General features: G+C 42.3%; 2 protein-coding genes across 3 annotated transcripts; one reads left to right on the top strand and one right to left on the bottom strand.

Moving 5' to 3' along the window:
- Positions 1-28,563: 28,563 nt before the first annotated feature.
- Positions 28,564-39,921, top strand: LOC147896169 (Ribosome recycling factor). 2 transcript variants are annotated; one of them, XM_087383205.1, is made up of 8 exons: positions 28,564-28,850; positions 38,103-38,231; positions 38,331-38,449; positions 38,542-38,633; positions 38,796-38,817; positions 38,932-39,000; positions 39,254-39,322; positions 39,446-39,921. In XM_087383205.1, exons 1-8 carry the CDS (start codon positions 28,604-28,606, stop codon positions 39,524-39,526), a joined length of 828 nt encoding a protein of 275 aa, XP_087239331.1. In that variant the 5' UTR covers positions 28,564-28,603; the 3' UTR covers positions 39,527-39,921. The 2 variants fall into 2 exon arrangements, with proteins under 2 accessions (XP_087239331.1, XP_087239332.1); XM_087383206.1 differs by lacking the exon at positions 28,564-28,850 and adding an exon at positions 28,881-29,225.
- A 17,864-nt stretch (positions 39,922-57,785) lies between these two features.
- LOC147896168 (uncharacterized) lies at positions 57,786-65,419 on the bottom strand. The gene is made up of 2 exons (XM_087383059.1): positions 65,172-65,419; positions 57,786-58,369 (listed from the first exon to the last, which is right to left on the bottom strand). The coding sequence occupies exons 1-2, from the start codon at positions 65,257-65,259 to the stop codon at positions 57,933-57,935; spliced, it is 525 nt and encodes a 174-aa protein (XP_087239185.1). The 5' UTR covers positions 65,260-65,419; the 3' UTR covers positions 57,786-57,932.
- Between the last annotated feature and the right edge of the window lie 6,670 nt (positions 65,420-72,089).

The raw sequence follows: 72,089 nt of genomic DNA, 5'->3' as shown, positions 1-72,089 counted from the left end.
CCAAGACTGTGGTGGGTCTTGGCGGTGACTCACGTGTTGTGGGGATGTTGAAGAGATGCCGATGGAGCCTTCACTCCAAGCTACTCCTTGTGAGAGCAATGCAAGGAACGAGTCATCCGCAAGTGTCACTCACACAGCCTCCGGATTATTGCAATGTGCCTCTATGCGAGAAAGGGAAAAGAGGAAGAGGGGAGAGGAGAGGGAAGAAGGGAAGGAGAGGGAGAACGGATGAGGAAGAAGAAGAGAAGAGGAGCATGAAGGGGGATGGAGTGGCATACACAAGGGCACTATAATGGAAACAAAAGAACACCCAAAACACTCTTGGAAGAGAAGAGGGAGCTTGTATTCAAACTTGTGCAAACAACAATGAAGACCAAAGTCAACCATTTGGCCTTTTATACAAGTCACCTTTTGAAGGGAGGGCCAACCCTAATCTCTTTATACCACTCTCCCTTCTCATTCTTTTACCATCCTCTTGGGCCCATCTAGCTCCAAGACACATTCCTGGCTCTATGGACTCGCCATTATCCATCAAATCACATCACTTAACTAGCGGTGGCATATTGTTTACCAATCTGTTAACATGCCCCCCTTCTTGATCTTGATCCAGTCCTCTGGATCATGCAACGTTCATGGTTGTTGGAGGGTTGTCAATGAAGATCATGCCAAGTAGTCGTTCATGTTCATTGGGCTGAATCATCTTTTTTGGTCCATTGGAGCAGAGGGATGTAGTGGCTCCTTATTATGGAATGCTTGCTGGAAGTATGGATGAGTGATCTTTCTGGAACTAGCACCTTAGGGTTTGAGTGATCTGAGTTGAGTACTTATGACCATTTAAAGAAGGAATAAGAAAAAGATAAAGATAAATCTAAGGGGTAAGTTAGTAGGAAGAAGGTGTTAGTAGGGATTGATGTAAGATCCTAGTGGTGTTAGTGTTAGCAGAGTAAGTAAAGTGCATTCTCATGCTCCTCTTAAGTCCCATATTTGATTTCAGTGGGACTTCTAATGGATTCTCATCAAACTAAGTCTTTGATATGCCATGTTTGATCGTCCAGAGTTGTGCATGACATTTTGTCTTGCTTCTCTACATTGAAGGTCCTTTAAAATCCATTTTATGGATTACATTTCCTTGAGGGCTTTGTTTGGAAGTATTTGAGCCCAATAAGGTTGTGGCACCATCTGGAGATTTATTTGTTTGAGTCATCAAATCAAGAGGAGTCTGATAATACACCATACAAACCCCTAAAATGAGGACTATGGCTAAAGAGGTTGATAGAAGGGGAATTCTAGGAAAGGCTTCTAAGATACAACTGAAAGAAATGAAAAATAAAGAAAAGAGGATGAGAAGAAGTTAGATGGTTAATGGTGATGTTAGTAAAGAAATGTGAAAAAAGCTTTGGGGGTCACAAGAAACTCATCCAAACCCATATTGGTTTTATTAGGGAAAAAAAAGAAGAGAGATGTAGGAAGCAACCAGGAGGGAGCAACAGTCTCCTCCACTATCAGCTTATATTCACCCCACACAATACAATTGAACACTACTAAGGTCACACCCATACATAGTAGATAAGAACTAACTATGGTTGAGTCAGTGTGACTCACCATATTCACCTACTCACACAATAGGAACAATAACTGAGAACTTGATTCCCAACACTCCCCCTCAAGCTCAATTAGGGAGCATAACACCAAGTAGCTCTCTAAAGTATATAAACTTATCTCTACCCAATGAGTTGGTAAAGATATCTGCAACCTGACCTTCAGTCTTCACATGTATGAGATCACAATCTTCTTTGATAACACCGGCTCTCTGATGAAATAGTAGTGTACCTCAATATGCTTAGTTCTAGCATGATAAACCGAATTACTTGCCAATTGCACACTACTCATGTTATCACAATAAAGTCTGACTGGTTTTTCCACATGCAGTCCCAAATCCTGCAAAAGCTTCTAAAGCCAAGCAATCTCACATTAAGCTAATGCTGCACCTCTATACTCTGCTTCTATATACTAGACAATGCCACTGTGGGTTGCTTTTTACTACTCCAACTCACCAGTGCACTACCAAGGCTGAATGTATAACCACTGGTGGATCTCCTGTCATAGGCACATCCAATCTGCATCTGTGTATCCAACCACTTCTATATCCTTTCCATACTCATAAAAGAGTCCATACTGATATGTTGCCTTGACATAGCACATAATCCTCCTCATTGCATCCAAGGGAGGCTTTCGTGGCTTCTGCATAAATTGACTAATGAGTCCCATAGCATATATTAAATCAGGCCTAGTAATAGTCAGATAAATCAAGCTTCCAACCATCAGCCTATACATGGTAATGTCATTAATCTCAGCTCCAGAATCAGCCATCATCTTCAAGTTTTGATCCAAGGGGATATCCATTTGTTTGCAATCCTTCATGCCAAACCTCTCCAACATATTCAAGGAATACTGCCTCTGCATAAGCCAAATGCCATCAGGTGTTCTCAACACCTCTATGCCAAGAAAGGACTTCAAGTCCCCTAGATCCTTCATATCAAACTCCATTTTCAACTTGCTCTTAATTTCAGAAATGCCATCATCATCACTACCAATCAGAATCAGATCATGAACATAAATCACAATCACAACATATCCAGCAATTCTCTTCTTTGTGAATAGTGAATGATTAGCCTTCCCAACTGCAAAACCAAGCTCCTGCAGGCATCTACTATTCCTTTTATTCCATGCTCTAGGTGCTTGCTTCAGCCCATAGAGAGCTTTCTTCAACCTGCAAACATAGTTGGGATAGTCAGGGTGCACATAACCCTCAGGCTGAACCATATAGAATTCCTCCAACAAGTCACCATTTAGGAAAGCATTCTTGACATCCATTTGCTGCAATTTCTAGCCATTTGCAGCAGCCAATGCTATGACAGTTCTCACAGTTGCCATCTTGGCAACAGGGCTAAAAGTTTCTGTAAGAAAATAATACAACATCTGTGCTCAACATATAACAGGATCTCGTATGCAAGAGAGAAAACAAGATAGTATGGAGAATCAAAAAATTTGATTACTGTAGAACTGATACAATATATGGCGCTGCCTCCCAACCGTGCACTCCTGTGAAAGAAGCTTCGATGGCGTGCTGGAAACAGTAGAAGACGGAGGCTAGATGCTAAGGAATCAGGGTTGCTGTAGCAAGTGATGAAATGGGCTTCACGCGCTTGCTCTTATATAGCCACCAGGCATAGTCAGTTAGGCACAATTGAGTGACCGACCCAGTCTGCCCAAAACGGTCGATTGGGGGTCGGTCCTAAAATAGGCCACCGACCATACGATAGAACCGGTGCGCAAAACAGAGCAACTAACCTACGGGCTTCGTTCGGCCCAGAGCCATCCGAGATCATCTGAGGCTCCAAATGGGCCCCGCAACTCGAGAGTGGGCTACCTCGGGAAATGCTCCATCTACCCTCAGTGCGGTCAGTCAAGGGATGCCTTCCCACACTTGCATGTAGCCTAGTTGGCAGTGTACCAACTCTATCTGAAGCCGTCCAGCCATCAGGCCACACATGGCCCCCATCTGGTGTCCAAACCAAGACCTACCGGATAACCGAGCTACTCAAATGCCTTCTCCTCATATGGGGGGCTTACAAGTAGAGTTAGCTGGTTCTCGCATAGTTACATGAGAGTGGAGCATTGATATCTAACACCCCCCCTCAATGTCCACCCGCAAGTGAACTTACTTTTTTGTCCCAATGCCAAGTCGATGAAGATGCCTCTCCAGCAAGTCTCTTCTAAGAGCCTTCGTGAAGATGTCCGCAGCATTCTCTGTAGTCGGACAGTACACCAAGTCGACCTCTCCATCCATGATGAGCTCATGTACAAAGTGATATTGAATCTCAATGTGTTTTGTGTGAGCATGGAACACCGGGTTCTTTGCAATCACCATGCAACTCTTATTGTCACATGATAACTGCGTAGGCTTGTTCTACAAGGCTTGTTCTACACTGCACCCATGTCCCCAAAATCCTCCTCAACCACACTACCTTGCAAGAAGCAAAGCATGCAGATTTATACTCGGCCTCGGTAGAAGAAAGAGCAACTGTGGGTTGCTTCTTGTTGACCCATGACACAACTCCAGATCCAAGTGAGAAACAGTACCCTGTCACTGATCTCCTGCTATCCACGTCTCCTGCCCAATCCAAGTCACAAAATCCGGTCAAGATGTTGCCCTTGGTATAGGTGATGCCATAGTCAAGTGTGCCTTTGATGTATTTTAGCACCCGCATCCCTGCCCTCCAATGGTTCTCCCGGGGCTTATTGGAAAACCTGCTTAGTACACCAATCACAAAACTGATGTCCGGCCGTGTGTTGCACATAGGTAAATCAAGCTCTCCACAAGCCTTCTATACTTTGCTTCGTCCACCAGTGGTGATGAATCCTTGTTTGAGAGCTTCGCATCAACCTCCATAGGGGTACCAACTGTCTTGCACTCAGCCATGCCAAATGCCTCCAGTATCTCTCCAACATACTTCAGCTATGAAATGAAGATCTGTTTTGGCTCTTGCCAAACTTCAATCCCCAAACAGAAATGCATCCATCTGAGGTCTGTCATTTCAAACTCTCTTCCTAGCAAATGCTTCATCTGCGAGATCTTCTCTTCATGGTTCCCTGTTATGACAAGGTCATCCACATAAAGGACCACAATCATACACCTGCCTCCTTCTCTGAAGAAATACAAATTTGCATCAGATGGGCTCCTCCTAAACCCATTTTGCATAAAGTAGGCATCAATTCGCTGGTACCACGCTCATGGGGCCTGTTTCAGCCTGTAAAGTGCCTTCTTCAGTTTGCAAACTTTACCTTCTGAACCGGGGATCTCAAAACTTGGTGGTTGTTCCACGTATACCTCCTCCTTGAGATCTCCATTCAGAAAAGCAGATTTCACATCCATCTGAAACATGGGCCAACTTCCCTGGGCAGCTAAAGCCAAAACACTGTGAATTGTGGTTAGTCGAGCTGTGGGAGCAAAAGTATCTTGATAATCAAAACCATGTACCTGTACAAATCCTTTTGCCATGAGCCGAGCCTTGTACTTATTCAATGTGCCATCGAAATACTTGGTCTTGTACACCCACTTGGTTCCGATTACCTTGCATTTTGGTGGTCGATCCACAAGGTCCCAAGTGTTGTTCTTCATTATGGAGCCATACTCCGACGGCATAGCCTCCATCCACCTATCATTGCCCTATGCCTCTTCAAGACACTTGGGTTCATCAGCACGGATCACTCCTGTCATCAAAGCATAGTTGACCAAGTGTTTCTGTGCCCTTCTTTGCTCCTCTAATCTCTTGGACCGACGGTGTTCGGATGGTTCCTCCTCAATGGCTGGAGGTTCTCTACTGTCCAAAAGCTGCTTTACCCACTTTGGGAATGGCCATTGCCCTTGTGGTTCTGCAGGCTCTTCTTCATCTTCTTTGTCTTGAATCCTCCCAAGCACCGTTGGGGGAGTTTGGTCTGCTATTGGTGGTGGTACTGGATGGATATCCTGGTCTTGGTTGTCTGGGAAGGAAGCATCCTCCTCCAATTGATGCAGCTATTCTGAGAAGACCACATCGCGACTTACAATTACCTTCTTAGTAACAGGGTTATAGAGATGGTAACCCTTTGCCTCTTCATTGTAGCCCAAGAAAATACACTTCCGGCTCTTCGGTTCCCATTTGCACAAAATAGTCACATCCAAAAACTCTAAAATGTGCAGCTGAAGGTTTCTTACCAGAAAAGGCTTGCAGTGGAGTCATCCCATTCACAGCCTTCATGTAGCTACGATTGAGAATGTAAACTGTCGTGTTACATGCTTCAGCCTAGAAAGTCTTTGGCAAATCTTTCCCTTTCATCATACTCCGGCCCATTTCGCAGATGACGCGCATCTTGCATTCTGCTACTCCATTTTGCTGTGATGTATGTGGTGGGGGTTTCTGCCTCTTGATCCCGTGACTTTTGCAGTAACTCTCGAATTCAATTGATGTGAACTCTCCACCTCTGTCTGATCTCAATTTCTTCACCTTCCTCCCCGTTTTTTTCTCGACCATTACATGCCATTCCTTGAACCTACTAAAAGCCTCGTCTTTAGTCTTCAGGAAGTATATCCATATCCTTCTACTATAGTCATCGATCAGCGTCATGAATAGTAGGAACCACCCAAAGCTTCTGTCTCCATCTTTCCGTAGAGGTCCATGTGAACGAGCTCTAGAAGAGCCTTTGCATTGCTGGCCTCTTTAGGAAAGGGATGCCGATGCTACTTGCCCATCATGCAAGCTTCACATACATCGGGCAGATCTGAAATTTTTGGTAGGTCTGCAATCATTCCACTTTTATGCATCTCCTTCAAAGAACTAAGATTTAGATGACCAAACCTCTCATACCACAGCTTAGTGTTCTTCACATCGGCTCGAGCATTGAAAGCTGAGAGTTCATAGATATTGTTGCACCATGTGCCTTTACGAACGACCTTCCCTTGAAGATCCAAAATCTGTGCACCATTCTTATCGAATTGAACTTTGAGGTCCCGATCCGTGATCGCAGAAATGGACAACAAGTTCCTCTTGATATCTGGCACATAAAGAACATCGAACAATTGTTTTACAACTCCATCTAATTTGAGAGCAATCGTACCTTTTCCTTTTCCTGGACATTTTGCATCATTGCCGACTGCTACCAGGATGTCATTCCCTACCAGCTATAGAGAGGTATACCAATCCTTTCGACTGGTCATGTGGCGTGATGCACCACTGTCAATGATCCAAGGTTCATCCGCAGGTACATGAACTCCTCCGTGCAAATCTCCTCAATTGCTACAAACAGCTCTATTGGTGCTGCCTGCACACTGTTGCTGGACTCTTTCTTTACTCCGTTTTTCTCATCTGCAATCTTCTTTCGGCACTCATTCTGCCTGTGCCCTGCCTTGTTGCAATAGAAGCACTTGATCTTCTTCTTTCTCTTTTTATCATCAGAAGAAGATGGGTTACCAGAGTCCTTACCCTTACCTTTCTTTGATCCACCAATCCAGAAAGCCGAATCTTCTCCAGTCCTCATCTTTTGACGCATCTCCTCCTCCAGAAGCATCGCACTGAAATCCTCAAAGTTGAGGGCCGGATTTTTGTTCTGCTTATTCAGCACCATAACAAGCTCGTCGTACTTTGGTGGGAGAATCCATATGCACCTTCGTGCTAGATTCTCATTGGTGATGGTGATGCCAATCTCAGTCATCTGATCGCGTAAATTCTTCACCCTGGTGATGAACTTCTCTATCGCTTCAGACTCAGACAACTTCTCGTTCACGAGTTGAGTCTCCAGATTCTGAATCCACGTCTGATTCGTGGTCTCGTACTGATTTTTTAAGACCGTCCATGCCTCCTCTGCTGTGGTGACATGTTGAATTAATGCCATGACAGAATCACTAACATTGCAGATAATAGAACACAGCGCATCTGCATTTCTTCTTGTCCATGCGAGAATCTCATCCGTAGTTGGTACTATCTATTGTCCTGCATTGGTTGGATCCAGTCTCGCAACCGGCCTCACGTCCACCCCAGTAACAGTGTCTCAAAGCTCGTATGCGCTTAGGATGGTCTTCATCTTGAACTTCCAGAGTGGATAGTTAGAGCCATCCAACTTTTCGCTTTTGCCGAATGGTGGGATTCGCACTCTTACGGGCTGGGCCATCTCTCGCAATCTGCTCGCAAATAGAAACACACTACCAAATCTTCTTGCTAGAGTCCAGGCTCTGATTCCATGTAAGAAAATAATACAACATCTGTGCTCAACAAATAACAGGATCTCGTACGCAAGAGACAAAACAAGATAGTATGGAGAATCAAAAAATTTGATTACTGTAGAACTGATACAATAGATGGCACTGCCTCCCAACCATGCGCTCCTATGAAAGAAGCTTTGATGGCATGCTGGAAACAGTAGAAGACGAAGGCTGGATGCTAAGGAATTAGGGTTGTTGTAGCTAGTGATGAAATGGGCTTCCTTCTGGTTCTGTGCATAGCCAATAAACACACATCTTTCAGTTTTGGGATCCAACTTCCGTCTCTTTTCATCTGGTATATACACATATGCCAAGCTGCCAAACACTTTTAAATGACTGACATCGGGCTTCTATCGATACAATTTCTCATATGGTGTGAGCATATGAATGCCAGCAGTAGGAGTGCGATTCAGCACATACACTGCAGTTGCAAGTGCTTCTGCCCAATAATAATCAGGTAAGTTCTTTTCATTCAACATGGCTCTACCACATGAACCAATCACCCCATTCTTACGTTCAGCCACTCCATTCTACTATGGTGTATATGGGCATGTAAGCTCCCATCTAATCCCATGATAGGCCAAGAAGTCATCAAATTCATTTGATAGATATTCACCTCCATTATCTGATCTCAAGCATGTGATATATGACCCAAACTCCTTTTCAACATGTTGCTTGAAATGCTTGAAGGCAGGCAGCAGGGCCTCATCCTTATGTTTCAAAAAATATAGCCACGTATATAGGCTGAAATCATCAATAAATGTGACATAATATGATGAACCTCCCATTGAGGTAGTCTGAGCTGGTCCCCAGACATTAGTGTGAATCAACTACAAGGGTCTATTACTTTCCCGCATATGCTTAGTGAATGGCAACCTTGATTGTTTTCCAAACTGGCATGTAGGACAAACATGCTCTAAAGCAGTATATTTGAACTTTGGCACAGCCAACAACAATGCCTTTATGCTGCATATTTTTCAGCTTCTGAATAATAATATGACCAATGCATTTGTGCCAAATTTCCAAATCAGAGACAACACCATTATCATGGGTAAACATGGCAGCCTTTAGTTTCGACATGCTTGCATCTAAAGTAAACATTCTTCCTTGCCTTTCCCTTTCACAATCAACTTGCAACCATTACCAAACTCCTCAATGAAGCATCCATCTTTATTAAACCGGACTTGCAAGTTCTGCTCAGCCATTTGTCCCACAGAAAACAAGTTCTTGGTGATCGAAGGCACATGCAAAACTTCACGCAGCTTCTTGGTCTGACCATCATGCATCACCAGAGGCACAACACCCTTGTGTGTAATGTCATGCTGTGTATCATCTCTGTGCAAACATAACCATGCACACCAGGAGTCATCTCATCAAACCACTCTCCATGTGGTGTCATGTGATTAGATGCTCCTGAATTAGTATACCATATATCATCCAAGCCACCATTAGTAGGCTTATGATCCTGCACATGCGTCATAGCAAATAGCTAATCTGAGGATGTCTCATGCACATGACTAGAAGAGGCAAAATGACCATGTTGATTTGCCTTTCCTCTTTGATTTGCTTGCTTCTGGAAACAGTCTCTAGCAATATGGCCAACCTTGCCACAGTAATGACATGTCTTATCACTATTAGGATTATGCACTGTTTGTTGCGGTTGCTGCCAAGTACCTCTACCATGAGAAGCACCTCTCCCCCTACCTCTAAAGGCTCCACCTCCTCTCTGAGGTGACTGACTAGGGGTTTTAGGGACATGCCTGCCATCACGTCTACCATGAAATGAACCTCTGTGTCATCCACCATGGCCTCTCTGATCAAAGTAGAACACTACATCACTATTCCTTGAGCTACTGCCATTGGTATTCATCCCAAGCTTCACTTCCTCATGGATCAAAAGAGCAATCAGCTCATTGAAATCCGGCATATTCTGTCTCACAGAAATAGAAGGGAACCAAGTCCTTTCAGAGTGACTGCAACCATGTCATCATCATTCACAGGAGCATCAATAGAGGCCAATTGATCAGCTATAGTTTTGATATCAGTCACATATTCCTGTATCGTTCTCCCCCTTCTTGACATATTGTTAAATTTCTGTTTCAACTGTATCTTTCTGGCACTTGTTATGGTGCCATAATACCTCGTCAAGATATCCCATGCATTCTTGGGGGATGTGCAACTCATAATCTACAGGACCATGGCATCTGAAATCCAAAGAGAAAGCCAGTGTAGCACCTTCCATGCTCTCTCTAGCCAAGCTTTATGATTCTTAACTTGTTTTGCAGTAGCATTTCTTTTTGGCAAATTAGTCTCTTTCTCATCACCTGTAACCAAATCCCAATAGCCTTTTCCAGTCAAGTAATTTTCCATTCGAAACTTCCAAATGGCATAATTATTTTGATCCAACTTCTCTCCAACAATCTACGTAATGTTGTCACTTCCACTAGCATTAGCCATGGTTTCCAATAGCAGATTTCTATAACTTTTTGCTATTTTGCACAGTCAATAACTTCCGCACGTTACCTCAGATGCAAAAACTATCAACTAACAAATTGTAGCCAAAATCCACAGGTCTACAACTTTCCAATTTAGTGCAGGTCCAAATTCTGTAAGGATTTTCTAATATCTGTTGCTGAAAACAGGCACCTGCACACTTTTGACAGCAGTCCAAAAACTTCAGTTACTAGTTCAATGGATCAACCGGACTCAAAATGCCACTTTGCTACTATCACTGACAAGGCATAGGATCTATCAAGCTACTGACATTAACATCCAACCACTGGGCATCCAAATACCATCACATATATCCATGAACATTGCAATATCATGCCTGCAACTGCATCTGACAATTTGACAGTAAGTTGTAAACTGTGACTTTTTCTGATTTTCCCAAGCTCATAACTTTTGACAGTAAATCCAAATGAATTTGCTTTCAAAAGCAAAGTCGGAGCTTGTATACTTGCCTCCAACTTGTCAGTTCAGACCAGCATCCAAATCCACACAGTTTGAGAAATAAATAGTCTGGAAAGTGACAATTTGATCACTTTTGAACAAAAAAACAGCAGCAGTACTTTTTGTGTTTGGAGGAACACGGGAGTCCTGGTAGCTCACAGAGAGACTAAGACTCCACAAAAATGATATATGAGGATACAATAACGCTACCTAATAGAGAATCACCAAGGAGCTCTTCCAAAATGACTTTCCAACCAAAAAAACAGTTTTCCTACTTTTCCATCCACACTCTCACTTCCTCCCTCTTTCTTCTCCTACAACTCAACTAACACATCTCCAAGTTAAGCTTGAAGACTTGTGTAATGGGTAGATATAGAGGGAAAACAAGTGCAATGCAAAAGCATACCTTCATTCCCCGAAAATGGTGCCTAAAATTTGGTGGGTCTCGACGGTGACTCACATGTCATGGGGATGTTGAAGAGATGCCGATGGAGCCTCCACTGCAAGCTACTTTTTGTCAGATCAATGCAAGGCATGAGTCATTCGCAAGTATCACTCAAGTGGCCTTCGGATTGTTGCAATGTGTCTCCATGCGAGAAAGGGGGAAGAGGAAGAGGGGAGAGGAGAGGGAAGAAGAGAAGGAGAGGGAGAAGGGATGAGGAAGAAGAAGAGGAGAGGAGAGTGAAGGGGGATGGAGTCAGACACAAGGGCACTATAATGGAAACAAGAGAACACCCAAAACACTCTCTTGGAAGAGAAGAGGGGGCTTGTATTCAAACTTGTGCAAACAACAATGAAGACCAAAGTCAACCATTTGGCCTTTTATACAAGTCACCTTTTGAAGGGAGGGCCAACCCTAATCTCTTTATACCACTCTCCCTTCTCATTCTTTCACCATCCTCTTGGACCCATCTATCTCCAAGACACAATCCTAGCTCTATGAACTTGTCATTGTCCATCAAATCACATCACTTAACCAGTGATGGCATATTGTTAACCAATCTATTAACAAAGACAAAGACCAAAGGCCACTCCTTCCACCTCAGCCTCTGAGTTGGACTCCTCAGAGCTATACCCTGTCTCTTCTTCTTCATCAATTAAGTCAAAACTCAAACTCTCTGATGTTCAAGACTCATCCTTGACAACTTCCTTTTTGTGGCTTCTGATGTAGTGTGCCTTCTTATCATATTCCTGCAAAATAAATTCCCTAGAATCCCACTTTTGAATAGCTTTCACTTTGTGTGTAGCCAAGGCCTTCCCAAAATCAATGGATAGGCATGTGCATCTAACATGGTAGGGATCATCTAAAAAGTAGTTGGCATAGAAATTCCACATCATTCACTTCTAGATTCTTCACAACTCCCAAGGTCTTTACCCTAGTATTATCAGCCACCAATTTGATGTGATAAGGAGAGGTAGTACTAGAGTATTTTAAATCATCATCTATCATGGTCTTCTCACTCACCATGACATTAATCGATGCACATCCATCAATGTAAACATTAGAAATCACTTGACCATCAATGATCACATCAACCATAGGCATAGCATCCCCAACATCTATATTTACCTTTTGGACAACAGGGTTGGCACCTTTCTTCTTTTTCTTCTTTGACACCCTTGTGCTTGCTAGCTTTTCCCATTCTTTCCATAGTTTTGGAGACAAAGCAAGGAACTAACGAAAGGTTATATGGGCTTCCTTTTTTTTAAGGTCGAACAACAAGTTATAGCTTCCAATGCCTTGTCTTAAAGGAAAGTCTGACTGGCTAATTCTCCTTCTAGATGCCTTCTTTTTCCTCTTTGTGATGTTCCTCATCTACTTCTTCCTTACTTTCTTCTTCTTCTTTTTTTTTACCACGCCTGAGTTTAGCCATCATTACGCCTCTTTCCTCATCCTGTGAAGAAGCTTCTAATAAGGATACTTGTTTTTCTTCTTTCTTTCTCAATCTAGGACACTCAGAGATAGTGACCTTTTTCATTACATTCATAGCAAGTGACCCCAATCTTATCTCGAGGCATATCCTCACTCTTGGGTGCTCTAGGTTGTCATGCATTAACCAAATGCAATTTCAAATCAGCAAACTCTACCACCATCAATTGGGAGATATTATGATCTAACTCAAAGGACTTTGGTACCTAAGGTGTTCCATTACCTCCACCTTAGAAGTTGAACCTAGTGAAGACACAAAAGAGGATTCGATCTGTAGAGAAGCTTCTTTCTTGATCGCAATGCAGAGTGCCTCCATGTATGTTGTTGGATCTTTACTCATTACTTTTGAGCAAAGACAAGGCTCCAAATCCATCACAAATTTTCTCATCTTTAGTGCTCCATTCTTGAGAGACTTTGAGGGGCCGGTGATTTAGATGCCACAGCTCGCAAAGCTACCACCATCAATTGGGAGATATTATGATCTAACTCAAAGGACTTTGGTACCTAAGGTGTTCCATTACCTCCACCTTAGAAGTTGAAGATAGTGAAGACACAAAAGAGGATTCGATCTGCAGAGAAGCTTCTTTCTTGATTGCAATGCAGAGTGCCTCCATGTATGTTGTTGGATCTTTACTCATTACTTTTGAGCAAAGACAAGGCTCCAAATCCATCACAAATTTTCTCATCTTTAGTGCTCCATCCTTGAGAGACTTTGAGGGGCCGATGATTTAGATGCCACAGCTCGCAAAGCTGCCCTTTCATACTTTGTCCATACTTTGCCCTTTCAGATTGCCAATGCAAAGACCACATCTCGCCCTCTCCTTGATAGAACCGGTCTAATTGCAACATCAAAGCATTTGGTAGCTTCACTACCCCAAATCTCTGCTTCATTGCATCCATAACTAGTCCTCCTTGGTAGATTCCAACAAGGTCTCATGCCAACTCAGGGCTACACCTTCAAGAAAGTCAGGTAAAATCTCTGCCCGATACTTTATGGACCATCTAGAAAGTTGGCATCCTCGAACAAAATCCCAACGATAAGACTCTAGGTCTTCCCCTTAGGTCCTCAAAACACTAGAATCTTCACCATGATGAAACAAAAAAAGGAAGCACCGATATCCAAACAATATCCCAAACAACTGGCAGAGGCTTAGGATACCAAGACCAACTTATTATGCATAACCACTTGTTCAAAAGCCTCCACAATGTGATCCTGAACCAAATCTTCAAAAATAAGGGACCAACCAGCACCATGAAAACATTGTGTATACATACATTCAAGAATCACCCTTCTCACAATTGGAAGTGCACATAATAACTTCAAGATATTGTACTCTTCATAATTTGCATAGCAAAAGAAGTTGAAAGCATTCAGAATCACTAGTCCACTATGATGGTAAAAAACCACCCAAAGACTCAACTCTTCTTCACACCAGGCTACCAATGCATGAATCAAACCCCAATCTATCAGTGTGCTTGATGGCACTGTCAATTCACCAACATATTTAAGAGTGCAAACATAAAGTATATGATCATTATGACCATGCTAATAGCTTGAGCATCACCTTTGAAATCTTCTAAATCTCTTAAATGGGCTATAATCTCTTCTAACAGAGTTCTTCTAGGCATCCTCTTTATCACATCAGAAAACACATGACTATACTAGACATAACATGCAATCCATACACCTGAGACCATTTAGTAAGGTGGGATGAATCCAATACCAAATGTACCCGGTGTCTCCACCAAAAGATGTGACATGACGTTGGGGGTAATAAAACTTCACACACCTCTTAGCTTCCTACTACTCCAAACTTAGTGACAGAGATCTTCATCACTGGGAAAGGGGAGATTTAAAAAATAAACTTTCATACCAAGAGAACACCCCACACATTCTTTCCCTTCTTTCTTTAGACTAGAATGAAGATGGTAATATACCAAGTGATATTGTGTCTACCAAAGGGAGAAGGAAAGGATCAATGGAGGCCGTAATCTCCGGTTCCTTCTACCAATGCTGACTTGGGAGAATACTCCCTCCAGAGGCTCAAATTTAATCAATGATCCAAGTCCCATCGAGGTCACCTAGGATGGAAGGAAGAGCTCCCTTTATGGCTTGGGAAATGGATAAACCATGTATGCATAATGAGCGGCCAAATAGACATCACTTTTGAACACTTTGGAAGAGAGGGCAATGGAAAAAGGGGAGAGACACTCAAGATAGAGAACTTGAAGTGACATTCATTACCAATAGAGCGAGACTCTACTCAAATGCAACTGAAAATACTACAAGAACAAGGGAGAAGAAGAGTCTTTATACATCTAAGAGGAAGTGGAAGCTCCAAGACTACTCATAGAAAGAGAATGAGCTAGAGAGATATGGACTCAAGAGTCTACATAAGAGGATATCTAGTACAATAGAGAGAGAGAGAGAGAGAGCTCATGGAAGAGGCTTGAAGAGACTAGAGCTATGGCAGCATGAGGCTCAATGGTGGAAGAGATGTTGAATAAGGGAGAGAAGGGCTCCTTTTATAGAGATTTTGTCACCCTCCTTCACACATTTACAATTGCTATTTGTAGATTCCTTTCCCCATCATTCACATAAGCTCATATGTCACCATCCATGTCCTTTTTGGCTACTCCTGACATGTGTCCCATCAAAAGATGCTCAATATCCTTAAAATATTAAGAGAGTCAAGGGTCTTCCCACATGGAGCCCATAGGGACCCTCTCTTTTTTAAATGTCCACATCCTCCTTATTCTATATAGGAATTCTAGAAGGATTCCTCTTGACTCCACACTCTTCCACGCTCCTCCACATGTCTTCTACATGCTTGGCATGTGATCTCTCTTATATTAATGGAACACATTGACATGAGACCCACCTCTTTATATGACTCACCCTTCCTATTTTCTAAAAACCCCATAATATACCATACACAAATAACTCTCACCCCATACCAAGGTAGTTATCATTCATACACATGGTATTTACAATGATCCATTCCACTCATCCTCTCAATCCCATACAATATCTTAGAAAGTAGAAATTAGTGAGAGCCACTAGGCTATCACTTGATACTCACAGGAAAACAATACCAATGCCAAATAAAAGATATGAATTTTTGGTGTCATAGAAGGTAATAGGTTACCGTCCCCTCCTCGAAGGTGGCTGTTATTGGAAAGAAGTCAGGTAATGGTCTCCTCTCCTGAGTCCAATGGCTCTCTGTCTCTCTCATTTTGCTATTGGACTTAAGTCTGCCGCAAAAGTGTAGAGGCTACAACAAGCTTGGTTTTGGGCAACGATTTTGGAGCCTGGACAAAATAATCATTACTATAGGCATAGAGCAGCCTCACCAAATAGCCTTGACCCTTCACCACCTACTAAATCCTTAAATAACAGTGACTTTGGACCTCATTAGAGCTCTGGATAATGGTGATTGTCATTCACAAAGCATTGCCCTATGAACATTCTAGACAAGAATAAGGGGAGCCAAATGATAGCGTATGAACAAGAGCTACAAAACAAGACCAAGAAAGTGTTCAACAAGCATCAAGATCATGCATAAAGAACTTGATCGTTCAAAAACTAATACTCAGACCCAGCAAGCTATGCTAAGCGAGCTATGCTAAGAGACGGGAATTTTTTTTTGTTTTCAAAATATTATGCAAGCTTCTAGCATAGCTCACTGGCAAGCTATGCCTAGAGGATCCCAATTTTTTTTTTGCAAATGCTGGACTTACGATTGTTGCAATGAGACACTAGGGAAGGACGTCAAAAAACTCTAGTTAGTCGTTTGGGGTATAGCACATCCCATTTCAAAACAAGCTTTCGAATCACCATCTAGAGAATTGTGGAGCTTGAATGGGATTTGGGATAGAGCAGTAAAGGTAGAGTTTGACAGGAAGCATTAGAGGAGAGATAGAGAGAAAAATTCCAATGAGAGGAAAGAAGAGAGAAGAGTGAGAAGTAAGAGAGACACATAGAGAGAAAGAGAGAGGAAAGACCGAGAGTGCCATAGAGGGGCTACACAAAAAAAGAGAAGAGAGAGAAAGAATATAGGGAGAGAGATAGGAAATGAGAAGAGAGAGGAAGAAAGAGAGAGAGAGAGAGAGAGAGAGAGAGAGAGAGAGGAAATGAATAAAGGGGAGAAATGGAAAGGGAAGAAAGAGAGGAGGGCTAATAGAGAGAAAAAAAGATGTCAGGGTTAGTCATGATTAGGGTTGTTACTTCAATCATGGTTAGGGTATTTTGTATTGCATTCTTCTTTTCCCTCTACAACTAAGCTTCTCCTCTATTTGCTAGCAAAAATCTTTATTTTGGATTCCTCCATTTATCCAACAATTAAGCTTGTTGTTGTTGACTTGATATTTGTCACCCACTCCTTTCAAAATTGCTATAGAGCACATACGGTTTGTGTGTGGTGACAAGGACTTGTTCATAGAGGTTGGAGAAGACACACGATAGTGACTACAAGTCAAAGGACTAGTCAGATGATATTTGAGAATCTTGGTCCTCCATTACTCCAAGAGGAAGCCCAAAAGAGACAATATGACAAAGATAATGGCAATAAGGACTTCCTTGCAAAAGGTAAATATGGAAAGGGGAGACCTAGAAAAGGAAATCACAAGGAGGATGCCAATGACCCCAGAGGGGGAAGTCAAAAGACACTAGAGATAAGAAGAAAAGAAACCAAACCATAAGTTTTTCTATTGTGACAAGCAAAGCCACATAGCAAAGAACTAACAAAAGAAAAAGGTTGACCAAAATGGTCTCGATTACAATGCAACTGAAGTAAGAAGGCAGGGTGAAGAGATCTAGCAAGGATGAACTTCACCCTCAACACCATTGCCTTGGCCAACATCTTATAGGCACCATTCAGCATTGTGAGGGGGCCCAATCACTTGGGGAAAGTCAATTGACCAATTTCAAAATTAACTTGATGATGCCTCAGTTTACTGAATGAGGCAATAACCCCTGTGAGCAACAATGATTCAAGAGGATGGCCACATCACTACTGCATAGATCCCAGATGTGTTGGTAGAAGTTGATGGGAATGCCATTAGGACTAGATGATTTTTTAGGAGCCATAGACATGAACACGTAGTAGATATCGAATTTATAAAGGGACTTTGAAGCTACATCTGCTTTGCCTGAGAGACAACAACGATTGTGGGATGTAGGAAATTGTCAACAATTGTCTCATAGTCTTCAATAGGTTGTAGCCAAGATCCTATAATGCTAGACATGTGCTTACTCAGAACCCATGCCATTTCTTGATCACTAGTAGCCTCTTGGACTTGGTCATCATGGACGATAGAGATATTTTTAGTTTATCTTTTTCTCTTTGTTATTCTTGAAGAAAAATTTGGAGGGCTAGTCTCCACTGTCATGCCATTTGATGTCAGATTAGATTCACATAGTTGCAATATTGCCATGCTTAAAAGCTTTGAAGTAATGTTTTATGGCTTTCATTAGAGACAAAAGCATTGCATCAAATGGGGAATATTGGATTGTGGAAACCAAAGAAATGCAAATAGAAGTTGCATGATGCTCATAAAACCTCCTTTTGTTTGCTCTAGATATTCCATGTAGTTTAGAAACCTGGGTGATGTGGTACAGGCATAATTCTTAGTGGTAGATTGGACAAGTCATGGACCTTTGTTAAACAAGCCAAGCCCACTTGATATCATTGTCAAAGGAATGATTAGCAAAATATATCATGTTCATCTTAAAAGGTAAGTGACCTTTACATGCTCCTAGTTGAGGTGTGCAATGGAAAGAAACACTGATAGGGAAAGGGACAGATGACACAAAGCTAGCAACAACCTTGCCATTGATGTGTAGATAAACTGACCATGCATGGTCCGAGTAGGAATGCTTGAGATGGAGTGCACGCCAACTATCATCCTCATGATGATTGTGCCAAGTGAATTGATGATGTGTTGGAGACGAACGAACAAACACCAATCAGCCATGGAAGATGCAAAGAAGAAATTGTTCAAAGAGTTGGCTTCAACTACAGTGAGTTTAGAGGAAGTGTGAGACCTATCTTGCTACTATAACATCATGTTCCAATTAGCTACAAAGACCACCTTTTTGCTAGCAAATTCTTAATGTGAATGTTTCCATGGTCTTGCTCATTCTTGTGGTGCATTAGAAGCATAGATTGACACTAGGATACCTAGGAATCTATCCAAATTGAGAACCATCTACACCCGTCGAGATAATATTTGGATTAAAATAGGATTGAATCAGTAGCACTCTTCCTCTGGTAGGGTGATTAGATAATAGAAAGCATTCAGCCCCATTTTAAGTTTTGCAAGCTGTAAAAATCAAGTGACAAACCTTGAAATGAAGCATTGTTTCCATTCCAAGCACAATCCCAGGCATTCCTATGCAAGCATAACCCCCACACATTCCAACTAATGAAACTAGCTATCTTAGGCTACAGCGTGATCAAGAATTTGGAAGCTCAATGGGTATTCATCATCCTCCATGAGCTAAAGCAATGGTGAATAGAGGTTGGTGAAGGATTAGTCTTTTGATCCTCCCCTTTGACAGTGTAAAAGGATGCCTTAGTGGAATAGATGGGGCTTGCGTTAGCATTTGATAGTAGCTAGCAAGTAAGGGGTGAGGTCTCAGCCACATTTCCATGAGAAAACTTCCATCTTGCCTCGAACAAAAATTGATGATGTTGCTTGTCACCTCCAGTGTCCCTAGGCACCTTTGCTTTTTGTTTTGAAGAGGAAATTGAGGGCGGTTGTACTTGAGCTTCAGGAGATGGATTAGGATCCACATGAGTGAAAGCTTCTTGAACATTGGGTAGTGCATAATTTCACCATTGGCAGCTTGCTCTTGCAATTAACAATTGTTGGGTGTCTACTGGCACAAATTGGTTTTCTAGGGAGGGACCGGGGTACAAAGGGGGCAATTTTGAGTGAAATGACCCAACTTCCTATAGTGATAGCATGCCATGGCAAACGGACCACCGAACTTGATAGAAACCACTTTCCCAACCATTAAGAGTGACAAGTTACATTTGGCTAGGTGGTTCAACATGCCTATCCCATAATATACATTCTTTTGGGGTAGCTCTCCTTGATTGAATCAGTAGAATGTATAGGACACAGCCAAAAGCAGCTGCAAAGTTGTCAATCCTTAGAGAAAATTTTCATTAATGTTCAAAAATTTCCCTCTATAGCCCATCGTGCATAAAAAGAGCTACTCCTATTCAGTGTCAAAAGTGACAAAACTTGAAAAAGCCTAGGCTGAATGAAATGAAAGTCATGAAGTGTACATTTTCCTTGTAAGGCTCCTATAAATCCATGAGAAAATAGTCCTTCTTTTGTGCTGGAGACTTTAGCATTGGTGCTTTCTTTCTAATGAGCATTAAGATGCTTAAGGCTATGTTCAAGGCATGTGATAGTAACCTCATCATTGTAGCTATTCCATTCAAGTTTTTTGGTCATATCTGCATGGGTATTTTGAACCTATGAAACTAGTTGGAACAAGATTCGTGATTCAACCAGAGCATCCAAGCTTCTTTCAAGTGAAGAGCCAAGTTCTAAATACTAATGTGTCCTTCTTAAATGAAACACTTTTTAATTTTACATTGGCTCACAATCCATCAAGTGGTTTCATTGGAAAGATATGGTTTGTCATTTCTTTATATTATGCTGGCTCCATACAAGTCATGGCAATAATCGAGTGCAGCATCGATTATTTGCTTGAGCCATATGAGCAAAACTTTATGGGAGATATACAATCATCCTTTCCTAGTGATTGGCTAGGATAATCCTTGTGGGAGCCATGTGGTTGTCCATACTAGCAATCGACTAGTATCATGCAATCATCCAATTTTGGTAATTAGCTAGACAAATGCCATCTTTCATTTTGATACCAAATTCATCCAAGAGCATGCTCTATCATCATGCCAATGCTACATCAATCAATTTAGTGTAGTTGTTATTCCTTTTCACTTTGCATGCAATGTATTTCTTATGGTAATTAGCAATATTTTTAACTATTGGATTGCATATGCTTCCAACATATGCATCAACTACTCCATTAAGGTCCATCTGCCTTTATAGCAAAAATGTTTTCCCCATCAACAAGTGCGTCAATTACTCCATTGAAGTCCAACTCCCTTTATAATCTGGATTCTTTCCTCATCTATGTCATGCAAAATTATTAGCTCTAGCCTATCTTCAGCACTTGTTTGAGACCTCCCCATAGGACTCCACAAGATGGATCATTTTTTTTTGAAGGGTCATTGTCTCCTTGGGTGTAGCCATTTTTGGTGAGGTTCAAGGCATTTTTTTGTATATAGGTATCTTGTATAACCCATAAATTATGCATTGCTCAATGGAACTTGACAAACTTTGTCTTCAAGCTATAGTACACATTTTTAATCTTAAACATGAGACTAAAAAAATATGGAATAAAGATTTGGAACGAGATCATTAAAGCATTACAATTGCTATGTTGCATGTGAAGCATGAATCCTAAAGAGTATAGGATATACAAATTGATTCAAAGATGTACGTGAGCTTCTTCTCTAACCAAGGACACATCTAATAAAGAAGCTTAGGTATGGTTTAAGGCCCCTCTAATGTTGTGCTAAAATTATGCACACCCATTTGAGGGCACAATCCATAACATTTTCTTGATTTGTTGAAAACCAAAATGGATTGAAAATTTGGAATCCAAACTAATGGGACTACTGCACAATGGTCTTAAAACATTGATAGTTGGTGATATTGTTATCTAGATTCACCCTAGAATGAAAGAATTTGAAAATGTGAAATTTGTGCAAGTGCAAAGATCTTTTAATAAATCCAATATTATTTACGATTTTGTATTGATTTTTTTTCCACATGCACTTGCTTGCTATATGGCTCAAAAGCATGCCAACGGTTATTGCATTTCATCTTATGGCACAACATCAAACCTGATAGTGTTCCCTTTGCCCTGTTTGTGTTTTAAATCAATTTAGGACACTACTCCCATGAATTTTAAATTTTCACACCTTTTGTCTACAAGTCTTTGAATACCACAACTTGCATTATAATCCTTACTCATCAATCCTACCCTTGAACACACAAAACCTCTCTCTTCCTAAGGAGCATCGACATTGAGATGTTGAATGCTGAGATGACCCTGGTAGCCTAGAAGATGTGTAGCTATGAGTGGTGCATGAAAACATTGAGGTTGGATGACTCGGGTAAGCTGTCCTCTATTCTTTTCTTGCCTCACAAATTAGTTGGTCTTTGTTCTAGAGGTTATATTATGGCATTTCACTAATCATTTCCATGGTGTCAATAGCAAGATGTAGCTCGTCATGGCTTACGAGAGAAGCAAACAGATGCTCCAAGATAGGAAAGCTAGAAAGCTTGGTCAAAGCACAAGGAACATATTGTGGGTCGAGGAAAGCAATGGCACGATATCAAAATGGCAATAGAAGACACTTTTGCAACATTTGTGGAGGGAGAAACTATGAGAAGAAAGAAGGGATCAGGAAGCGGTTGCACGTGCATGCCATTAGAGCGAAGAACATGAGCTTAGATCAACTAGCTCTAAAGAGGGTGACATTAGCTATGTTGGTGTCCCCTAAAACACAAGAGAAATGGCTTGGGTGCACAATAATGAAGACATTGTCAGTCAAAAAGGACCAACATGGCTCCAGCTATTGGACGTAGAGTGAAAGCAATGCAGGATTATCCTGATCTAAAGTAAAACGAACATCTATAGAAAGCAGGCGAGATGCAAGAAGTTGGACAAGCATATCATACACATGTTGGATACAATGCAAGTCAGTTGTTGCCTAAACTATCCTAATGGTTGTCTATGATTGAGTTTAATAATAGTTTAATTGTTTAATCTCAAAATCAGGCTAGCTTGGACTTAATGTGATTGTCCTAAACCAACCCGGTCGTTGAAAGATCTTGTGATTTTTCTAAACCAACTTGGTGGTTGTCTGTGATTGAGTTTTGGAATGTTTAATTTCTACATCATTCTAGCTTGATCTTAATGTAATTGTCCTAAACTAGCCCGGTGGTTGGAACTTCAAGCAACCATCATTGGTTTAGGTCAAACCCTAGTTATGTGATTGTTTGAAACTAGCAGGGTTGAAAAAAATTTATTTCGCAACAGAACATCAATATATTGTTATTTTCTAATTGATGACCAACCTGGTGGTTAAAATTGATGTGTTTTCTAGTAGTTAAATTATTTAAATTTAATTTTTCATTGGTTTGAGTCATATATCGGTTAATTTCTAAACTTGATTGTCCTAAACCAGCTCAATGGTTGGGAGCTGGTTCAAGTTAAATAGAAGTTACGTGATTGAAATTATTGTTGGATAGAAATACAAAATTGAATAGCAACATATTGATAGTGTCTAATTGTTATATATCACCAAGACCTATTCAAGTCAAGCATCAATTATGTGACTATCCTAAACTAGCCCAACGGTAGAAACTGTTTTGTTTTCTAGTAACTTTCATTAGTTTAATTATTAGCTTGATTAATTCAATTTTTAGCTTGATTAGTTTAATTAGGCTATTTTTTGCACGTACAACAATATATTATTGAGTTGTTGCAGTTCTGACACTAGCTCGGTGGTTGAAATTGTGACTATCCTAAACTAGCCTTGTTGTTTTTCTTTACTAGTAGCTTGATTAGTTTAATTATTACCTTGACTAGTTTAATTGATGAGTTTAATTATTAGATTGATTATATGTGACTATCGTAAACTGTAATTGTTTTGTTTTACTTGTAGCTTGATTAGTTTACTTATTAGCTTGATTACTTTAGCTGATTGGTTTAATTATTAGCTTGACTATATGTGACTATCCTAAACCAACCCGGTGGTTGAAATTGTTTTGTTTAGATGGTGTTTTTGCATGTAGTGTGTTTTCTTTTATTTTCCTCATAGTAGTTCAAAAAGGGGGCTCGGTACAGTTATTTGTGCATGTTGGGTGAGTAGACTCAATACCATCTCATTCGAAGGATCCACGTAGCTCTAAGAGACCATCTAATTAATCGGCTTAGATTTTGAAGATTGACATTGTAGACTCGAGACCACCAACCATCTAATTTGTAGGCTCAAATTTTCAAGATTCACATTGCATCTTGAAATGTCCTTGAAATGGACTGATGGCTATTCTTGGATAGCTTTAAGATTGTGGATGATCGAAGTTCATTTGGATAATCATAGCCACTGGGTTATCACCAGTCGTGCATAAGAGCGGTCATGACCATCTAAATTCTCTGCCTTGCATTAGCTTGCATCAGACTATTATAACAATGTCAAGACCGTAGGCTCGGATTAGCATTGAGCTGGAATCAAAATGTAAGAACAATAGGAAATTAGACTATTAAATTCTAGAATTTCTAGTTATAATGTCATTCAAAATGGTATTTTTCTTACCATTGAATTATTATTCTAATGACCAAGAAATTCTCCCATTGTAACCATCTAATCGCATGTCATGGGTGGCCAAACGATGATGTATATGACTGCCTATGCCTGGTTACTAGCAAGGTGGGTGCTAGCTAGAATATTTAATTGGGAATGTGCATGTGCCAATGCTCCTCACCCCTCATCTCGACAAGGTGTCATTTAAGGGGGTGTTAGTATCGTGATTGTCTAGTCATAGCAAAATCTAGCAGTGGATTTTGTGATCATAGTAACTATAGGCACCCAGAGTCGTACAAAATGACATAAGAAACGAAGGGGAAAAGAGTGGAAGGGTGGCAAGTCCTCCAACACCCAGTTATACAAAGGCCTTAAGGGGAGAGAAACAATTCACCACACCCAAGAAAATCCCTCTCCTACCCCCTCCACCACTGCGATGAATCTTCTACTGCAACCTCGATGCCCCTTTTGCTTTATCCTTACCAAGTCATGGGATCCATTGTTTGCCTTGACTGTCCATCCTGTAACACTCCACCAGCCATAGCCATGATCAGCAGAGTTGTAGGATGGGCAACTAAGAGAAAAAGTCTTAATGAGGGGTCTCTAGAAAAGGCTAGATAGAATTGGTGCCATACAGAGGTGGAGAACTAGCTCCTACCAGAGCACATAAGGCATGCCCTTCTTTTGGTTCTCTTGCAGACCCATCATTGGGGTCTGGAGACCATTCTAGATAGGCTAGGTCTTTGTTGGTGAATCATAGTTGTCTATCGATAGCCAGGATTCAACAGCAGCAGATCATTAGGCCTTTCCATGCCGATACATTTCCTTTGCCTCAAGGTATGAGAAATGGAAGGTTAGAAGATGTTGGACGTCTCTCATACCATCGTGGTTCCATCAAGCCCATCCATGGGTAGCCAAGGTTTTTCATTGTCCATGGTAGGTCACTAGGCCTTTCCATGCCAATACATTTCCTTTGCCTCAAGGTATGAGAAATGGAAGGTTAGAAAATGTTGGACTTCTCTCATACCGTCATGGTTCCATCAAGCCCATCCATGGGTAGCCAAGGTTTTTCACTGTCCATGGCTCATACCATTCTAAGTATCAAATAAAGGCACTAGTGGCCCTTCTTTTAGTTCTAAGAAAGGTTATTAGGCTCGATGGCAAGCCGTTCTAGCCTTGGTAAGAGAAGTGCACTTTATAGAGGCTCTTGAGATATTGTGTGTCTTGGAGCTGAGAGTAGCTACTACTCTCAGCTTCGACACTCAGCTTCGAGACACTCAAAGCATCTCTAGAGCTATAATGTACACTTCCTTTACCTAGGTTGAGTTATTCGAATGCCTTGAAGGAAGTGTCATGGTAGCTTCTTGGTCCTGCATGCGATGTTATATCCTTGAGCCCTCCCCGAGGCATTTTTTGATTTTTTTAGTGCAATTAATTACTAGTCACATGTCATTAAATAGCGGCTCATTGGAGTTCTTCATCACAAGAATCTCCTCCTCCCCATCACATGTCTCAAAACTCTCCTCAAAATTCTCCTGACCAAAAACTCACATCAACACATGGCAAGCGAAAACCAAAAATAGGAGTACTTGGAGTCTTTGTCTGCTAGTATTTTGAGATGATGAAGCATGAATTTGATATCATACTACTATTGAGAGCACACCTCATTCCCACTTTAAAAGGTTCTGTCGACATCGATCCCAAATACATGGGGATGCCTGAGGAAGAGGTGCTAGATATGACAATTAAAGATTTATAGGATATGATTAAAAAGGAGGGGAACTCGCCCATTGCCAAATCTGCTGAAGACCCCAAAGGACAAGAAAAACACCTCAAAGACTACAAGCTCCACGTCCAATCTCAAAGGAGAGTAGCTACCTCTATTTTGAATTGTACTCTGCTTTGACAAGTACTTATGTAATAGGAAATAAACTCAGTAGGGATGAGCCTTTGATATTGAAAGTACCCCCTCCAGTTGTTCCTTTTTCATAGAATTTCTTTCTATAGAAATGTTTAGTTCTCTTTTTTTAAAGCTTGCTAACTATGGAGAGTTGGGATGGTTTTTTGCTAATGAGTGCAGAAGTCATGAGTATGTTAGTTGTGTAATTGAGCATGTGGTTGGTGTTATTAAGTATACGGTTAATCATGTTCTTCATAATCTTTTGACTTCATTTGCTTCATTTTTTGTCTTTATTTGTTCTCACATTGAGAAAGAGTGCATTATGTTATAGATAAAGAGAAACAATACACCGATCCTTGGGATCCAAATTGTATGCAAAAGGCTACATGCAATTCCAATCCTAGGTTTAGAGAGAGAGAGAGAGAGAGAGAGAGGGAGGGAGGGATGCAATTAGAAAATCTATTCTAGCTATCATTGAATATGTCCAAAATAAGTCTTGCACCACTAGGCTTGAATTCAAGGTAATGCTGTAGCATATATCTTTCAAGATGTGTGTGAGGAGACTGCGTATGTCACGAAGACTGTGTGAGCAGCTCTCATATGTCATGACATCAACCTTAGGGGAGGAACAATTGTGTGAGGAGCTCTCTTCAAGATTGGGGGAGGAAAGATTCCGTGAGACGCTCTCGGATTGTGTAGAGGTGGAGGTGGAGGTGTAGGGTGACACATTTGGGAGGGGATGTTCATATTGATATCTGTTTAACTTCTTGTTGGGAGGTAGAAGTTTAATAGGGTAAGCCAGGCCCCTTCAATGAGAATTTGTGCTAGATCATATCTTAGTGCTTCTAATTTAGATGCAATGATATGGAGAATCATATTGTATAATTTGAAAATGTCCATCAAATTATAAAGTCCAACTGAGTGAAGCAGTTATAAAAGAGAGAACCATTGTATCCAAGGATGGATAAATGTAAAGATAATTTATTACTTCATAATTGGAGTTATATAGAGAAGGTAAATGTATCAGAGGGGTAGTTAGTCCCTAAAGAAGACTCGGGTAATATACATCCAAGTTTTACTCTTCTATGTTTCGAAAAAAGACAACCATAGTATCCAAGGATGGATAAATGCAAAGAAAATTTATTACTTAAAACTCAAGTTATATAGAATAGCCTAATGTGTCAGAGGGGTGGTCAATCCCTAAAAAAGACCCGAGTAATATATATGTAAGTTTTACTCTTATACATTTCAAATTGGTTTCACTCAGGATCGAAAAGTGATTCTGAGGTTGAGTCAAAGCCAAAAAAAAAAGGGTGAATACAAAAGAATAGAGTAGTCGAGATTCCAAGAGATCACGTGGAACATCCCTTATATTCTGCAATAACTTGTGATGTACGCAAGGATTCCAAAACATAGGCTTGACACAGAGTGCAGTGTGAGCCTTCAGTAACATGCTTCGCAACTGTGGGTTCTTATAGTAGTGAAGGCCTTCCCAAAGTTCCTCTTGCAACAAGCAATCCATCTTGCAAATGACAATCTCATGTCGATGCTCTGGAAAACAAAGTTTCTCCTCCAAGTGACCCATCTTTTGAACGACAATCTTGGATCATTGAGGAACCCATTTCGAAAGGGCTTCATCTTCCACAAGACAATAGTCAAAAGAAGTCTTGGTGCTGTCATGGCTTTCCATCACTAAACCCGATGACTAAAGTGAGTCTGCAAGGGATGGCTATGAGTAGTAGTGAAGAAAGATGAAAGACGTGGCTAAAAACAAGAAAACAAATAGAGAACTAAGAACCAAGGGAGAGTGCACTCTATTTTTTGTCATACGTTATTATATATTTTTGTCTTGCCCTCTTAGGGTAGGCTATAGTAAAGGTTTCCACTTGAAAATGCAAAAAGATTCTTTTTACATGTGCCATAATGCACGATTTTTCTCTCTCTTCTCCACCATTTGTTCTCTCTCTTCTCCACCATTCTCTCCCTCTTTTTCTCTTCCTTCCAGCTTTATATTGAGGTTCTTAGACTTCTTTCATGCGAGTGGGTGTTCTCTCTCTTCTCCACCATTTTCTCCCTCTTTTTCTCTTCCTTCCAGCTATTTCTATGTTGAGGTCTTCAGGGCAAGCGATTTGAGTGCAAATTCAACATGTTGTTCTATAGTTTATGCTTTTATTGATGGAGTCTTCTACTTAGGCCTGGTTCACACTAGGCGCCCGGACATGGGCAAGAGGTGGAGTGAAAGGGCACACGTCGTACGTGGTCCAATGGGAAGGAAGGGCCTGGACAAAAAACTTGTCCACTTGGAGAAGGCCACCAATGGAGTGGGTGGCTAAAAAAAAAAACGACGCGAGATGTTGTTATTGGGTACTGAACCCGCACCGCTAGGCTTGGAAGATCTTTGTTAGCCACTAGACCAATCGTAGTTACATGAAAAAAACATGTAGTCCATATGTACACCTTTACTGCAAGGTGGAGTGACCACCCACTCGGGCATGGTCTTTCAAAACATGTGGGGGCGCCTAGTAAGGTGGTCTACAAAAGAGTGCTAGCATATATAAGAGAAGAAAGAATAGAAGTCATTTTGAGATAAACCCTAAACTTCTATGCTCTCGAGAGCAATGGCTTTCATCCGACTAGCACGAGCCCATCCCCTCAGACTCTCACCAATACCTTACTTTTCTCCTTCACACCAATTTTCTCCACAGCTCCCTCACTCTCCATCTGATTCCCCTTCTCCAATCGCTCTTCGTTGCATCTTTGTTTCTGCAAGGGATATCCATCCCCGTTTGGCGCAGTGGGAAGCTGCTCTCAAAATCCATGAGCGGAGCTTCGCCAAGGCCAAAAAATCAAGTACGTGATTGTTGTCGTTGGCTGCTGCCCGCCTCGCTGAAAAATATGTTTTGCGGACAACCTTGAGGATATTACGTTAGCAAATACATTTTAAACCAGGAGGAACGCGCTGCTGCGTGTGTGATTGGCACATACTTGGCCAAGCCATTTCTTAGGAAACCGGTTTTTGGACTTGAGAGCCTTCAATGTGCTATGGAAAACGAGTTGAAGGAGACTCTTCGCGTGAAATGCAAAGCGGGAGATGAGACGCAGCTCGGGATTTGAATGCCAGGGACGGGAATTTTGTGAAAAAGGAGAGGCCAATGCAATGGGGCAATAGACATTTATCCTGCACTCAAAGGGAGCTGGTGAAAGATAAGCTATGTCCTTGAATTCGTATTTCATTATGAACACTTCACATGCCACTTTCTCCTTGCTCTAATTTCTCATCCTAACTCGTATTTCATTTGGTTCAATAGATTTAACTATTTGTATATATTGTTGGAATGTCATTGCTGCCCTAAGATCTACTGGTAGCAACTTATATTCATGGAATTTTTGACACAACTCTTAAGCTGCTGAATTGTTATTATTAGGAGTCTTACCATGTGCTGAATCCTTATCCATATGAGCTGTAACTCCACTAGAGTGATAGGTCCTTCGGACAGAAGCCATAAAACCAACCGGTTTAGTTACATGTATATGATCATCATTATCATCATCTGAACCTGAGTCTCCATCAATTTGGGGATCCACAGGTCTCTTCCCATCATAAATTTGGTTTCTCTTGAACTTGTCAAACTTTTTATTAAAAGTGGTAGACATGTTCTGCATCCTTTGGTCAATCCTCTGATTATTGGTCTTAATCTCATTAGTTAGCTCCTTGAATATCTGTAGCATTGGGTCCATACAACTCTTTATGATCTGCTCTTGGTTAAGGGATGTTTGTACTTGAGGAGTTGTTGTCAAATCCCCTTGAACATTGCCAACATGAGGATCATTGCGTTCAGAAACTACAGTTTGATCATCAATTGCTTCCTTCTCTGAGATGGAATCAAGGATACCCATTGTCTGCTTACTAGCTTGACCCGTAGACCCATTTACAGGCATCTTTAATGACTCGAATCAAGAGTAAATGCACTGTCTTAAGCCTTGATCAAGAATAGCTCAATTTCCAAGGAGTAGCAGACTGTTACAAGGCTCCTTTTGCACACTGTATAAACCAATATGTATCGAGACCTATGTAGGACTAAGCTATAGACAGAAGCGCTGTTCGACAATATACTACTGTACCAAACTGCCAGTGAACAGCCAGGTCGTTGGTCACGTTGCTGAACTCTAGTGTAATCCTTTTGCATTTGACATGAAGCTGGAGTGGTTCCAGCATTTAGAACGACACCTCAGCAACATCCACGAATAATTTCAAAGCGATATGTAGCTAGATCGTTTACTAGGCAGCGTACGCGTCAATTCCAAACAAAGAAAATTGGGGAAGATTCCACGCAACAGACTTGTATCTTGTTGGGACTAGGTGTGGGAGTTCCTAAAGTAGAGGCGACTCCTTGGAGGAAGGCAAATCAGAAACCGGAATTGCCAGCTCCTAGATCGCCGCAGATCTTCTTAGCCAGCAGTCGATTTCCTTCGTAACTCCTCCATCCAAGCTCGGATCTCCACTAAACTTTGAGGGCAGACATTGAAGCTTAGTGCGATCAGTTCAAGCCATATCTGACCTAATTTGGTGCAGCGGAGCATCAGATCGTCAATTTCTTCACATTCTTGCGCTAGAGAGAAAAAACCCTCAATGTTGACTCAATCCTCCATCCTTCTAGGAATCTCACACATAGAAATGATCAGGGAAGCAAGGGCTTTCCACTGATGTAAGAAGCCCCAAATTCTGAGCATTTCGAAAATCAAGGTTTCTCAGAGCCTGCCATGTGGCAGCTCACAACAGAGAGCACTTTGTACAGACGTAGGCCCTAGGCTCAAGAGTAGATGCTCCAAAATTCAAAGTAATTGGACAAAGAATTTCCCACAAAATCCCATGAAAAGTGCTCTGATATCAATGCAACAGGATTGCTCCTAACTGACAGTAAACTCCCCTAAATTTGGTAGAATATGCAGGAAAGTTAGAGTAGTGAAGTACCTTATGTTTAGGAAAAGGGTAGGGGAGGAAGATCATGGGCTGGATCTTTAACAGGGACTTGTGAGGGGCTGCACAAGGACAGGAGGAAGTCAATCCTTTTTAGAATTTAGGTGAGTATTGAACTCTTGCTGTATATTCTATTTCAGAAATGAAATACAAGTCATGAGTGAATTGCCAAGTACAACTAGAGTCCTTATATAGGTATGGCCCAGGGCAGTACAAAGTAGTATTGCTTATGGGATTACCTCCTAGGATGCCACATGGCAACTTATGGAATCCACTAAAAAAGAAAAAAACACTTACAAGCCAATAAAGGCCTTTCTACTAACCTTTAGCCTAAGTTTAGCCTAAGTAAAAAGTAACCCTCTGTTACAATCCTCCCTCCTCAAATAGAAATTTGTCCTCAAATTTGAAAAGGCTGTAACCTGCACCTAAATGCTCCTTGTAGATGATCTCTAAATCCAAGTCATGAGTGAATTGAACTCTTGCTATATATTCTATTTCAGAAATGAAGTACAAGTCATTAGTGAATTGCCAAGTACAACTAGAGCCCTTATATAGGTATGGCCCAGGGCAGTACAAAGTAGTATTGCTTATGGGATTACCTCCTAGGATGCCACATGGCAACTTATGGAATCCACTAAAAAAGAAAAAAACACTTACAAGCCAATAAAGGCCTTTCTACTAACCTTTAGCCTAAGTTTAGCCTAAGTAAAAAGTAACCCTCTGTTACAATCCTCCCTCCTCAAATAGAAATTTGTCCTCAAATTTGAAAAGGCTGTAACCTGCACCTAAATGCTCCTCAACACATGATCTCTAAATCCAAGGATCTTCTCAGGTATATACTCAATTTGGCCCTCTTCATCCATAGGAGGTAGCTCTTCTATGACTTGTACTCCATTCCTCAACAGATGATCTCTAAATCCAAGGATCTTCTCAGGTATATACTCAATTTGGCCCTCTTCATCCATAGGAGGTAGCTCTTCCATAACTTGCTCCTTAGGTCCGAAATACTTCTTGAGCAGTGATACACGGAATACTTTGTGTATTCTAGAGGATGGTGGAAGCTCCAACTTATAAGCCACTTCTTCAGTCATGAAAGTGCATTTACTTGATTTGGCATACAACTGGTGTGTCCTCAATACTTGCTAGATATGCAATAAATGCTCTTCTTTCGTTTTGCTGTAGATCAATATATCATCAAAGAATACCAACACAAATTTATAGAGGAAAGGCTGCAATACCTTGTCCATTAGGGCCTGGAAAGTTGCAAGTGCATTGGCTAGACCAAATGCCATCACTTTGAATTGATAAAGCCCACGTTCTGACCTGAAGGCAGTTTTATGTTCATCTCCCTCCTTCATCCTTATTTGATGATAGCCTGACCTTAAGTCAATCTTTGTGAAGTACTCTGCCCCTGTAAGCTCATATAGTAGATCATCAATTCTAGGGATAGGAAACTCAGGTTCAGTCAGGTGCGTTTAAAGTTTGCGGTCCAGGTTATTTGGAGATGTACTTTTGTTGCAGACCTTGCCAAAGGAAGGACGGGTTGAAACAGACCCTCAGAGCATGGTGCTTGGAAGATTCCAGGTTGTTCACTCATTATGAGGGGGACAACTGGAAGATCGTGACGGTTGGATTGCTCGAGCTCGAAGGCAGGAATGTGACGGAAGATGGTGGTGCCAGGAGGTGCTACCAGAGATGGACCTGTGTACCAGGATGGTGTGCGGAAGCGGAACCGGAACCGGAACCGGACCTGGTGGAGCAGGAGCCACTGGATGAAAAGCCAGGAAAAGATTTTGACACCGAAAGGTTCCAGAGGACTATGACAAGGGAGTTACTGGAGCATCTTCATCGACGTGTTGGCATTGGGCCGAGATGTGTCGGTCAGAGGGGGTGTTGGAAAGGTCACCTCCCCATTTGTAAGCCCCCAAATGAGGAGAGCGTGGGGGAGGGAGACCTAGGGCAGAAGATGCCTAGAGAAGAGAGAGAGAGGGGGCTGCCACATGGGCAGCACCTCACAAGAGAAGAAGGCTGCAACAGATGGCGCGAACTACAGTGCAGCTGTATGGGGCCTGGTGGAGCAGCAAATGGGGCTGCCAGTGGGCAGTGGCTTGCCTTATATAGGCTGGGCCCTTGCCTTGATTGGAGGGCTAAAGGCCCTAGAAGTGTGGGCCATAAAGGCCACGGTTTGTGAGCCCTAATAGGGCTGGACCCCAGCCACAGTCTGGTCGGCCAGATTGGGGCAGGCTGGTTGGTTTTTTTGACAGGCCCCCTAGGCCTATAAAAGGAGAGGCACTTGCCTCATTTATTATCCAACAGCTCAGCAAAAGCAGGAGCAGACAGGAGCAGCCAGGAGCCACTCCCTTGGGCCTCACACTGGGGGTGAAGGAGAGTTGAAGGTGAGCTGCAGACTGAGTTCCTAGAGGCTGGACCTTGGCTGTCTTCTAGGGCAGCAAGGTGTTGTGATCACATTCTCTGGAGCAGCCCTCTGACAGCAGATAGGAGCAGCAAGAAGGCAAGCCTTGGGCCTATACACAGAAGGTGAAGGTGACCCTGAAGGAGCTGCAGACTGAGCTTGAGTGGCAGCCCACCTAGGCTGGTTTCCAGACAGCAAGGTGGAGAGGATCGTTCTGGATGGAAAGCCTACAGACGCTCGAGGTGGAGCATGCGGACTTGAGTCTAGAGATAGCCGGCAGATAGGAGGAGGACCTTGTGGTTAGATCAGAGGACCACACCATTGGTGGGACTCTGGATCTCTCTCTTTTGTATTGTGTCCATATTTTTGGATGGAAATATATAAGTTTTGGTGTCTTCTATATCTGGCTGGTTCATTGTCTATTGATGAGTCTGCACACCTATTTTATGCACATTAAGTAAAGAAGTTTGTGATTCCACACCCCCACACCACACTGCGTGAGCTCTTGGGCATTACTATCAGTCTTCCGCTGTGTGTACCCTCTGTTGGGTCATTTCTAACAGGCCCTCTATTTAGGTACCGCTTATATTGATCGGGGTGTAGATAGCCTCCTATAATGCTCGCCTTAGCCTTCTCATTTGGAGTCATCTTGGCTTGGACTGACCACAAGCTTGGTCGTCTTTCTTTTGGTATTGGTCGTCCTTCTTCTGATCCTTACCTGTTGCGTTGTTTGATTGCTACGAGGCTTTGGAAACCTTCTGGACCTGCTTGGGCTTTTTTGAGTTCAGCACGAGAGTCAGCGCCGGCAACTCATTCTCTAGGTTAAGCATATACTGTGGCGGTAGAAAACGGGCTTTGAGATTGGTAACAAACGTTGCCTAAACCAAATTCGTATTAAAAGTTGTTGGGTGATTATGCTTACTAGTCCTATGTTGCCACCAGGTAACCGCCTCACCGGTCAAATGAGGGGATGCTAGGCGGACTTTGTCTTGCTCATCTTGAATTTGCGCTAATGGAAAATGAGCGATAAATTGATGAATAATTGAAGAATAGCTGAATGGTTACACTTACCATCATACTTAACAAATTTGGTGTGAACCGGGTGAGTGGTGTTACCTTTGTTGATGATGAAGCTGTGGCGGTGACTGCTGCTGCACTCAAACTAGCCTACATAGTGGCTAACATTTGTTTGTGTTGGAGAAGCATCGCCTCTTGGTCTAGTTTTTGTTGCCTCTCTGTCTGGGCAAGCTCTACGCGTCGCAGTGGCTTATTGTTCCAGTGGCTTTTTTGCCTCTTTTTCTTCTAGACATTGTTTTGTCTGGTCTAGCTGTCTTCTGCTTTCTTCTAGTTGGGTTGAATGTTCTTCAAGTTGCTCTAGGAGCACTCGATTTGCTCCAAAAGATTCGCCATCATTTCTTGAGCACTAGGCGGAAGCGTATCATTTTGGTTGTCTTTCTTCTCTTCATAGGCTTCAAATCTAATGTCTTTTCCGAATCTTTCATGGCGCTTGATTGTGTGTCCTTTTCGGATCTCAACACAAGCATACACTCGCGTTAGTCGAGCTGGATATAGACCGAAGCTCTGATACCAATGTAACATGTAACGGTAATCTGATCGTGTAATCACAGCAAGACCTTCTTTAAACCTTTTGCGAGGAATGAGCGTATAGAGAGAGAAAGGAGAGGAGGGTAGGAGTCGACATCCTTATACCCGCTGATGGCCCCCTCCCCCTCCCTCAATCAAGGGAGAATATGCTTTATACTTGGAGAACTGAAAGATACAAATAACACTCTTCGAGAGAGCACAGAAACACGCTTCTGAAGAGTACACTGTGCACACGTATTGCAAATCCAAAGACCTAAGACGTAACGCCAACCAATACCGAGACCTTGATGCTGTCCACACTGGCGATGTAGGGCACTTCTGCAAGGCAAGGAAGAGGCTTGTGCTGTCCACCGGGATGCAAGGTTACTGCGTGAGTGAGAGAGTGAAAGCTAGGAGTAATAGATTCTAAAAGAGAACTGAGATATGACTGAGATATAGAGCTGTGCAAAACTGTAAACAGAACTGTAAAGAGCTGCTGAAACAGTACCCAAACCTTACTCCGTTTGCTGGTGCGAATCCCCGACTGTTGTGCTGCATAGACACCTTCCAGGAGGGGTGAACTGAGGCCAAGAGCTTAGGCTGATCAGAGGGCACACTGTGGAGGTGTTCAGGGCTTTTACAAGAGGGGTTGGAGGGGAGCTGTTTGGAGTGCCCACACCCATAAGTTTATGAAAATGCTAGCTTGTAGCAAGCATTACTCATAGCTTGCAAGCAGGGAGCATGGCATTAAAGGCTAGTAGCTAGATTTATCCTTAAGGACTTATCAGCCGTTCACAAACATCAGGCAGATGATCGCCCATCACATGTGTTTACAAGCAAGCCTTATTACATACGACTTATTAGCATATTTCGCCGTTCACAAACATCAGATGATTGCTCATCACATGTGTTTACAAACAAGTGAACATTTGCTGTTCAAGCGGCACCCCTTGCCAAACACGCATGTTAGATCATCATTAACATTGCCATCTGCGAGACACATACGTCCGATCGTTGATAGTTCCACACTCAGCTTTAGATAGGTAGCCCACTCATCCTAGTACTTCAAGAACTCCTGCAACAGGTGGTGCTGATAGGAGGTTCTGTTAGAATTTATGGGACTGTTTGGACAGCAAACCCTAGCACAGCTGAATAAGACACTCAAAGCTCTCAAGAAAGAATCTACCCTCTCCCTTAGATACCCACTGATATAACTCAGAGAAGACAGCAAGTAGAGGAGGCACAGAACTTAGTTTATTTATCCACCAACCATGGGAAAAATCTGCTGAGAAAGAGCCAGAAACAACCAGCCAAGATGCTGGCTACATAATCGCAATCAGGGTGATTTCTCTACAGTAGGAAATCACTGTCACGCTCTATGCTGATTACGGGGCCTTAGAGGCTTCAGTTTGCATATAAGAAATGGCCAAAGTGCCAGCTCTTTTATAGGCTGAGAACTGACCCCAATCAAATGCCTGACCAGATCCAGCAGATCTTGCCCAACCAGATCTGTTGCAGATAGTGGCACCTGGTCACCGGCCTGTTTCTGCACTCTCTGGCTTTCCTTTCCCTGCTCCACCTGATGCTCCTTGACTTGCAGACTGTCACACAGACACCTGAGGCTTCCCGAAGCTGCCACATGTCATGCGCAGCTTTTCCAGAAGATATTCCAGGTGCTGCCAGCCCTCTGAGTCTGCTTCGAACAGGGACAACCTGTCCTATCCAGGTAACCCTACCTCCTACAGTACCATGACCCCTTGTCCTCATTTGGAAGCTCAAAGGTGGGTCAATGACACTCCAACAGGTTTACCACCCAGCCACGACAGAACAAGCAGGAGTCTCCACACTAGAACCTCTTGGATGCACAAGCTGTCACCCCTAAGCCTAGTGGTCACTTTCTACTCTTGCTACCTCTCACACCTCCCAATTTTGCTCACTACCGGGACACTCCCACTTGCTGCCTATCGCCCCTCTCTTGCTTGTAGCCTCCTACATGCTCCCTTTCGCTACCTTCCACTTGCCCTCACTCGAGCTATATAAATGCACTAGTCCACTTAGAACTCACTAAGGTCCACTTAGAACACTTGGTATACCTAGGACTTAGGGTTAGTAGCTGTCCTAACTAGTCACTAACCAACCTTTAGGCCACTTAAGCCCAATAATTAATGACAATTGTCTTACACCTATCTTCCCTCAAGGCATCCCCTAGGGGTAATATTGCACCACACTATCATTGATATAACTGACACCACCTTGGAAGGCTCAAAGCTGGTCGACTAGTCTGTAGACTGGCCAGCTTGGCCCTGATTCTTTGGCATCCCCTAGGGGTAATATTGCACCATACTATCATTGATATAACTGACACTACCTTGGAAGGCTCAAAGCTGGTCGACTAGTCTGTAGACTGGCCAGCTTGGCCCTGATTCTTTTGTGTGGTTTGAAGGAAATAGTTATAGCTTCTTCCCATTTTATGGAAGCTTCTTTATTCTAACAAAGTACTACCTTCATAGGTGGCTGTTAAAAATGTTTAGACACCGAGTTGGCAGCTTATAGGTGGTACTGATGCTTACAAAGTACCTTCTCTTTTCTAATTGGCTTGAGTTTCATGCCATGCATGTGCGCGTGCGCGTGCGTGCTGATGATGGGTCTTTGTGCTCGTTTTTCTGGGATTTCGTTTGGCAGGCAGTTTTGGTTATTTGGCAGACATGCTGCTATGCCGGACTATATTCACTTATTCTCCTGGTCGCTCTTGGGCTCTCTGGTTGTTGTATCGTGCTTGTACAATTCGACTGTATGAGCACTCTTTAGTGGATGTTTTTCCCAGTTTTTGATTCTTTGTATCGGTCTCTCTAGGATGCTCATTCTCTTGGAGACCTTCTTGTGACCCGGTAATAAGTCTTTTATTACTGTTTCTAGTTTTGAGTAGTAGCTATTCCACTTTGGACAGCTATGAATGCACATTCTTACAAATGAAATATCTGCCTTACAAAAAATGTGTGTGTGTGTGTGTGTATGTGTGCGCACGTGCGCACATGCTTTCTTTCTTTCTTACTATCAATTTTCTAAAGTTCTCATATTAAGATTGTATGAATTCTAGCGTTATAATGTCGGTTCTGGGCATGTTCAGAGGGTGATGAGGAGGTAACAGAGGATGTTTATCCGAAAGTGAAGGATAGCACTGTTACACAGATGGAGGCAGCTTTAGATGCTCTCTCACGAGAGCTTAGTAAGCTCCGTACTGGAAGGGCTTCTGCAGGTAAAGTTGTTTTTTACGGCTAGCGAAGGCTTACATACAAAACATGGGGCTTTGGTTCGGAAAATTCATTTATGAAGTTTGAACTTGAATGATTTGCAGGTTTGCTGGATCATGTGACTGTGGTAGACAACAATGGGATACGCTCTCCTTTAACCCATGTTGCTGCCGTCACAGTCCTGGACAATGAAAAACTTCGTGTTACACCGTTTGACTCATCTGTAAGAATTAACTACCTGTTTCATCTCAGCCTTTGTTGACTGCAGCCTAGCCAGACGTTTGACAGTTTGCTCTCTTTCTGTGGCTTTGTTAGATTGGGAAGTGTGTTGAACGTGGGATTCGCTCTTCACCTTTGCAACTGAATCCAGCGTATAATGAGGAGGTCATTATCGTTCCCGTACCAAAGTATGTATTTCATTGCCATCTCCAAATGTTAAGTAAATATTCTATGGTAGTGTTCCACAAGAATGGGTTTTGCTATTCTTTGCTTGGCTGTCAGGTGGCTAATTTCCAGCTGACATATTGTTCTTGGGTGGAATTCTACGGGTTTTGTGGTTTTATCTGAAGGCCAACGAAGGAGCACATCGAGGTTAGCCCGTAGCTTTGCAAAATCAGTTGGATTGGGGTTTCCTTCATGCAACCTACAGTACAATGATGGATGCTTTCGTCTTCAATTCTCACTATTACAAGCAATTATATGCAGACCATGATGAAAATAGTTGGGAAGGCAGGAGAAACAGCTAAAATGAGCATCAGAAGAGCAAGGCAGACTGTAAGACTTCCCCAATTCTGAATTTATTTGATGACTAGACTGCCTGACTGTCATCCTGTTGTTAGAGGGAAAAGATGCACTTGAATGAATTATGAAGATTATGTTCATCGGTATTGGCGTTTAGAAGAGAGCATACTTCTGCAAGTATTTTGTTTGCAATGCTGACCTTGGTATAAATTGTTGTCTTTTGAAGTAGGGTAGAATCATTAGGTTTGAAGCTGATAGAACTCCATGACTTATTGTTTCTATCCAGGCAATGGATGCGATTAAGAAGTCCAGTGGAACTGTCTCTAAAGATGACATTAAACGGCGTGAGAAAGAGGTATATTTTTAATTTACTTGGTTCATAATGAAATCATGGCTCCATGTTGTTAGAGTCCTTAATTGCTCTTATAATTTTCTTTGGCGCAGTGCCTTTGTAAGACTCATTTGTGGTTGGTGTCAGATCGAAGAGTTGACCAAAAAATTTGTGAAGACAATTGATGATAACTGCAAGGCAAAAGAGAAGGAAATGCTTTCGGGATGAAGGCTTGGTGATCTGATGTGACTGCTTTTCAGTCAAAATTTTGGGTGAATGGGATCAAGGCGGCGGCCTTAACAACGGTTTCACTTTGATCCCAATAGAATGCCCATTGGAAAGCAATGATATTGAGGCTTCTTTAGCGGCTTTGTTTTGTAGGGATGGGTTTGGGTCTTCAGATCCATGGCCTGTGAGCAGACAGTTTGTATGTTTTCCTGATAAGCTTTAATGCGTTTTCTATTTATGTGAGAATTTACTCTCCTGCAAAGAAAGTTACAAGAGGCTGATACGACGACTGGTATTTCATTTCTATTCATTTATGTTTTAGCATTGAAACTAAGCACTTGAAAAAATATGGGGACTATTGCCATGTAAATAGTACTTTTCTGAATATTGGAGCATTGCTAGACTTGTAAAACTTGACCAATAGCTTAGCATGAAGCATCATATCCTGAGTATCTCCGTTCCATGCCCACTCGAGTCACCACAAAATGTGTTTCCAGGCATTGTTTCTAGCAGAATTCCTTAAATAGAGTAGCTGCTCGGCAAAAAGCTGTACAGATCCTTTTAAGATCTTCCATGCCTCACTTGTGGTCTTCGCCAATCGAATGTGGAAGTATTGAATTTGCAATTGTCTCGATAATGATTAATAGTGCCTTGGCATCTACGAGCACCCAATCTTTTACATCATATGGATTGGCCTTCATCACTACCTTGCCTATCACATCTTTAAGGTCCTCGAGATTGTCCTCACCCTCTGTAGTTTGCCACAGTTACCCTAATCACCATGTGACTCCGTAGCTTGATCTTCCACATTAGGTAATCATTCATACCTACCATCCACTTTTTCTTGAAATTAGGAAAAGGCAAACTAGTCATCATGAGATTCCTTGAAGTTTTTGTCAACCTTGCATTGACTCAAGTCTCCCACACACTTTTTAATTAAAGTAGCCTTTCTTTCGTGGAGCAAAGGCCTCCATCTTTAGTAATCTTCCTAAGTAGATAATTAGAGTAAGCTACCTAGCTTTGTCACTAGGGATGTTTGCCCCCTTGTCCATACCACACACGTACCTTTTCTAATACAGCGAAGCCAAACACATAGCGTAGTCCTTGCAATTGCTAATTGAGATGTGCTATGGTGCTACACTAAGTTTTAGACTTGTGCACATAGAAGAAGGGATAGAGAACACTTTTAGATTTGAGACAAAATATGAAGATGTATATCTAGAAAATGTTCCATCTATAGAGTAGAAATTCGTATATAAGTAGCTCCAAAAGTGTACCAACACCACTTCTAAAGAGTTGATAAGTGGTTGGGTAGAGGATACGTAATTAGAGACCACTTGTTACTCGATTTATTTCACGTCACTTCCTGATTGTTAGGGTTTTAAACCTTTCCTTTAGAGCCTTATATCTCTAGAAGTTTCTGCCAGAATTAATTTAAAGGGTGTGTTCCAGCAGTGTGGACTTCATGATGGCCACATCTTAGAAAAATACACAGCTCCTTGAAATTGATCAAAGAGCTCATCAATGTTAGGTATTGAAAACTTGGTCTTAGATTCATCTGTCTTTTTTACTAAAAGAAGTAGATGAACTATTGGGTTAATTTTTTGTTCTTCTACCCATCTCACTCAAATTTTTGAATTGCTTTCGTAGGAGATGAAAATGAGAAAGGCTTGAAAGCAACACAACCCCCCCTTCCCACAAAGTCTAAGAGTGTATATAATGGAGGGTTACATCCTAAATTTCTGTCAACAAGGAATAATCAGAGGAAGCTTTTGTAACAATAACATCCTACAAAAGCATGGCAAAGGTAAGAATAAACTTTTTCTATCTTAGCCCTCATTGCATTGGGAGAAACGTATCTGTCAAATTTACAGGAAGCTTACATAAGTTTGTACACTAAGGAAAGAGGAATTTTCTAGTCGTTTACACAATCATGTTGTGTATTCTTTGAAATGTAGTCTCAATGAAAGGTGGGAATAGGAAACTGAGAGTGTGAGGAAGAAAATAGGAAAGTAGAAGTGTGAGAAACTGAACAAGGAGTATAGCTAAGCTGAGCTAATGACCGATGTAGTGGTGGCTCTTGTTGAACTCAAGATCCCATCAGTAGGTACATGCTCATCACATAAGAAGTGCACGATCCCACCATGGGATACTAGGCGCCTACCCCAATCCATGGGATGAGTACCTTGCGTGTGAATAGGAAGGGGCATTTAATATGGCCTTCATGAAGATATCTCCACAATCGAAATCCATTCACCAGCAACAATAACACCCGCTCTTGTTGTTGTAGATCTGCTAAATATCAAGACGTCAATCTACAATACTCAAAGATCCCCAACATGCGGCCCATGCGACTGTTGAAGAGCAAGACCAATTTTCCTTTATTAAAAAATTTATTCTTCAACGTCGAGTCTACTCGCCTCTTCCTTCAAGCTTGAACTATTTGGTTCAAGTAATAGCTCTCCATTATCTCTTTCTCCAACTACTCTAGAACATTGAGTCAAAATTCCATGGACTCTTGTGGAAGCAATCTGTCCTCAACCGTAATGCAAAGGCTTGGCACAACATATTCCATTGGTGTAATGGCCTCCATCCCAAATGTCGGTGCTGACTTTAAATGACATGCGGTATGTCGAGATTGTGATTCCACTCAGCCGACTTCTATCAGACCCGGCACGGCGATTACCCCTCGAAGAACTTGACAAAATAAGAAGAGGGGAGAGGAAAAGAGTGGAGATGAGGAGAGAGGGCACAGCTAGAGAGCACACCACAAATGATTAACTATACACTAGATTTAGTTGAAAATGTAGAATATATACAAACTCATTTAGGGCTAGGGTTAGGGTTAGGGTTAGGGTTAGGATTAGGGCATCTAACCCTTTCCTTTATAGCACTCTATTGGGTTAGTGCTATGCACATATGATCACATGATGTTGAGCATGATCTCTCAACATCTTCCCTCAAGATCAACATCATGAACTAGGTCTTTCCTCACGATGATGATTCTGGGGAATCGAAGAAGGACTAAACATTATATTTCATCACGATTAGGGCATCTAACCCTTTACTTTATAGCACTCTATTGGGTTAGTGCTATGCACATATGATCACATGATGTTGAGCATGATCTCTCAACATCTTTCCTCAAGATCAACATCATGAAGTAGGTCTTTCCTCACGATGATGATTTTGGGGAATCGAAGAAGGACTAAATATTATATTTCATCACACTCCTTTAATGGGAATGTCTTTCCTTTGCATCAAACCAAGAGCTAGTCGTTGATTCTCGAAAAGCTCTTTACCGAGTGGTTTGGTAAAGATGTCAGCAACATTCTCTTTGCTATCACAATGCTGAAGTGTGATGTCACCAAGTAATACTCTTTCTCTGATGAAGTGCTCTCTGACATCAATGTGCTTTGTCTTGAAGTGAGACACTGGATTCTTGGCCAATGCTTGAGCCGATTGATTATCACAGTATATTGTTGTTGGCTTTGACTCATCAAAGTAATCTGTTTTTAACAATAGTCTTCTAAGCCATATAGTCTCACATGCACCTGTAGTGAGTGCTCTATATTCTGCTTCACTCATTCGAAGATAAAGAAAAGTTGGCTGTTTGTTTGACAACCATGATATAGCACCTTGACGAAGGAAAAAATCGTATTCCTGTGTGGATCTCTTGGTCTCATGATCTCCGGCATAGTCACTATCACAGTATCCATGCAACTATGGATAAATTCCTCTGTATTCTATCCCAAACTGTCTTGTACCTCTGATATATCTCAAGACTCTTTTGGCTGCATTCTAGTGAAACTGTTTTGGATTTGTCATAAATTGTGCAAGTGAACTTACTGCATAACAAATATCTGGTCGTGTGATGATTAGATATATAAGAGATCCGATGAGCTGCCTGTAGTATCTGTCATTGACTGTAGGCTTTTCTGAATCTTTAGTAAGTTTCAAACTCTATTTCATGGGAGTGGATGCAATCTTGCAATCTGCCATATGAAACTTCTTTAGGAGACTGTCAACATATTTCAGCTGACTCATAAAGGTGCAGTCTGAATCTCTCCAGAACTCAATTCGAAGACAATAGTACACAAGTCCAAGATCTTTCATGTCAAACTCTGAAGATACGTCTTGTTTTAGCTTTCTGATGAAGCTATCCTTGCTTCCTGTCACAACTAGATCATCTGTGTATAAAAGTGCAATAGTAATGTCTTCCCCTTGAACTTTGTAGTAGAGAGTATGATCTACATTGGATTTAATATATCCCAGATCAGCAAAATACTTGTCGATTCTGTTGTACCAACTTCTAGGTGCTTGCTTTAAGCCATAGAGACTTTTCTTGAGATGGCAAACCTTATTCTCCTTTCCTGGTTCAACATAACCTGCTGGTTGTTGCATGTAGACTTCCTCGTCTAGATAATAATTGAGAGATAAATTCTTGATATCGAGCTGATACACATTCCATCTACTGAGTGTCGCTAGTGATATTAAGAACCGTATGGAATCCATCTTTGCTACTGGAGCATAAGTCTCATTATAATCTTGAGCATATTGCCGTGCAAATCCTTTTGCAACTAGTCTGGCTTTGTATCTTTGAATACTTCCATCCGGATTGTACTTTACTTTGTATACCCATTTGTTTGCTATGGCCTTCTTTCCTGGTGGAAGGTCGCATACTTCCCAAGTATTATTCTTATACAAAGCATCCATTTCTTCATGCATAGCAGTTTGCCATTCTAGCTTGTCTATAACATCTTCGAAGTACACTGGCTCTTTTGTAGCCATGATGATAGTCATAAGAGCATAGTTAGTGGTTTCAACCTGAACTGCTGCTGCTGCGAGATAATTGTTATAGTCTTTGATCCTGAGTATGTAAGGATGACTGGCTTTGTTGCTGTTGTGGAAACTCTAGTTGATTTGGTTTCTCAGAGAGATTCCTAGAAGTGTTCTTGGACTCGTAGAGCTGTGAACATATCCCATGCTTTTTTGATTTCTTGACGGTATTGAGCTGTCCTAGCATGACATCTTGCACATTCTACTTGATAAGATGATATGCATACTTATCATCTTTCTTATCTTAATTTTCTTGTGCTCGGGCAACAATGGCAAGATCTGCTACAAGAGTGAAAACTATCTGTGTAGCTAAAGATCCTGATGTAGATCCTGCTAGGGGTGGTGTGACAACAGGTGGAGTAGAGCTACTTGCTGGCTAGATCGTCCAATGGTCTAGGTGTAGTTGCATCGACATACTCCCATTTGTCCTGAAGTACAAAAATAGTATCTATTCGGTATTTCCATGTGCTGTAATTAGAGTTGTCTAGCTTAGCAGATGCCTCCGGATTGAGGTTGCTAATTGTAGACGTGGTGCAAGAAATTTCTTCAAAGTGTGGTGAAAATCACTGTATAAATCAACTGCAAAACAGTGAGTGTAGCAAGTGAAATCTGAACTATCACGCAGTTAAGGAGAGCCATCTAGAGAGTACGACTCAACGAATATCATCGATCTGAAAGAGCCCAAGAAGATTGATGTCTCTCAGTAAACACCTAAGGCCATGAAAGAGAAAGCTAAGATATTGAGCCCCTCGTGAAGAAAGGAGAAGGCATAAAGGTGCTCAATAAATTATTAATCCCTTTCCAGATCCTTGCATGTCTGCGATGCAGTCCCATAAGAAATGTTGAATAGAGTCCTCAACAAAAGGCAAAGGAATACAAGTGTAGTCTTCCCCGAACACAGACCTTCACTGGTTCACTTCAAACCCTCCATGAATAAAAAGTCAAAGGAAAAGAGTGATTTTTCTATTCTCGAGGGATCTCTAAAGAATCTTTCAAAGATTTTGATAAGATAATAGAAATCTAAAAATTTTTACATTAAGGAGCTTTGGTGGGCTTCCAGCCCCTAAGGCTAAGCTAAAACTTCCTAGCATTACTCACCATGTATTGAAGGAACAGGGGGCTCTTCTCTTGGTGCCCACATCAATCCATTCCCAATCCTTGGGGTCCACTGCAAACACTTTATGGAACTATAGCCAAATCCTCCATGAACCCAAGGAATTCAATTTGGATTAGGGTCCGGATACCATCTTGAAGCCCAAAAACACTGCTCACATGACCTATAATCTTGATGGGCTAAAATGTAAGATGCATAAGTATAACATCCATAGGCTTGGACAACCTTACCCCAGGATGAACATCATAGACCAAGGCATCCCCGTTTGATCCTAGTAGTCCTATAACCTAAAGTAGGATCACTGATCTTGTAAAGGCCCCAAGCCAAGTAGACCAAAAGTGAGGCATGTCAAATACAAAAGGCTCTGACTACATCATTCTATCGAATTCTCCATGCACTTCCTCTAAGGTGACTTTACTAATTGAAGTCTCCGATCATCTGGTAGGTTTTTGAAATCCTTCCAAGTACCCATAGAGCAAGCAAAATTATCTCCCATCTAGACCATGACATGGAATGAGAAGTACTCCAACCTACATTTGCACACATTTTCACACCTTTCTAGAACTAGGATAGCAACAAAGAGATGGAAGATGTCTTCTCTTCTTCCAAGACATATATTACATTTAATATCCCCCCTTCCAATAGTCTCATCCTTGATGCTAGTCAATGGAGTATTAACCAGAGCAGGATCCCATTTTCTTAGGTATGTAATTTTTCCAAACTCGCTTCTCCACGTATGTCTGCTATCACTTAGAGTATTCAACACTCTGAAGATGTCCTCACTATCATTCCAAGGAGTTGGTAGGGTAACAGTTGAGAGGTGCCTAACGAACTATAGTCCTTGGATATTGCCATTCCGCAAAACTAACTTGGACATTCAGCGGCTTGGTTTGACAGTCAAAATTTCCTTCTAATTTCCAACCAAGGTGTCCACCTCATGTCCTCTTGTGCCACAACTAGCCCCAACAAGAATCCCTTTGGCGAAAAATTCCTATTAGGAATCGATTCCATGTCCTCAATAGAGGAACCTTTAAAGATAACTGAGAACCATAAGTTCATGAAGGAACCTTTACCGTTGAAAACCAATTGACTTTTGATAGCTTCAAAGGATTTCCATAAGGGGCTTCCTTTTGTAGTGTGACATGCTTGAAATTTCTGAGTAAGAGTTGTGCCCACTCTAGCTCTTGGTTTAAAACTACCTTGATGATCCAAGATGGAGCCAACATGTAAGAAGCCTAGTCAATGTCTACAACCCCTTGTCCACCTTCCTCCTTTGGCCTAGTGTAGAAGAACCATCTAACTTTGGATATTCTTCTATCATTCCCCCATAGGAAAGACCTACACAACTTGATAAGCTTGTTGATCCCTACTCTAGAGGGTGTCCAACTGGGGAGAGAGAAAATAGCTACTTGATACAAACAACCAGTCTCCTTCTAGCTAGGTTGGCCCTGTATCCTCTCCACATGTCAAGTTTCTTTTTTAACTTGGTTAAGAACCACTCCCACTTGTCTTTCATAGAGATGTAAAACCCCATTGGGATGACAAGTATCTGAAAACATGGCCTTTGGGAATCTTTTTACATCCTCGAACATCATTTGGTCCCCTCTAAGGGTATTGAAACTAAAACCAATAGTTCATATATAATACAAATTTTGACTTCCATAAATACAGACCAGGATATCAATGAGGTTGAATGCCTTAATACTTTTTCTCATGCCTCAGGATTAGTAACAAACCATGCTAAAATAGGGTATACCAAGAATCCCATTCTAACATGTCATATACCTTGTCAAAGTCAACTTTTAGAAAGCATATATCTTGGTCTATATCCTTGGCGTTGTTCATAGCCTTCCCAAACATGATAACAGCCTCTAACAAGTGCTTGCCTTTAATAAGTCCTTTTTACTCTCTTGTCTACCTATTGCTCCAAGTAAAAAGACTAGGGCCACTTCAATTAACCAATTGTAATGAGTCCTTCAAGTCCTCCCAGGCTTGTAGTTTAGAGCCTCTAATTACGGATCCTCTACCCAACCACCTATCAGCTCTTTAGAAGTGTTGGTACACTTTTGGAGCTGCTTATATACGAATTTCTACTCTATAGATGGAACATTTTCTAGATAAACATCTTCATATTCTGTCTCAAATCTAAAAGTGTTCTCTATCCCTTCTTCTATTTGCACAAGTCTAAAACTTAGTGTAGCACTATAGCACATCTCAATTGGCGATTGCAAGGACTACGCTATGTCTTTGGCTACGCTGTGTTAGAAAAGGTAGGTGTGTGGTATGGACAAGGGGGCGAACATCCCTGGTGACAAAGCTAGGTAGCTTACTCTAATTATCTACTTAGGAAGATTACTAAAGATGGAGGCCTTTTCTCCACGAAAGAAAGGCTACTTTAATTAAAAAGTGTGTGGGAGACTTGAGTCAATGCAAGGTTGACAAAAACTTCAAGGAATCTACAATTAGTCGTGATGACTAGTTTGCCTCTTCCTAATTTCAAGAAAAAGGGGATGGTAGGTATGAATGATTACCTAATGTGGAAGATCAAGCTACGGAGTCACATGGTGATTAGGGAACTATGGCAAGCTATAGAGGGTGAGGTCAATCTCGAGGACCTCAAAGATGTGATAGGCAAGGTAACGATGAAGGCCAATCCATATGATGTAAAAGATTGGGTGCTCTTATATGCCAAGGCACTATTAATGATTATCGAGACAATTGCAAATTCAATACTTCCACATTCGATTGGCGAAGACCACAAGTGAGGCATGGAAGATCTTAAAAGAATCCGTACAAGAACAAGAATGCTACATAAATAATTACTCCCTAAATTACTCATTCTTGATGACGTCAAGAGAGCGAGAACCTACCAATGACCATCTAGCAAAGGTGAAGATTCTAAGGATCAACTTGCCATGCTATTCTTAGCAAACTTCTATGTAGCTTCAATTGGGTTGGTAACTACCCTGACGATTGGAGAAAGTCAAGGACTCTTACAACCAAGAAGGTCTTTCCTTTGTTCATCCAAGAAGCCAAGTTGAAGTTGCATGATCCAAATGGTGAAGAGAAGGCATTTACTGCTTCTACAAGACTGGTAAGCCAAAGAGGAAGGATTCTTTGGAGGACAACGACTATTTCGAAAGACAACAAGAAAAAGAGAAATTGCTATTAGTATGATCAACCTGGATATCTTGTGCAAGATTGCAGAAAGAAGGGGCAGATTAACCAAAAAAAGAGTGTCCAAAGATGCCCAATTAGTAAGAGGTGAGTTGTTCTTGGTAGTTACACCCAATAGCTATGAGATTAGAGCCAAGATTAGTGTCATTGATCCAAGGATGATTGTAGCCATGTTCAATCAAGGAAACAAATCCTTTTGTGAAGGCAATGGACAACACACATTGCTGACCGAATACCATTGTAGAAACCCAAGGGTTAATGGGATGTGAAGCAATATAACACTACGAGAATACATAGAGTTTCATAAAGAGGAGGTATTCATTGAAGGGCAAAAAAGACAAAGGACTAAGGTGTGTTTCTCTTCATGCAACTATAGATTTCAATACATGCTTTAGTCAAAATGTTTGTCCAAGTGGAAGGTGAAGGCCTCCAAACTTACAAAGGAGAAGTCTAAAGGTAAAGGCATTTACACGTCATATGAAAACATTGTGTCTCGAACTCTACATTGACAAATGCAAGTGACTTAAGAGGTTTTTCCAAAGCGAATCACTGACATGACACAAAACAGGGAACTGAAGGAATTATAGGTTACCTTGGCAAGCCCAAGATTTAGACCTGAGTGGAGCTTGATGACTTTCTCTCTCTATACGCTTATTCCTCGCAAAAGGTTTAAAGAAGGTCTTGCTGTGATTACATGATCAAACTACCGTTACATGTTACATTGGTATCAAAGCTTCGATCTATATCTAGCTTGACTAACGCGTGTATGGTTGTGTTGAGATCTGAAAAGGACACACAATCAAGCGCCATGAAAGATTTGGAAAAGACATTAGATTTGAAGACTATGAAGAGAAGAAAGACAACCAAAATGATACGCTTCCGCCTAGTGTCAAGAAATGATGGCGAGTCTTTTGGATCAGAATCGAGTGCTCCTAGAGCAACTTGAAGAACATTCAACACAACTAGAAGAAAGTAGAAGAAGACAGCTAGACCAGACAACAATGTCTAGAAGAAAAAGAGGCAAAAAAGCCACTGAAATAATAAGAAACCACAGATTTTGGAAAACCACTCTTGTTGATGCGTGAAATGAGGAGGCACTGCGACGCGCAGAGCTCACCCAGACAGAGAGGCAACAAAAACTAGACCAAGAGGCGATGCTTCTCCAACACAAACAAATGTTAGCCACTATGTGGGCTAGTTTGAGCGCAGCAACAGTCACCGCCACAGCTTCGTCATCGACAAAGGTAACACCACTCACTCGGTTCACACCAAATTTTGTTAAGTATGATGGTAAGTGTAACCATTCAGCTATCCTTCAATTATTCATCAATTTATCGCTCATTTTTCATTAGTGCAAATTCAAGATGAGTAAGACAAAGTCCACCTAGTAGCCCCTCATTTGACTAGTGAGGCGGTTACCTGGTGGCAACATAGGGCTAGTAAGCATACTGACCTAACAACTTTTAATACGAATTTTGTTAGGGCAACATTTGTTACCAATCTCAAAGCTCGTTTTCTACTGCCACAGTATATGCTTAACCTAGAGAATGAGTTTTCTCATCTCTCTCAAAATGGTTTGTTTGTGTTGTCTTACAGTAACAAGGAAGACTATGGTTTGTCTATGATGGGGAAAACAAAAACGAAAGAGAGAATAAGAAAAAAATTGCACCATACCCAACCATTTTACTAAGGACTATTGGAAGAAGGAGGTTAAGCAAACAAAGAAGGAGGACCTCTTTGACATGGTATCAACCAAGGTGCTAAAAGATAAACCACTATTAGTTATGACTCCATGTCCCATTGAGATAAATTTTGCACACCTAAGGTGTATTTATATTTATGAAAGACATAGAAGAGTGGAGCACAAAGGGTTTGTGTTGTAGTTTGAAACCAAATTTTGTTGACATTCTTGACTCATCCCAAAGAGATTCTCTAAGGGATTTGACACAGCATTTTCATAAACTTATGGGTGTGGGCACTCCAAACAACTCCCCTCCAACCCCCCTTGTGTAGCCCTAAACACCTCCAGAGGGTGTCCTCTGATCAGCCTAAGCTCTTGGCCTCAGTTCAACCCTCCTGGAAGGTGTCTATGCAGCATAACAGTCAGGGATTCGGACCAGCAAACAGAGTAAGGTTCGGGTACTGTTTCAGCAACTCTTTACAGTTTTGCACAGCTCTCTTCTGTATCTCAATCATATCTCAGTTCTCTTTTAGAATCTATTACTCCTAGCTTTCACTCTCTCACTCACACAGTAACCTTGCATCTCGGTGGATAGCACAAGCCTCTTCCTTGCCTTGTAGAAGTGCCCTACATCGCCAGTGTGGACAGCATCAAGGTCTCGGTATTGGTTGGCGTTACGTCTTAGGTCTTTGGATTTGCAATACGTGTGCACAGTGTACTCTTCAGAAGCATGTTTCCGTGCTCTCTCGAAGAGTGTTATTTGTATCTTTCAGTTCTCCAAGTATAAAGCAAATTCTCTCTTGATTGAGGGAGGGGGAGGGGGCAACCAGTGGGTATAAGGATGTCGACTGCTACCCTCCTCTCCTTTCTCTCTCTATATGCTTATTCCTCGCAAAAGATTTAAAGAAGGTCTTGCTATGATTACATGACAGATTACCGTTACATGTTACATTGGTATCAGAACTTCGGTCTATATCCAGCTTGACTAACACGAGTGTATGGTTATGTTGAGATCCGAAAAGGACACACAACCAAGTGCCATGAAAGATTCAGAAAAGACATTAGATTTGAAGACTATGAAGAGAAGAAAGACAACCAAAATGATATGCTTCTACTAGTGCTCAAGAAATAATGGCGAATATTTTGGAGCAGAATTGAGTGCTCCTAGAGCAACTTGAAGAACATTCAACCCAACTAGAAGAAAGCAGAAGACAGCTAGACTAGACAAAACAATGGCTAGAAGAAAAAGAGGCAAAAAAGCCACTGGAACAATAAGGAACCACAGATTTGAAAAACCGCTCTTGTTGATGCGTGAAATGAGGAGGCACTGCGACGCGCAGAGCTCACCCAGATAGAGAGGCAACAAAAACTAGACCAAGAGGCGATGCTTCTCCAACACAAACATATGTTAGCCACTATGTAGGCTAGTTTGAGCACAGCAGTAGTCATCGCCACAGCTTCGCCATTGACAAAGGTAACACCACTCACCCGGTTCACACCAAATTTGTTAAGTATGATGGTAAGTGTAACCATTCAGCTATCCTTCAATTATTCATCAATTTATTGCTCATTTTTTGTTAGTGCAAATTCAAGATGAGCAAGACAAAGTCCACCTAGCAGCCCCTCATTTGACCGGTGAGGCGGTTACCTGGTGGCAACATAAGGCTAGTAAGCATACTGACCCAACAACTTTTAATAAGAATTTTGTTTGGGCAACGTTTGTTACCAATCTCAAAGCCCGTTTTCTACCGCCACAGTATATGCTTAACCTAGAGAATGAGTTTTCTTATCTCTCTCAAAGTCTGTGTTGTCTTACAGTAACAAGGTCATCACCCTGGTGAAGTAGTTGGGCGTGTCTGAAAGCAATAAGATGAAGCAATTCATTCGGGGATTGGACACTAACATTTGTTTTCTTGTCCAGAACTTCGACCCACCCAATTAGAGCTGGCGCTGACTCTCATGCTGAACTCGAAGAAGCTCAAGTAGGTCCAGAAGGTTTTCAAAGCCTCGTAGCAATCAAACAATGCAACGGGTAAGGATCAGAAGAAGGACGACCAATACCAAAAGAAAGACGACCAAGCTTATGGTCAGTCCATCCAAATGAGAAGGCTAAGGCAAGCATTACACGAGGCTATCTACACCTCGATGAATATAAGCGGTACCTAAATAGAGGGCCTACATGACCTCATTCCTCATTCAGTCCTCCAACCTTCAGCACTCCAAATAGATCCCCACCAACTTCTCTTGTGCAGCCCTGAACACCTCCAGACTTAGGCCTCTGCTCAGCCTCAGCTCTTGGCTTCAGTTCAACCCTCCTGGAAGAAGTCTACGCAACACAACAGTCATAAATTCAGACCAGCAAAAAGAGTAAGGTTTGGGTAATGTTTCAGCAGCTCTTTACAGTTCTCTATACAATTTTGCATAGCTCACTTCTCAGCTCTATATCTCAATCATATCTCACCTCTCTTTCAGAATCTATTAGTCTTAGCATTCACTCTCTCACGTAGTAACCCGGCATCTCGATGGACAGTACAAGCCTCTTCCTTGCCTTGCAAAAGTGCCCTACATTATCGGCGTGGACATCATGAAGGTCTCAATATTGGTTGGCGTTGCCACTCAGATCTTTAGATCTGCAATACATGTGCTGCATAGTGTACTCTTCAGAAGCGCATTTCCGTGCTCTCTCGAAGAGTGTTATTTGTATCTCTCAATTCTCCAAGTATAAAGCAAATTCTCTCTTGATTGGGGGAGGGGCCCTCAGTGGGTACAAGGACCCAATCAAATGTCGACTCTTTTCTCTCTCTACCCTCATCTCCTTTCTCTCTCTATGGTGCATGACACTAATTCCTCACTAAAGGTTTGAAGAAGATTACATGATCAAATTACCGTTGCATGAAGCTTAATGGTACGCATTATTCTCTTTGAAAAATGAAGGTCCAGAGCCACCTAGTGGTAATCTAATGGACATTCATAGACAACTAAGATAGAGAAGGACTGCAACCATGATGAGCTAATGAGGGCTCCTCCCAAGGTGCTAAAGATGCATCAATGCCTTAGCTACTGTTAATCTTATTGCTGATGTGTTTGGAGAGAATTAAATGTGCAGTTGTCTAGCACTGAGGGAGGCCTGATTAAGCAAGTATGCTTTGGAGGTCGTAAGCATGCCAAGCATCATCGCCACACTCTTGATAATGTGACAAGCTCCTGCATTAAACACAGCCAAACCTTGAGGTTGGCTATGGGGCTGTTGAGGGATAGCCAGCAACACCAATAGCAGGTACATTTGGAGGGATGCCTTGCAACGAACAGATGGACATGAGCAGGCACTTACAGCAACTCAAGCCCAGTTTGGAGCAGCTTCAATAGTAAGCAATCGACATGAGTATTTTATGCTCTCTTTTTATTAGAGCACAGCTATGAAGGAGTATACAGACGATATTAGTGTATCCCAAAGCATGAGCATGTTTTGACTTAAAAACAATTCTAAAACCTTCAGAAGCAACCCAGCTACCACCATATCTGTCTTTGGCACTAATGATATTGGCTAACCTTCACAAAACAAACATCCAAAAGCTGATGATCCACTTGGGACTCAAAGCAGAATGGAGTGAGGGGAGTGGGAAGTTATCTTTGTTTATATCAAAATAATTCCGGTTTGTTCATTTGTGTGAAAGGACACTGACCAAGCTTTCCATTCTAATTAAATGTCAGAATAAGCCTTTCGTGCAGCACACGAGAAAAGGGGGTTTGCTCCAGCAACATTAGGAGACCCTACGTAGGGCCATGTTGCTACAATTGTAGTGCCACTACTGAAGCATGTAAGAATCCCCAAGTGAAGCCCCAAAGAGAAGCACGTGAAGACAAGGACATAGATGCAAATCAGAAAACAGAGTAAGGTAGATGCGCTCTGCTTAGAAGAATAAGCAAACTGTGTGTGATTATTTTGGTGTGATCGCTCAAATCCCAGGTCCGCCGTCAATAATAAGCCTAATCACACACAATTTGCTTGTTCTTCTAAGCAGAGCGCATCTACCTTACTCTGTTTTCTGATTTGCGTCTATGTCCTTGTCTTCACGTGCTTCTCTTTGGGGCTTCACTTTGGGATTCTTACATGCTTCAATAGTGGCACTACAATTGTAGCAACATGGCCTTACGTAGAGACCGCAAGGCTTATTATTAATGGACCTAAAAGCCCTGGGATTTGAGCGATCACACATAGTTTGCTTGTTCTTCTAAGCAGAGTGCATCTACCTTACTCTGTTTTCTAATTTGTGTCTATGTCCTTGTCTTCACGTGCTTCTCTTTGGGGCTTCACTTTGGGATTCTTACATGCTTCAGTAGTGGCACTACAATTGTAGTAACATGGCGTTACGTAAGATCTCCTAATGTTACTGGAGTAGACCCCCATTTCTCGTGTGTTGCACGGAAGGCTTATTCTGACATTTAATTAGAATGGAAAGCTTGGTCAGTGTCCTTTCACACAAATGAACAAACCGGAACCATTTTGATATAAACAAAGATAACTTCCCACTCCCCTCCCTCCATTCTGCTTTGAGTCCCAAGTGGATCATCAGCTTTTGGATGTTTGTTTTGTGAAGGTTAACCAACATCATTAGTGCCAAAGACAGATATGGTGGTAGCTGGGTTGCTTCTGAAGGTTTTAGAATTGTTTTCAAGTCAAAACATGCTCATGCTTTGGGATACACTAATATCGTCTGTATACTCCTTCATAGCTATGCTATAATTGAAAGAGAGCATAAAATACTCATGCCGATTGCTTACAGGTTATGTTGAACCAGGAAAGGAGAATAAGGTTTGCCATCTCAAGAAAAGTCTCTATGGCTTAAAGCAAGCACCTAGAAGTTGGTACAGTAGAATCGACAAGTATTTTGCTGATCTGGGATATATTAAGTTCAATGTAGATCATACTCTCTACTACAAAGTTCAAGGGGAAGACATTAATATTGCACTTTTATACGTAGATGATCTGATTGTGACAGGAAGCAAGGATAGCTTCATCAGAAAGCTAAAACAAGACTTACCTGCAGAGTTTGACATGAAAGATCTTGGACTTGTACACTATTGTCTTGGAATTGAGTTCTAGAGAGATTCAAACAGTATCTTTATGAGTCAGCTGAAATATGTTGACAGTCTTCCGAAGAAGTTTCATATGGCAGATTGCAAGATTGCAACCACTCCCATGAAACAGATTTTGAAACTTACTAAAGATTCAGAAAAGCCTACAGTCAATGATAGATACTATAGGTAGCTCATCGGATCTCTTATATATCTGATCATCACATGGCCAGATATTTGTTATGCAGTAAGTTCACTTGCACAGTTTATGACAAATCCAAAATAGTCTCACTGGAATGCAGCCAAAAGAGTCTTGAGATATATCAGAGGTACAATACAGTTTGAGATAGAATACAGAGGAAGTTATCCACAGTTGCATGGATACTGTGATAGTGACTATGCCGGAGATCATGAGAACAAAAGATCCACACATGGATATGCACTTTTTCTTCGTCAAGGTGCTATATCATGGTTGTCAAACAAACAGCCAACTTTTCTTTATCTTCGACTGAAGCAAAATATAGAGCACTCACTACAGGTGCATGTGAGACTATATGGCTTAGAAGACTATTGTTAGAAACAGATTACTTTGATGAGTCAAAGCCAACAACAATATACTCTGATAATCAATCGGCTCAAGCATTGGCCAAGAATCCAGTATATCACTTCAAGACAAAGCACATTGATGTCAGAGAGCACTTCATGAGAGAAAGAGTATTACTTGGTGACATCACACTTCAGCATTGTGATAGCAAAGAGAATGTTGCAGACATCTTTACCAAACCACTCGGTAAAGAGCTTTTCGAGAAACAACGACTAGCTCTTGGTTTGACATAGAGGAAAGACATCCCCATTAAAGGAGTGTGATAAAATATAATGTTAAGTCCTTCTTCGATTCCCCAGAATCATCATCGTGAGGAAAGCCTTACTTCATGATGTTGATCTTGAGGGAAGATGTTGAGAGATCACGCTCAACATCATGTGATCATATGTGCATAGCACTAACCCAATAGAGTGCTATAAAGGAAAGGGTCAGATATCCTAATCCTAACCCTAACCCTAACCCTAACCCTAACCCTAAATGAGTTTGTATATATTCTACAATTTCAACTAAATCTAGTGTATAGTTAGTCATTTGTGGTGTGCTCTCTAGCTATGTCCTCTCTCCTCATCTCCACTCTTCTCCTCTCCCCTCTTCTTATTTTGTCAAGTTTTCCGAAGGGTAATCACAGTGCTGGGTCCGATAGAAGTCGACCCAGGGGTAGTCGCAGGGATAGGCCCCTGAGAAGTCAACTGAGTAGAATCACGGTCTGGACATACCGCATGTCATTTAAAGTCACCATTGGCATTTGGAATGGAGGCCATTACACCAATGGAATATGTTATGCCAAGCCTTTGCATTACGGCTGAGGACAAAGACTGCTTCCGCAAGAGTACATGGAATTTTAACTCGATGTTCTAGAGTAGTTGGAGAAAGAGATAATGGAGAGCTATTACTTGACCCAAATAGTTCAAGCTTGAAGGAAGAGGCGAGTAGACTTGGCGTTGAAGAATAAATTTTTTAATAAAGGACAATTGGTCTTGCTCTTCAATAGTCGCATGGGCCGCATGTTGGGGATCTTTGAGTATTGTAGATTGACGTCTTGATATTTGGTGGATCTGCAACAGCAGGAGCGGGTGTTATTGTTGCTGGTGAACGGATTTCAGTTGTGGAGATATCATCATGAAGGCCATATTAAATGCCCCTTCCTATTCACATGCAAAGTACTCATCCCATGGATTGGGGTAGGTGCCCAATATCCCATGATGGGATCGTGCACTTCTTGTGGTGATGAGCATGTACCTACTGATGGGATCTTGAGTTCAACAAGAGCCGCCATGCATTTGCCCACCACTACGTCGGTCATTAGCTCAATTAAGCTATACTCCTTGTTCAGTTTCTCACACTTCTACTTTCCTATTTTCTTCCTCACACTCTCAGTTTCCTATTCCCACCTTTCACTGAGACTACGTTTCAAAGAATACCCAACATGATTGTGTAAACTGCTGGAAAATTCCTCTTTCCTTAGTGTACAAACTTATGTAAGCTTCTTGTAAATTTGACAGATAGGTTTCTCCTAATGCACTAAGGAGGGCTAAGATAAATGTTTTTTCTTACCTTTGCCATGCTTTTGTAGGATGTTATTGTTACAAAAGCTTCCTCTGATTATTCCTTGTTGACAGAAATTTAGGATGTAACCTCCATTATATACACTCTTAGACTTTGTGGGAAGGGAGGGTTGTGTTGCTTTCAAGCCTTTTTCATTTTCATCTCCTGCGAAAGCAATTCAAAAATTTGAGTGACAAGGCCTGAATACTGTACAAGCCCAAAATGCAACATTTTATTACAATAAGCATTGTGTTTCAAATTGTATATTGGAAATAATCGTTAAAATCTTAATAAGACAAATAAGCAACAACTTTGGCCATAGACACCCCTTGATTAATAGTGCTCAAAACAATGCTTTCAGCAAAATTCCTTAACGATTTGAGGGCAAAATGCAAATCGAAACCCCGCAAATAATGAGAGAGAGCCCCAACAAAGTCTGCAAACCATGCATTTTCTCTCCAAGGGCTGCTCCTGCTGCTGCAGTGGCTCCAAAGGTAATGGCATTTGTTACTGGCACTGCCAAAGTGATAGGGTTATCACTAAGCTTCAAGAAGAACATGGCAGAGGCCGATAGATTGATTATGAAAGGAAGAGAGTACTGCCATAAGCATATCAGAGTCATCCATTCCTGCAGATATCCATTCAACCAAGAAAATGATCCCGTCTGATTCTTATTGTGATTGCTTGCAAGCTGCTTCATTCTTTTGTCTGCAATGACTGCTCCTCGTTTAATAAGAGCATTAGTTACGCCCCATACAAGGCCAATGACAATTAGCCAAACAACAGCCATCAGAAGTGCTTCACGATCTGAAAGTTGCCAAATTTCATACATTGCATCAGCGATATCACAAAATCCCTCTGGCATCATGCCTCAAGACTAACATTTTGAGTTCCTGAATTGAAAAGAGTAAAACGATTCTCCAAACCATGACATGTCTATAGCTCAAATCTATCATGTAGTAACCTTACTAAGATACAGAAGCAAGGAAGCATACAGGTTCCTTTCATCAATGGCTTCCCAAAATCACAGAAACACAGCTCAGAAATATGCATTCAAATCATTAACTAGCCATCCAACATGAAGCATACTATATATAGTTAACAGACTAAGTCGGTGAGCATGGCATGAAATCTTGTATAACTAACATCAGACACTGGAGAAGAGTCAGAAACAATTGATTCATGCATATTGTGGACTGCGCCTACACTTGTAGCGTCAGACATTGGACAAAGAGAGCTAGAAATATTGTATCATGCATATCATGGACTGCTCCCATGTGAATTTGCATCCGTGATCACAGGACCAGTACTGAATAAGAAGGTGCTCATTGTTAACTATACATCAGCATGAAAGAAGTGCACACAGACAAAATTAAGAATGCACATCAATAGTGCCACTCCATCTATGAAAGCTTCACTAAAAAAACCTTCATCGTACATAGCTGGTCACACCCAACAATAAATTAAGAAATCAAAAGAGAAATCACTAGCCAAATCATACATTTATTTCTTTTGTTGTATATGATTTCACATTGTAAAAAATAACATTCATAGCAAGGCTGTAATATGCAGGGAACTTGCAATAATAACGTTGCAAGCAAACAACAATATGGGCACATGTAAGACAAAAAACCCTGAAAGGAAAAAAGACCAGCCAATCAAATTTTCTTCTCATTAGTTGATTAACCCTCATAGTGACAACTTTGCTACAAAGCTGTTCAACCTCTTTAACCTTCCCTTTGTCAAAATCTTTGTAACAAAATTTTCAACTGTTAAAAATTACCCAACAGAGGGTACGCACAGCGGAAGACTGATAGTAATGCCCAGGAGCTCACACAGTGTGGTGTGGGATGTGGAATCACAAACTTCTTAACTTATGTGCATAAAATAGATGTGCACACTCATCAATAGACAATGAACCAGCCAGATAGAGAAACCACCAAAATAATATATTTCCATCCAAAACTATGGACACAATACAAAAGATATAGATCCAGAGTCCCACCAATGATGTGGTCCTCTGATCTTATCACAAGGTCCTTCTCCTATCTGCCAGTTATCTCGAGCCCGCGTGCTTCACCTTGAGCGTCTGTAGACTTTCCGTCTAGTGTGTTCTTCTCCACCTTACTGCCTGTGAATCAGCCTAGGTGGGCAGCCCCTGCCAAGCTTTGTCTGCAGCACAGAAGTCCCCTTGGTCCTCCTGAATGTAGGCCCCAAGATAGCTGTTCCACTGCTCCAACCTGCTTGTGAATGGCTGCTCCAGAAGGTATGAAGATCACAGCACCTTGCTGCCCTCGAAGACAGCCAAGGTCCAGCCCTTCCTGGCTAAGTCTGCAGCCCTTGTTGCACTCTCTCACCTCCTGTAGATAGGCCTAGAGAGTAGGCTTCCTGCTGCTCCTTTCTGCCCTGGAACTGCTGGCTGCTGGATATGAAATCAGGCCCAAGGCCTCTCCTTTTTTAGGGCTCAAGGCCCTTTCAAATGGACCGGCCAGCCAGCCCTAAATGGGCCGACTGGACAGACCTGGTTGGCTGGCCCAACCGACTGGTTGGCTCAGCCCAACCAGCCCTATATGAGGGCCCTAGCCAGGCCCTTTTGGGCTGCTGCTAGGCTCCCCTTTAGACCCCCATTATGCTGCGATATTTCTTGGCTCCCTGATCTGCCCACACGTGTGTGCCTCAGCTCTGTACTGTTTCGTACTGTTGCTGACGTCATCCGTGAGCTCATGGCCTCTTCTCTTGGGTCCCTACTGCTGTCCTCTGCTCCGCCTTATGCTCTTGCAGATCAGCCAGGTACCCTCCTCTCTTCTTTTGGGGCACATCCTGCCCTAGGTCTCCCTCCCCCACGCTCTCCTCATATGAGGGCTTACAGATGGGGAGGTGACCATTCCAACACCCCCTCTCACCGACACATCCAGGCCCAATGCCAACACGTCGATGAAGTGCTCCACTAATTCCCTGGTCGTAGTCCTCTGGAACTTTTCGATGTCAAAATCTTTTCCTGGCTTTTCATCGAGTGGCTCCTGCTCCACCAGGTCTCGTTCCGCTTCCGCACACCATCCTAGTACACAAGTCCATCTTTGGTAGCACCTCTTGGCACCATCATCTTTCGTCCCATGCCTGCCTTCGAACTCGAGCAATCCAGCCGTCACGATCTTCCAATTGTCCCCCTCATAATGAGTGAACAACCTGGAGTCTTCCAGGCACATTGCTCTGAGGGTCTGTTTCAACCCGTCCTTCCTTTGGCAAGGTCTGCAACAAAAGTACATCTCTAGAAAACCTGGACCGCGAACTTTAAACGCACTTGACTGAACCTGAGTCACCCTCCTTCTCGCAAGGGCACAATCTTGCAGTCGTGGAAGTGATTCCCAAGAGCGTCTGAATCAGGGTCGTCCTTTAGCAAGGTCCCTGCCTTCAGGCTCCCACACCTGTGAGCCTCCTACTTGGGCTCTGATACCATGTTAGAAATTACCCAACAGAGGGTACGCACAGCGGAACACTGATAGTAATGCCCAGGAGTTCACACAATGTGGTGTGGGATGTGGAATCACAAACTTCTTAACTTATGTGCATAAAATAGATGTGCACACTCATCAATAGACAATGAACCATCCAAATAGAGAAACCACTAAAATAATATATTTCCATCCAAAACTATGGACACAATAGAAAAGATATAGATCCAGAGTCCCACCAATGATGTGGTCCTCTGATCTTACCACAAGGTCCTTCTCCTATCTACCAGTTATGTCTAGACTCGAGCCCGCGTTTTCCACCTCGAGCGTCTGAAGACTTTCCGTCTAGTGTGTTCTTCTCCACCTTACTGCCTGTGAATCAGCCTAGGTGGGCAGCCCCTGCCAAGCTTTGTCTGCAACACACAAGTCCCCTTGGTCCTCCTGAATGTAGGCCCCAAGATAGCTGTTCCACTGCTCCAACCTGCTTGTGAATGGCTGCTCCAGAAGGTAACCTTGCTGCCCTAGAAGACAGCCAAGGTCCAACCCTTCCTGACTGAGTCTGCAGCCCTTGTTGCACTCTCTCACCTCTTGTAGATAGGCCCAGAGAGTGGGCTTCCTGCTGCTCCTTTCTGCCCTGGAACTGGTGGCTGCTGGATATGAAATGAGGCCCAAGGCCTCTCCTTTTTTAGGGCTCAAGGCCCTTTCAAATGGACCGACCAGCCAGCCCTAAATGGGCCGACTGGACAGACCTGGTTGGCTGGCCCAACTGACCTGGTTGGCTCAGCCAAACCAGCCCTATATAAGGGCCCTAGCCAGGCCCTTTTGGGCTGCTGCTAGGCTCCCCTTTGCTGGTGCTGGAGACCCTGCTGCAGGCTGTATACCTGCCCATAGACCCCCACTATGCTGCGCATTTCTTGGCTCCCTGATCTGCCCACACGTGTGCGCCTCAGCTCCGTACTGTTCTGTACTGTTGCTGACGTCATCCGTGAGCTCATGGCCTCTTCTCTTGGGTCCCTACTGTTGTCCTCTGCTCCGCCTTATGCTCTTGCAGATCAGCCAGGTACCCTCCTCTCTTCTTTTGGGGCACATCCTGCCCGAGGTCTCCCTCCCCCACGCTCTCCTCATATGGGGGCTTACAAATGGGGAGGTGACCATTCCAACATCGACAGCATTTCAGCTTGTTTTCAAACAAAAGTAAACATTTTCAATCTCAACAGGGAGAGCTTTCTTTCCAAAACACAAGGTGACAAAAAGGTACTCAACTTGGACAGGAGGAGAAAACCCAGCCAAGAAAAAGGAAAGGAGTTCAAGTCCTTCAAGGCAGAGGTGGCAAATCCGAGTTCCAAAGATCCATACAACATGACTCCGAATGCATTACAAAAATCTGCTCAATAGCACTAAGAGTAGCATTAAAAAAACAATAATTTTGGCCCACCACCCTGGCCTCAGCTCAAGTGACAAGTGAGGGTAGGCCTCCATTGCTTCCCACCTAAGAGACCCTAGACTTTTTTTCTATCACATTCAAACGATCGACACTACAATGGAATACTAGAGAGAAAGGCAAAATTACAGCTAGTAATGCTTTTTTCCTGCACGAAAGCTCCCATAAGATCTAGACTTTATACCACTAGACAATCTACATAAGGAACTGCAGGAATTTAAACCCCCGGAAGAGCATGGATCCTCGCTTACCTGAGCAAGAGGGCATGATATGGCATGCATGGGGGATAAGAGGCACTTGGTGACATAGTTGCACAAAACGGCCGTTTCGTGGCCGGAAACGGAAACGGCGAAACGGAAACGGCGTTTCTTCAACGCCATTTTGTAAAACCTGTTTTTGCCCTAAACCCCCAAAGCGTGATTTTGCCGCCTGGCTCCATCTTTCGCCGCCTCCCGCACTCCTCCTGTGCATCCTTGCTGCTCTCTCCACCTTCTCTAAGCTCTCTCCATCCCTCCATCCTTTGCTCTTGGATCAGTAGTCCTACTGCTTTTTTTTATATCATCCATGGGTGCTTTTATTTTGAGTCTTGCATGACTCATGAGTCATGATCATGAAATTTGTGGATCATGAATCATGATCATCTATGGAGTCTGGACATTGGATACTTTCAAGTTTCAAGTTTCAACTTGTGTGCTAAGTTTAAAGTACTTCAAACTTCTAAATTTCAGATTCTTGTAATGCCAAACTTGTTAGTCATGACTCATGATACATGTTGATTTCAGATTATTGAAGCATCATTCAAGAATTTAGAATCATAGAGGCATGAATGATGCATTGATGCTTGAAGGCTGAAGCTTCAAGTATAGATAATTGTAATTTGTATTATGTATGATTTGCACTCTATTGATAATTATATTATGTATAAAAAATAAATTTTTATACATAAATTGTATCATATTGCCGTTTCTTCCGTTTCTGTTTTGGCGGGGCTCGGAAACTCCGTTTCTTCCGTTTCCGTTTCGGCTGGTAACTATGCTTGGTGAGAGCCAGACCCTCTGTAGACTCCAAGTGAACCATCCATGAACAGGGCTATATCATTTGTGATTCAGCACCTCCTTTTGAGCTCTTGGCCTCCCACTTTCAGCCATTAAAGCTCTCCAGGATTGCCTAGGCATCTAGGGTGTGTGGCCTTGCTTCTACCTACCTCCTAGCCATGTCCCTACAATGTTCTAGTACATTCTATCCTATATGTGCTTTTGGATCATCTTGGATCATTTTCTCTGCTTGACCTCTTGGCTTCCTGCTTTCAGCAATTGAAGCTCCCAAGATCACCTAGCATCTAGGGTGTAGGTGTGAGTATGTACTTGCTAGACATGTATGATGTCGCTACATTTTCTGGTGCATTCTATCGTATGAGATTTGTGTTTAGCTTTATCTACTGGAATATACAATTGTGCTCCTAAATTGCTTCTTGTTTATTATGCTTTGAGGGAGTGAGGAGCATGGTAGGCTACCAACGTACCACCACAGCCAATCGATCTGGTGCTTGTGCAAGTGATAATGGGTGCAACTTTACATGTGGATCTAAATGGTCTTGACCACTAAGAACAAAAAAATGGATGTTTATGCAGGCTTGATACAAGCCACCAAGCACAGTGTCATCCCATTAAATCTAGATGGCCTTGGGCATGCAAAGAGCTTTGGATGATGTCAAACGAGACCTTTAACTCAACTACAACCCTGAATCTTCTAAATTGGCTGATCTCCATGAGAGCCCAATTCGCTAGCATTGATGGAGAATTTGATATGCAGGCACGTACATTGATGGTGCTTAAGAATCCTTCAAGTTGAAGTCTAGTGATAGCACTACGACAGCTGACCAGTCCACTCACACTCGAGGAGCTGGTAGCCTTTTTGCTGCCACAGGAGCTGCAAATGGACTGTACAACGTGAGGGCAATATCACCAGCATGAGAAGAAAGTGCGCAGTCCTCATTCGAACGGTATGTAAATTGCAAAAGACATATTAACAACTCGAGGTTCAGGTATTTCTTTATGATTTTCTCTTTTATTCTCACATTTCTTGTCTGAAAATTGAAAAAAGAAATAAAAGTGAATGACTTCGATTATGTGTTGATGATTTGCCTATAGGAAAGCACAAGTTCTTCCCAATATAGGTCCTAGCTTTAAACCCCCCTACCAAATGAGATGGGTAGAAGAACAGAAATTTAACCCAATAGTTCTTCTTCTAGTAAATGAATCTATGTGATTGTGCATAGACAAAGTTATAGTTAAGACCAAGTTTTCAATACCTAACATTGATGAGCTCTTTGATCAGTTTCAAGGAGCTGTGCATTTTTCTAAGATGTGGGCATCATGAGGTCCAGACTGCTGGAACACACCCTTTAAACTTATTCTGGCAGAAACTTCTAGAGATATAAGGCTCTAAAGGAAAGGTTTAAAACCCTGAAAATCAGAATGTTACGTGAAATAAATCATCGAGTAACAGGTGGCACAGATCAGCAAGTGGCATGTGGCATAAGCCTGACAATGCTAACTAAGCCTGAACCAGCCCAACAAGAACCAACGGAAATTCCTACGGTCCACCCATAGCCCATCAAGATTCATTCCACCGCTGGGGGAAAACTCGCACCATTTCTTACAAGAATTGGTCACCCCTACCTACCATCTAGGGGAAAACTCGCTACGTTTCTTACAAGAATTGGTCTCCTCTTGAGGCTGTAAAAGGAGGAAGAGCTTCCCCTTTGCTGTGCAGACCTGCTCCAGCGCCCGGGTCCCTATCATCCATCTCCTGAAGTGCTCTGAGTGTCTGGGGATATCGAAATGAAGCCACTATCAAAGATGCTTGAAGACGTGGCTTCATTCAAGGTACTATGTGATTTCTTACACGGGAATGCGCCCTGATCTAGAGAAAATCATAACCAATCTTCCTTGGCGATTCCGAGAAATTATATTGGGTATTTTGCTGAATCACCTACCGATTCACAGAGTGCTTCCATCCGCGCCAACCCAGATCTTTTCCATGTGTGCAAACAGATGCAACTAGTAAGGCAATAAGGGACAATGCTCACCCACTTTGTCAATCTACTTGATTGCCGGTAATTCACGTCTGCAAAGGTCAACTACACGTACCACCAAAGGGAGGAACAATAAACTCATTATGATTAGTGATGGTTCTTAGTTCAAGCCCCAGGGTACCTCAGGAAGTCACCAAGTATGGTCGTCTTAGTCACCCAGCCCAGTATGGGACACTCTATGGCAATTATAGAAGTAATGAGATTCAATTGGCCTGCCCTTTGGAGAGGAGTTGGGGATGTCTTAAATGCTCATAGTCGTGAGTGTCAAGCAGTGGTCGGATGAAATTTGTTCTTATAGTGGTGCTGGGTGCGGTTGAGTTTGTCCAGATGTGGTCAATGTATGACTCGCTTATTGTTGTCGGGTTTTTTATCAATTGTTTCATGTGGTGTGTGTCCATGAGGCTCTGCAAGTTTGTCTTGCTTTTCGAGTGTGTAAGCATGTTCACATTAAAGTCTCCAAGAACGTACGTTGCTATTAGTGGGGTTATGTGAGTAGGACTTGTTGCAGTGTCTACAGAAGTGCTATAGTGGTTGCCTTGGGGGCCTTATAGGCGTTGATGATGTTCACTTGCTCATCGGCTTTCGTGCGGAAGATGGTTACAGCAAGCAATCAAACCCCTTGTGGAAGTAGTAATGTTCGTGCAAGAGGATGATGTTGCTTTTGAAGTACGTTAATATGCCAGCGCCGTTTGCATGGTGAGCATGTTGGAATCCTTCAATGGCAAGTGCATCTATACTTTGTATGTGTGTTTCTTAAAGACACATTAGTGAGGACTTGATCGCTTCAGTTGTCGCTATGTCTACTTTTGTGATGTATGAAGTGCAGTATGTCACGGCCCCATGTGGTTTTAGCATGAATTGGATGTCAGTGTTTCCATCCCACAGCTCCGCAAACATTGGGTTGAAGTTGTTCATGTAGATGTCCTTTGGTAGCCTGTGCAGCATGATAGTTGGTTGTGAAACTATCGTTCCCATGAATGTAAAGTAGTCTTGTTCAGTTAGGCCCACCTCGCAAAGGAACCCATCAAATGTTAGGGTGGTGACTCTATCTTTCAAGAGCACCTGCAATATTCGTCGCATGTTCCTTTTGGCTGTTGATTGTTCTTGGTTGTTCTTCATTGGATGGATGATCATTGTCTCGTGCATAAGTCATCGAGGGAATCTAAAATGGCAATTTGTTTGTTTCTTCTTGCATGTGTTCCTACGCTTGTGTCTCTGTATTTCTTCTTAGGGAGGTCGAGTTGGAGTAGGTCAATGGTAATGTATTTGTCCATGAACTTGATGATCTCATCAGCTATAGTTGCTTTGCCTACCGATGGTGCTCTGTCGACCCACAAGAGCCCACGGTCATGTTGGCTACCTCTATTCTGGAACTCTATCACAAAGAAGTAGTCATGAACCTTGCCAATGATTGTACTATCTTGTGTGAGTAGATTCTTCATTACCTTGAACCTATGCACGTAGTACTAGGCCATTGTGACCGAGTCACTGCGGACCAGGTTTTGAATGTCCACTGCAGTTATTGTGGCCATGCTGAGTTTCGTGCCATGCTACAAGCTGGGTAAACAGTCTAGCAATGGTTCCCATAACATTTCAGCTCTGCCGATAGTGTCTCGAAGAACGTTGGTGCTCTTAGTTGGCGCACCATGGCAAAGAGGTTTTTATTTACTTGTGCTTGTAATCTAATGATGTTCTCAAGCATGTGAAGCCCCTGTATCCAATGTTCGACTGCAATAGCCTCTCGATGTTTGTGTTTGCGGGGCGGCTGCTTCCTCACTTGTAATCGGTGCCCTTTTAGTTGGCCTTTGCACATCCTAACCCATGTCGACGAGAAGACTTGGCGCATAAGTATTTTTATCGTCTTGAAGAGGAGGTTCTCTATGGATAGTCTGAAATGACGGTCTTTGTTTCTCAGCCCCCACCATCCTATTTCTTGGTTCAAGATTGGCGTACGTATGTTGTATGTGCTAAGGTGACTACAATGCGTGTCCTTGAAAATGCTAAGTGGGGGGAAGCCTTCGCATAATGCAATTGAAATGGACTTATCCTCAACATCAACAACCTATTGCACGCTGTAAATGCCATGCATGAGGGTATCTTCGGCAAGGGTCTCTACATCCAATTAGTCTCCCTTAGTGTCAAGGCCTGGCATGTTGTCACTATCACTCCTTTGCAACACCAAGACTGTTGGAAAGTAGAGGATAGAATCACTCACTCCTCTCACTCCCGATCGTAGCTCATACAACACTCAAAGAGAGATTGAGAGATAGAGACAAAACTCAGATGTATTCTTCCACTAACAGTGGGCTAAAAAAAGCTCAAAAGGTGAGCACCGAACAACAAAGTGATGCTAATACAAAAGGCTGAGTATTCTCCTCTCCCTGCACACTTGCCCGGGTGCAAGGATGTCAGTGCTAGTGATGAGGAATGAGGGGGAGTGGGGGGGCTTTTTATAGGAGGGCCATAGCCTCTCAAAGTGGTTGACTAGGGAGTCGGCTCCCTGACCTAGGCACCGGACCTGATAGGGCCCCTAACTGACCTGATCTAGTCAGTTATAAGGGGCTGTAGGTGGCCGACCAGACATGGCTGGTTTGGCCTATAAATAGGCCCCTTTGTGGGCCTTGTGGACTATTGATGCCAGGCCCAAAACTTGCCTGCATCCCTTCTCCAGCCCCCCTTGTTTGTTGGTGCATTTTACCACACAGGGTGCTGCCTCAGATCCGGTACAGTTCTGCCTCCAAAAACAGCTAGGTATGAACCTCCCTTCCCCTCTGCGCCTTTGTCCCCTCGAATCGGGGGCTCACAGATGGGGACAAGGACATTCTAACACCCCCTCTCAATGACACAACTATGGGCCCATCCCCATGCGTCGAATGAGGTGTTCCATTTGCTCCTTGGGAAGCGCCTTCGTGAAGATGTCCGAGATGTTGTCGTCGGTCTGACAATACATCAACTCTATGACTCCTTTGTCATTGAGTTCACGAACAAAGTGGTAGTGGACCTCGATGTGCTTCGTCCGTGCATGAAACATAGGGTTGTTGGAAATTGCTTTGCAACTCTGGTTGTCACACATAATCACCTTCGCATCTTCTTGGGCCACATTCATGTCCTCCAAGATCCACCTGAGCCACAATGTTTCACATGTCGGTGTACAAGCAGCCTTGCACTCTATCTTTGTAGATGAAAGGGAGATAGTAGGTTGTTCTTACTGAGCCATGACACAGCTCCTAATGAGAGTAAGAAATAGTATCCAAAAGTCGATCTCCGGGTGTCACTATCACCTACCCAATCACTATCGAAGAAACCTTCCAACTTAATGCCTCTCATTTAAGTGATGCCATATGTGCAAGTACCTTTCAAGTACCTCAAACCTTCATACCTGTGTCCCAATGGGCCTTCTTGGGTGTGGCGGAGAACTAACAAAGCAATCTAACTGAGAAAGAAATATCCAGTCTGGTATTGGTGAGGTAAATAAAACTCACCACCATGCATCGATATAGTGATGAATCAACCGGCTGAGTTGGTCATGTACACTCAGCTTTAGACCAGCTTCCATGGGAGTCATCGCTGCTCTGCAATCTTCCATCACAAAGCGCTTGAGTAGCTCCCCGCAATATTTCTCCTGTGAGATAAAGATACAGCTCTTTCCTTGCTTCAACTCAATCCCAAGAAAGTAATGAAGTATGCCAAAGTCCGTCATCTCGAACTCCTCCATGAGAAGTCTCTTGACGTGAGCAATCTTCTTTGTATGATCCCCTGTAATGATGAGGTCATCCACATACATGATTAATACTAGCCACAAATCCCCCTCTGAGTTGAGATAAAGATTTGCCTCTGATGGACTCCTTTGAAGCCTGATTTTCTAAAATAAAACATCTGTCCACTGGTACCATGCTCTAGGGGCTTGTTTCAGACCGTATAAGACATTCTTCAATTTGCAAACTTTTGATGGGGATCCTGAATTCTGAAATCCTAGTGGTTGTTTCACATATCCTCCTCCTCCAGGGTTCCATTCAAAATTGCAGACTTGACGTCCATCTGAAAAATAGGCCAACTATGATGAGCAGCCAAGCCAATGACTATTCGAATGGTCACCATCATGGCTATGGGGGTGAAGGTCTCATCGAAGTCAAGTCCTTCTGACTGTGCATAGCCTTTCACCACCAATCTCTCTTTGTACTTGTCCAATCTCCCATCTAACTTGAACTTAAGCTTGTACACCCATTTCGTCCCTATTAGCTTCCTCTTGGTTGGCTTGGCTACTAAATCCTAGGTGTCATTTTTCAAAATGGCATCCATCTCTGCTTGCATGGCTTCCTGCCATTCTGGAATATCCTTTGCTTCCCAGGAACAAGGCTCCTCAAGCTGAGCCACTGTAGTGTAGTTCATGGAGGGTGTCTTCATGTTGCGTTGAGACTGCCACACTCCGGAACTTGCTCTTGGGAATGTCCATGACCCATGAGTCTGCTAAAGTCTTCAAATACCACTGAGGTAGCTTCTTCTCTGACAGAGGTACCTTTGTTGGAGTTGCCTTGGGAGCCGGGTCTAGAACGTCATGCTCCTCCTCCTCCTCCTGGGGTTCTTTAGTCCTCCACCATTTGGATGGTGACCTTGGGTGGGGGTAATCATGGAAGTTCATGAACCTCTTTTGTAGGCTGGGGCTCTGACCCCTCAAAGATCACGTCCCTGCTGATAAGGATCTACTTCTTTACGAGGTCAAAAAGATAATAGGCCTTGGATTCTTCACTGTATTCCACAAAGATACATCTTCGGCTATGGGAATCAAGCTTCGTCTACTAATTATGCACATGAACAAATGCATTAGAATTCAACAACTCCATTATGTTGAGATGTGTGAGCTATAGTGAGTTGTCTCTTGATAACGTGCTTCTTGCAAAATCCATTGAACTTGTAGAAGTGAACTCCCCCCCCTTTGTCTATGCGGAAGGCTTTTATTACCTCCTCGCTCTCCTTCTCTACCGGGGCCTTCCAATCTTTATAAGCCTAAGACTTCTTTGCTAGGCAGAATACCGAGATCATCCACAAATAAAAGAGAGTACCGCAAACCTGTGAATGAATTTATTGACGTTGGGCTGCAGATGTCATAATGAACCAACTCGAGTGTCTTCTTGGCCCATGATGAGGCCTCCTGTGGGAACTTGACCATGTTTTGCTTTCCCTCCAAGAAAGCACCGCAAACATGATCATTGGTTGCAAATCGGTCGAAGAACATCCACCATCTTTGTCTTTGCATCTTGGTGAGAGTGCCATAATTGACGTGAGTGAACCGCTCATGCCACAATTTGGATCTACCATGGTCCCCATCCACCAATAGAGCATTGAGCTGATATAGCCCATGCTCCTCGACTCCTTGAGCCACCACCTTCCCATTTGCCTTGGATGTGACAGTGACTTTGCCATTGTCGAATAAGACCAACATGTTGTGCTTGTCCATTTGACTGACTGACAAAAGGTTCTTGCACAAATTCAATACATATAGTACACTGGAAATCAACTCCTTCTATAGTCTTGTGATGAATGGAATACTACCAACACCCTTCACAGGGCATGTCTAGTTATCCCCCATTGTGACCTTGGAATCGAGATGCATGCGTTCCATGGATTTGAGCCACTCCTTCTTGTTGGACAGGTGTTTTGAAGCTCCACTGTCCACGTACCAGCCTTCCTTTCCTTGATTGACTGCATAGGTTGAGAAGTACTTAGTAATGATAAAGGGAGCACCGGTCGTGACATTTACCGATTCAATCTTTCACTCCTCCTTGGATTTGGACTCGCGTTCTTTTGCTTGAGGTCTGCCTTCTTCTTGCGGCATTCCTTAGTAGAATGACCAAGCTTTTCACAATAGAAGCACTTCATCTGCCTCTTTTTCTCTGCATCCTCGGAGCTTTGACATCATTAAGTGTTCTTGTTATTGGTTTTGGTTTGTGATTCAAGTTGCACCTAGAAACTAACATGTATTTCAAGATGTGGAAGTAGAAAATGAATTGGAAGAGCAAAAAATAGATGTGTTGGAAGCTAGCACTTCCAGTACCCCTTCTACGAGAGTTTTGGAAAGTGAAGATGGTTTGAGCTCCTCATAGGGTTTCTCAGATACTGATTTGGGAGACCTTGATCTAGATGCTAAAGATGTGCAAGACTTGGCCACAGATGATCGAGAGGATGAGCATCAATCTCACAATGAAGATTCTAGTAACGCTTTCATCGATTAAGAAACGGCGAACAACATTGATCTAATATATGTTGCAATGTGAAAACATTTCAATTTGATTTGAATTTAGGTTTACCAAGGATGACTATCGATACTTTTTTCGACGACAATGTGTGTTTTTCCAGAGGCCTTTTTGATTGAAATAGCGACACTAATATTGATGCTAATCCAACAGATAACGCTAATATTGACACTAATATGGATGTTATGACTTTTTGGCTGTAATAGCAACGGAACAACTCTTGGCCAAAACTAAGTAATATGCATCGTCAAAGGAGCTAACAGTAGTAGTGTTTGTAATTGCCTTA

Source organism: Dipteris shenzhenensis, chromosome 12, assembly GCF_047967505.1.
Source record: "Dipteris shenzhenensis isolate YYH24624 ecotype China chromosome 12, Dip_SZ_1.0, whole genome shotgun sequence".
NCBI classification, from domain to species: Eukaryota; Viridiplantae; Streptophyta; class Polypodiopsida; order Gleicheniales; family Dipteridaceae; genus Dipteris; species Dipteris shenzhenensis.
The sequence above is the reverse complement of the archived record's forward strand: the minus strand, read 5'-3'. Positions and strand labels throughout refer to the sequence as shown.

Coding starts and splice junctions, on each gene's coding strand:
- LOC147896168 (XM_087383059.1), bottom strand. CDS start 65,259: ATGATAGGGACCCGGGCGCTGGAGCAGGTCTGCACAGCAAAGGGGAAG. Junction 58,370..65,171: donor TCAAGAGGAGACCAATTCTT/GTAAGAAACGTA, acceptor GGCAACTTTCAG/ATCGTGAAGCACTTCTGATG.
- LOC147896169 (XM_087383205.1), top strand. CDS start 28,604: ATGCTCTCGAGAGCAATGGCTTTCATCCGACTAGCACGAGCCCATCCC. Junction 38,232..38,330: donor TACTGGAAGGGCTTCTGCAG/GTAAAGTTGTTT, acceptor AATGATTTGCAG/GTTTGCTGGATCATGTGACT. Junction 38,634..38,795: donor ATTATCGTTCCCGTACCAAA/GTATGTATTTCA, acceptor TTTTATCTGAAG/GCCAACGAAGGAGCACATCG.